The sequence below is a fragment of the Silene latifolia genome, chromosome X (assembly GCF_048544455.1).
Source record: "Silene latifolia isolate original U9 population chromosome X, ASM4854445v1, whole genome shotgun sequence".
NCBI lineage: Eukaryota > Viridiplantae > Streptophyta > Magnoliopsida > Caryophyllales > Caryophyllaceae > Silene > Silene latifolia.
Genome location: NC_133537.1, coordinates 22,426,589 through 22,498,677, shown reverse-complemented (window position 1 = coordinate 22,498,677; position 72,089 = coordinate 22,426,589). Strand labels below are relative to the sequence as shown.

General features: G+C 38.6%; 2 long non-coding RNA genes and 1 other non-coding gene across 3 annotated transcripts; 2 read left to right on the top strand and 1 right to left on the bottom strand.

Annotated features, from left to right (window-relative positions):
- Window positions 1–8,563: 8,563 nt before the first annotated feature.
- Window positions 8,564–8,670, bottom strand: LOC141625680 (small nucleolar RNA R71). The gene has a single exon (XR_012535447.1). It is a non-coding gene; the product is annotated as a small nucleolar RNA R71 (small nucleolar RNA).
- Window positions 8,671–31,536: 22,866 nt separating this feature from the next.
- LOC141621290 (uncharacterized) lies at window positions 31,537–33,518 on the top strand. The gene is made up of 3 exons (XR_012532197.1): window positions 31,537–31,707; window positions 31,807–31,874; window positions 33,230–33,518. It is a non-coding gene; the product is annotated as an uncharacterized LOC141621290 (long non-coding RNA).
- A 4,464-nt stretch (window positions 33,519–37,982) lies between these two features.
- Window positions 37,983–41,301, top strand: LOC141621289 (uncharacterized). The gene is made up of 3 exons (XR_012532196.1): window positions 37,983–38,137; window positions 38,237–38,304; window positions 41,189–41,301. It is a non-coding gene; the product is annotated as an uncharacterized LOC141621289 (long non-coding RNA).
- The last annotated feature ends 30,788 nt before the right edge of the window (window positions 41,302–72,089 follow it).

Below are 72,089 nucleotides of genomic sequence, written 5' to 3'. Positions count from 1 at the left end.
CACCAAGAGAGAGTCTGTTTTCAAAATGATGTGTTACGCCCCGCGGCTCGCTAACTCAACTCCGGTTATCACCGCCTCATATTCGGATTCGTTGTTTGAGGTCGAGAAGGTAAACTTCAAAGCGTACTCGAACTCGTCCCCGTTTGGGCCGATGATAAGGATGCGGCTCTGAGCCGTTCGTGTGGAGGATCCATCGGTATATACCTCCCACATGCCTGGGCACGATTCTTCCGATATGTGCACTCGGCCAAGAAGTCCCGGCGCCCCCTTTATCGAAGGCCTTGGTTTGTATTGAATGCCGAGCGAGATAGCTCCACCGCCCATTTGATAAGTCTCGCTGATTGTTCGAATTTTTCCAGTGTTTTCTCCAACGGCTGGTCGGTTAAGACCGTCATGGGATGTGCGTCGAAGTAGGGTTTCAACTTCCTTGCGGCAACAACCACGGCAAAGGTGCTTTTTCAATCGGCGGGTAGTTTCTCTCTCAGGCAACAAATGTGTATGGCGATAAAGTAGATTGGTCTCAGCTTTGCTTGTTTTCTTCTCTCGACGATTACGACACCGACCGTGGCCGAGGTTACTTGCTAGATATAGATATAGTGTTTCCCCCCGTCGGTGGCCGGACAGGTCGGGAGAGTTTGCGATGGGCCTTGATTGTTTGAAAGCCGTGCTCTGTTCCTCCCCCCAGCCAGTCCTTATTCCCCTTTAGCACTTTGAAGAATGGGGTGCTCTTGTCGGCTGACCGAGAGATAAATCGGGCAAGGGCCGCCATCCTCCCGTCCAAGATTATGACCTCTTTGCGATTCCTCGGCTCCTCAGTCTAGAATTGCTCGCACTTTCTCTCGGATTGGCATCAATTCCCCCGGCGCCGACAAGCACACCGAGGAATTTGCCGGCCCGGACACCGAAGTTGCACTTTGTCGTGTTAAGCTTCATCTTGTATTTCCTTAGTGAACAAAATGTCTCGTGTAAATCGGCTAAGTGCTCGCCGTCAGACTTGCTCTTGACAATAGCATCGTCGACGTAGGCCTCAATGTTTCGCCCTTTTTGATTTTGGAATATTTTGTCCACCAGTCTTGTGTAAGTCGCGCCGGCATTTTTCAAACCAAACGGCATCATTTTGTACATGTAGGTGCCGTGTATGGTGATGAATGCGCATTTAGGCATGTCTTCCTCTGCCATGAATACCTGATGGTATCCTGAAAAGCGTCGAGCAGCTCAAAGATTGTGTAGCCTGCCGTTGCGTCTATTAAGCTATCTATCCGAGGCAAGGGGTAGCAATCTTTCGGGCATGCTTTATTAAGTTGCGTAAAATCAACACACATCCTCCACCCCCCTGATGACTTTTTAACCATTACAACATTAGCTAGCCATTCAGGGTACGTACAAGGGATGATAAAGCCTGCATCTAACAACTTATCAACCTCGGCCTTGATGGCATCTTCCTTTTCGGCCGAGGAGTTTCTCACCCTCTGCTTCACAGGGCGAGCGCTGGGTAGTACGTTCAGCTTGTGAACGATGACTTCTCGGCTTACACCTGGCATCTCGGCGGCTGAGTACGCAAAGACGTCTTTGTTCTTTCTCAGCAGGTCTAGGAGACCGGCCCTGAATTTTGGTTCCAGGCCGACACCGACAGTCACGGTGCGTCCTGGATCAATCTCTATCTGTTCGGTCTCAGCCCCTTCGACCATGGCGACGTGGTTGGTGCTCATCGGTTCGTCCTCCTGTCTTAAGGATGGGTTCTTCCCTTTTTCCTCTTTCTTTGCCACTTTGAAGGATTGCATATTGCATCCTCTGGCCGATATTTGGACGTTGACCACCTCGTCTTTTTCGTTCTTTGAGACGAGTTTATGAACTTCCCCGCGGTCCGAGACATACATCAGTGTCAGGGCCCGGATGGACATTACAGCATCGGCCTCACTCAGGGTGACACGACCGATGAGAACGTTGTATGCGGATGAGCCGTCGATGACCACGAACTCGGACATCACATTCTTGGCCGCGTCGGACTGGCCGAACATCACTGGTAACTTGATAGACCCCAGGGGGACCAAGCCTGCCCCGGAGAAGCCGTACAAGGGGTTGGTGCACGGCTAAGGTCCGCACTTTTCGTGCCGAGCCCCGAAAGCACTCCCTGAACATGATGTTCGTGTAAGCACCCGTGTCAATCAGGCATCTCATTACCAGGTGGTTGGCTATGTCTAAGTGGACTACGAGTGGGTCGCTATGCGGGGCGATGATTCCTTCGTAGTCCTTCTTCCCAATAGTTATGTTCGGGATATTGGAAGCGCGGGCCGCTGTAGTGGGCACGAAGTTGACGGCCTGATACAGCTCGTTCAGGTGCCGCTTGTGCCCGTTAGCGGATCCGCCGTTCTCGTTTCCCCCGATGACAACATGAATTGTTCCTATTCGTTGAAAGACGGATTTTTTATCTGAGCCACCGGTGTTAGTCTTTTGGCCTCCGGCGACGTATTTGCCGAGGCTCCCTTTTCGGATCAGCTCCTCTATGGCATTCTTCAAATGCCGGCAGTCGTTGGTTAAGTGACCGGTGTGGCCGTGGTACTCACAGTACAGACTCGTGTCACCGTCCCCCTAGGTTTGGGGGCCTTTCCCACTTCGCCCCTCGTTTCTCGCTCGGGAGAAGACCTCGGCGGCCGATACGACCCGGGGGGTGTGATCTTTGTACTTCTTATGGTAGTACGGACTGAACTCCCCCGCCCCGGCGGGTTCTCGCTTCCCGGGCGGGTCTGTCGGTCCGCGACCTATTATTGTCACGGCGCCCTTCATCCGGCTTGTCCTCCCGGTGGCTCTTTCTTTCTGAGTGCCCGGCCTCGCCGTGGCCTACCCATATTTTGTGATAGTCTTCGACCTTAATGGCCTGGTCGGCCAATTTCCTGGCGGACTCAAGGCTCAGGCCACCGCACTTGATGAGCTCGTTTTTCAAGTCCCCTCTGGGGAGGCCTTTCATCAGCGCGAAGGCCGCTAGTTCGCTGTTCAGCTCCCTAATCTGCTGAACCCTGGCATCGAACCTCTTCACATAGCTTCGGAGTGACTCGCCTCCCTCCTGCCTGATGGTCAGGAGATCCGATGTCTCAACGGCTCTCCTTTTATTGGTAGAGTACTGGGCCAAAAACGCGTCTCTTAGGTCGGAATAGGAGTATACCGACCCATCGGGCAGTCCCTTGTACCAGCTTTGCGCCATTCCAACCAAGGTCGTTGGGAAAACTCGGCACCAGACCTCGTCAGGTTGCTCCCACACCGACATGTGAGACTCGAAAGCCTCGGCATGATCGGTTGGGTCGCCCTCTCCTTTGTATGATATGGACGGTAGCTTTAGCTTTGGCGGCACTTGGGTTTCTAGGACATAGGCACCGAGGGGTGCCCGACCACGTGTCTAATGACACGCGGCGATCGGCTCCTCGCATCCCTAGTCCGGCCCCTCTCCCCGTGGCGGGAAGGGCTTCTTCTCCGACTCGGTGAGTCGGACTCCTTCTTCGACTCGGTGAGTCGGACTCCTTCTCCGACTACGGTGAGTCGAACTCCTTTCGCTCGTCTGGGGCATGCCTCGTGGGTGTCGCGGTGACATCGTCCTTCCGCGAGTGCGGGAAGGGCTTAGTTCTACCACCGACACTCTGGGCTCCTCGGCGTCTTGGTAGTCTCGGCCTCTCTTAGTGCTTCGTTCGGTTTCTCGAGTCACCTTTTGGGCCCTAGCTTCCTGGACGGGTCCCGCCGCTCTTATCGGTGTGACAAGCAGTGTGAGCCGGCGACCGACAATCAAGTCCAGAGTCGCCGCTTTGCTTTGCATCAACCACACGTCCCATGACGGTGACCTGGTCGGCGGGCAGCGGCGTATCTGGCATTATTGGCATCCCGGACTCCGGTTGAATTATCCGGCTGGTGGAGGGTTGCACAATTCCAGAATTGTGGACGGTATCACCTGGGTGGAGGGGCTCTTCGGTTACGAACACCTCTTGTTCTTTTGACATCTTCTTAGCTTTTTTTGGGTGGGTTTTCTTCTTTCTTTTTTTTTTTTTTTTATATAGGGAATGACTAGCTTCTAGTATCTGTTTTTCCCCACAGACGGCGCCAATTGTTCCGGGTATGAATTCCGGCGTGTTTGTTTACCACGCTAGCTTTGTCGAATAATGCCTCTTCTAGCCTTGACTGCTCTCCTCGGCCTCTCCTGCAACAATGAGCAAATTGAGGGCTTGGCTTTGTGCCAAGCGTACTCACTCCGACGCTCAAGTCAGTGAACTTATTGTGGTTAAGTAGTATGTAGCTCGCGGACGTGTATTGTAGAGAGATGAGAGAGATAATACCAATTTAAGTGGTTCTTAGGTTAGATTCTGGATCCCTTCCTTAATGAGGATTGAGGAGTATTTATAGACTTTCACCTTTTGTCACGTAGTGGCCAAGTGGGCCAAGTGGCGTAGCAGGTGGAAAGACTGATCTACCCTCGGCCGAGGGACCCATGGCAGGCCGGCGAGCCTGGTTGACTCCATGCCGAGGGTTCTTGGATATGAGTACGCGGGTATGTGCCCCGGCTGGTAGGTTGCCATGCCGAGACCCAGGCTGGCAGGCCGAAAGGCTGCATCGGCTGGTATGTCTAAGTCATTGACTTGCTGTGGATATCTTTGACCTTGCTCAATCATGTTGACTTGGTCAGCGGTGCAGAATATGCCCCATCACCAACAAAGATCGGTCAATAGAGGCCGCTAGCGCTGGCGGGATTGAGTGTCTTATTAAAGGGCTTCCCAATACATACCTTCACCTATTACTCATAAACTTTGGATAGTGGACGACCTTATCTAGGGCGTACGGGAGTCATTCTAGGTATAGAATGCTCAAGAGGGACGAGTCCTTATCTTTAGCACCTATGTCAAACCCTGCTTTGTGCTTCGTTTGACCGAGGTATAAAGTGGCTTCGAATGGGTTCCAGGCATCCCACAAATGCTTGGTGGCGACTCCGAACATCTCTTGCATCGTTTCTAGACCCTTGCCGAGACGAAACCGACCGATCTAAAACGATCCGGTCAAAAGCATTCTTACGTCGCCGAGCGTGGCTTTCAAAAGACCGATATGCGTCCCCATATTGGGCTGGCGCGTAGGTGGCTATGTCCACACCTTTAAGACACTTTATATTTTATCAAACTAATTATTACCGCCTCCCTGTGGATTCGATACTTGTCTTACCACTAGTTATTTTGTTAGTACTGAGATAGATTTACTTTGATTAGGTGATACGACTTTAGCCTTATCAAATTTGGCGCCGTTGCCGGGTAGGCAACAATTTTTTTTTTTGTTTTTTTTTATTTTGTCTTTTTGTCTCAGGGAACCCAGTTCCTTGAGACCGTTCTCACACTTTTCTTGTTAGTTTCGTGTATGCCCAGGTCAACTAGGTCAGAGATTCTTCCAATAGATCCCGAGCCAGAGAAGACTTTTTGCTACTGCATTTAAAGTTTCTTCGAAAGAAGTGGGTCAAGTAGAAGACTTGAGTATACTTGACGTTGAGACGGAGCATTCTACTACTTCAGAAAATCAGTCCTTTGAAGAGGACACTATTTCTGATCTTGAAATTCCAGTTCCTGAGATTACCATCATGCCTACTATAGCCAGTCATTCCGAGCCTACATTAGCTTCTATCCCAAAAGGATTCAAGCTCCCTACCTCAGACAATGGAACTTTTGAGATTCGTCCATCTTACATCAATTTGGTGGAACGGAACTTATTTGGAGGTGGAGCTACAGAAGACCCTGCAAAACATAAGGAGAAATTCGTTACTTATTGTTGTTCCATCCCTTTGACTACTGGGGTGACACAAGATCAGGTGAAGCAGGTGCTCTTTCCTTTTTCTCTAAAAGTTGGTGTTGCGGAGTGGTTGAGAGATTTAGATATGGAGGATGAAGGAATTACTGACTGGAATACTTTAGCTCTTGCTTTCTACAAAAGGTACTTCCCACCTCAGAAGACTAGTGCGTTGAGAAGTCAGATTACCAGTTTCAAGCAAGCAGCTACTGAAGATTTGAATGAAGCATGGATACGCTTTAAACGGTTGGTCTGTTCAGTTCCCTATCATGGCTTTCATTAGTGGTTTCTTTGCAACCAGTTTTATAACGGGTTGTACGACGATCATCGTGCTTTACTAGATTCTTCAGCTAATGGGAGGTTTCAGGACAACACTAATGATAATACCACGTGGAAGTTAATTGATCAGATTGCTACCCATACTGCTAAGTATGGAAATCCTAGGGGAAGCACGCGTGGGAGTGGAAAAGATAGTGCTCTTGCGACACAGTTAGAGGATATTTGTGCCCAGATTGCTGAGATGAAGACTACCCAATCTTTGGGTAATAAAGGGGTAGTTGATGCGTGTCATTTATATGATGTTTTACACCTCATTTTACACGCAATTCAGAGCTCATTTGTGTAGTTTAAGCTACCATTTCCCCTATTTCCGTCTACTTTCGTGTTTTTGTACATTATTGTAGAAATGTGAAGAATTCAACTGAAATTGAGCTAAATCCGTCCCCGAGTATCCTGCATTGCATTTGACGTGAAGAATTCACTTAAGGAACGAGCTTGGTGCGCGTTTCAAGGCCCAAAAGACAAATCCACGAGATTATAGAAGCCAACTATCAGCTACTTCAGTCGATCGACCAACTTGCGGGATCCAGTAGCTACTGTTCAGCTCAGAGCAGTCGATCGACCGGTCACCTAAGTCGATCAACCACACCGCTACTCAGACGAGAATTAAAAGATCGAGAAATAGCAAGCCCATAGTACATTAGGTTTCAGAATAAGAACTACGTTGTATTCTATATAACGTAAGCTAGGTTATTCAGTTTTGGTATCTAGTTTTTAGCATACAGTTCTTGACACAATTAAACATTCATTAGTTAGATTATTTTCCGTCAATAAAGTTACTCTTTTGCAATCGGTTTTTTGATCCTTTTCTCTGCAATTTCGGTATTTCCTCTGTTCTTATTTCAGTTCCATAGCCTTTTATTGTTCATAGATATAGAATTGCTAGTTAGTATCCAAAGCCAATTATCGTTTATCGCTATTTGTTATTTGATTATTTCAAAGCATGAATTCAATAGTTTATTTCGTTATGTTTATTGTTGTTTTTATCAGTATTATGAGTAGCTAAATTAATTGTGCTAGTATGTAGGGGAATTATAGTGTAGGCGGCATTAGAATTATGGAGCCCTAATCGCGTGTTGGTCGATCGACCACCCTACCCGGTCGATCGACTGACCACGTGAGGTTTACCTTCGTTTTAATTGATTTAAATGTTGTATTTGACGAATCGAATGCATGCGACTAGTTGAATGCTTAATATATGACTGACCCATTAGATCGAAAGATAGGGAAAGTTATTAGATCACCAATTAAAATGACTAAACTATGCTGAGATCGAAAGATAGGTAAAGTTTAGATTATAAGTCACTTTTCAGGACGAGAGTCAGTATTAGTGATATTAGGGACTTGTAGCGAGATCGAAAGATGCTATTTGTTAAGAGTGGATCGATAGGACCTCTTGTTTTCCCGCCTCATGTATTTGATTTAGACCTGCTTAGTTTGCTGCCGCCGAAACTATAGTGAACCGACCATCCTTGCACCCCTTTAATATCTGTTTTTATCCGTTTTTTTTTGTTTATTGTCTTTTATCGCCTTAGCTATAGATCAAATCAACTCAAAACCCCCCACATTTCTGTTACCATAGACCGAAATTAAACAACTAGAAATTACGTCTGCCTCTCTGTGGTTCGACCCGACTGCCGCTAGCTATAGTTGTAGTTGGAGATTATAAATTTATTTTTGACACCTCACGACGGGTATCAAATTTTGGCGCCGTTGGCGGGGAGGCAATTGTTCTAATTTTTAGTTGTTTTATTTTAGTCTGTTTCTTAGTTTAAGGGACATCCGTTCCTTAAACTTTTCTTATATTCTTTTTGTAGTTTCTTCTTATGCGCAGGTCACAGGGTGGTGAATTAGTACCTTTCAATCCTGAGATTGAGAAGACCTTGCGCGAGTTGAGACGATCATCTAGAGTATTGCCGACAGAGGAAGAGCTGAGTACTCTGTCTAGTTACTACGAGAATGAACTGCTCAAGAAGACCCACCTACATCTCCCCGCTTCTACTTCTTCACCGAGACAATCACATCTCCGGAAATTCCAGTCATGGCCGAAGAAGCAACTATAGCAAGTCATTCTGAGCTGACAGCTGCAAATCTATACAAGGGGTTCGAATAACCTGGAGCTGACAGGAAATTCGAACCGAAGCCTTCCTATATCAACTTAGTTGAGAGGAACTGATTCGGGTGCTTTGCAAATGAAGATGCAGCCAAGCATATGGAGATATTTATCGATTATTGCTGCTCTATACCCCCACCGACCGGTGTAACCCAGGACCAGATAAAGGAGACCATGTTTATATTCTCACTCTGTGATGCTGCAAGGGAGTGGTACAGAGATCTGGATCGAGCCGCCCATGGGATCACTGACTGGAATTCTTTATCCTTGGCATTCTACAAGAAATACTTCTCTGCCTCAAAGACGAATGCCATTAGAGCTCAGATCACGAGCTTTAAACAGGGACCTGATGAGAATTTTCATGAAGCATGGGTCCATTTCAAAAAGCTGGTGCGAACCATTCCGCACCATGGGTTCGAAAAATGGAGTCTTTGCAATCAGTTCTATAACGGGCTGTATGACGATCAGAGGGCTATTTTGGATGTCATGACCAATGGCCGATTTGCTGAGAATATGGGAGAGACTAAGGGGTGGAAGATCATTGATGACTTAGCCACCCATAAAGCTGAATATGGGAATTCCAGAGGCAATTAGAGGAGGAGTGCTGAATCCCCTTCTGTAGCTGCATTAGAGGCTCTCACGGCGAGGTTTGACAAATACGAGTTGGGAGGAGCTTCAAAAGGAGGGATGTATCATGTGAATGTTGTTTCAGATGGTCCTTTCGTCTGTAGAAGATGTGGAGATGAGGGACATGTCTCAGAAAATTGTCCTAGTCCCTTCGAGTCTTGTGCTGCCTTTCAACATTACAGGCAGACAAACACGTACTATGAGCCGAATGTCCATCCCAACTTGAGGTGGAGTAGCCAGAATGTCCTGAATCCGACTCAACCTCCACAGCAGCAGCAGCAGCAAGCTTATGTGCCCCCTCACAAGCAACAACCATATCAAAAACCTCCCTATGTGCCGCAGCAGCAACAATCTCAAAATTTTGACTTTGCTGAGTTGAAGAATATATTGCAAAAGGAGTCCCAAGCTAGAGAGGCCGGAATGAAACTACTAGAGAGCCAAATTGCTCAATTGGCTAGCAAGAGTACAACTCGAGCTCCAAGACACTTATTGACTCAAACTGACCAGAAAGAGACCCTAAATGCCATTACTTTGAGGAGTGGGTTTACCCTGGAGGGCCTGCCATGGTCGAGGACGCTGATGAAAAAGATGGGGCGAAACCGACTCAGAATAAAGTTGTAACAAGTAATAGCAAGAAAAAGGCGTCTACCAGGTATATCAGTCGATCGACTGATACACCCGATCGATCGACTGAAGTGCGAGTTACAGGAGCTTCTGGTACTGTCGAATCCGGTTGATCGACTGAGCAACATGGTCGATCGACCGAGGGCGCTACTGATATTGAACAATTTCATCCTCCAATGCCCAATAATCTGAGGGATCACTTGTTTCGGGGCACGACAACTCCGAAAGTATTGGGGCAAGACCCGAGTGCTGATGGGTCAGTCCTAGTTCCGAAGTACGACCCAATGTCGATCAATGGTTCATATTTGAGATGGTCTGAAGAGGGGTCAAGTTTCAATAAGGAAAAGGTAGTGGACTTTCAGCCTAAGTCCACTGATGCCGGCATGCGAGATTAAGAGGAGAGGGCTAAGTTCCTTCTTACAGCCCCCTACCCGGAGAGATTGGTGCCGACGAAGGAACAGGTATCTTTCAATAAATTTGAAAATGTTGTTCGTAGTTTAAACGTACAAGTACCTTTCCTTGAATTAGTGAATCAAGTGCCCGCTTACATGAAGTTTATGAAGCAATTACTGTCTAAAAAGAGGTCACTTTAAACTGTGCATACTGTCGCACTCACTAAAGAGTCATGTTCTTATTTAACTCACACCGCACCCCATAAGCTAGAGGACCCAGGTAGCTTTTCCGTTCCTTGTAATATAGGTACCTTCTCTATTGAGAAGGCATTATGTGACCTAGGAGCTAGTATTAGCGTCATGCCGTTGAGTCTTGCTAGAAAGTTAAAATTGAATAGGTTTGCAGTTACGAGCATGACCGTTCAGATGGCTGATCGCTCTGCGGTCCAGCCTTAGAGGACATCCCTGTGCAAATAGGGAAGTTTTTCTTCCCTGTAGACTTTGTGGTCCTAGATATGCCTGAGGATGCCGACATACCTATCATTCTAGGTAGGCCATTTCTGCACACTGCTGGTGCAGTTATTGATGTTGGTTCGGGTACTTTGACCTTCAAAGTAGGGAAACACTCCATTGTCTTTGCTCAGACAGCTAGGAAGAAGGACCCCATGTGGCCTGTCACTTGTAATACGGTTTCTGAAAAGAAATCCTATTTTATACTTCCTGATGTGCCTGTCTCTATTCCTACTCCTGTTGTAACACCTCCGCTCCAGATTGGGAGCAAAGTGGAGGAAGATTCTTCTGTTTTAACCATTGCAGGAGCTGGTTTAGGGAAGGAAAAGCCACATGTCGCTCCAGCTGTGAAGGAGCAAATCGTTTCGAGAGGCGGTCTTGGATGCCTGAGCTATGGCACTGATGAGGAGCTTGAAGATGAGCCAGCCAGAGTGAGAAAGTCCGACTTGGACTTTGATGATCCGGAAGAGGTCATTGATTGGGGAGATGACGAAGCTGTTGATCCGTCAAGCTCTACGGATGCTGAAGTTGAGAAAGGTGCAGCTGAGAAGATGAGCACCGTTGAGGCTACCTCTTGTAGCCAGAAGCCGACGAAGTGGGCCATACCGTGGCCATTCTTGATCAACTACTAGTTGATCACGCGCTTTATCAAAAACTTCATTTGATTGCTTTTAAACTATTTTTATTGCTTTTGTGTGCGCGAGACTTCGCATTTAATTATTTTGTTTAGGATTTTTAAGCACTTTAGACTTTACTTTGGGTTTTGCGCAATTTTGGGCGCGTATTATTGTGCACTTGCAGGTTTTTAGACCTCATTAGCTCAAGTTATTGAGCAAATACGAAGAAATCGGGTTACAAAGAGATTTTCGATCGATCGACTGTATGTCGATGGTCGATCGATTCCGCACAGCTTCTAGGAGCTTCGTTCTGTTCACTCAGTCGATCGACTTCCGCTATGGTCGATCGACGCCTGGGATCTTCTTTGCTGTTCACGACCTTTCCCCTGCTGTGTTTGGTCGATTTGCGGAATTGAGGGAGTTTTCTACTCCACTTTATCTTCCATCATTTTATTTATTTCTTCAATTTTCTCAATTGTGCACATAATTACCGCTTCAAAATTATTTTCTCGAACTTACGCGTGGTCCTTTTGTCTTTTCAGGTACTTTTTGGTAGCACTGCTAGCTACTGAAACCTCCTAGCTCACGCTGGTTTGGGGAGGTTTCCTTTTGCTGCGCTTAAAGTCTTGTGAGTTCCCGATTTCCACTTCATGTCATATTTCTTTATTTTCTTGCAAATTCCCGTTTCTCTTTTCTTCATTACATGATTTTGCACAATGGGGACATTGTGCGATTTGGTTTGGGGAAGGGTTTTGCGTCGCATGTTATTTGCTTGCATTCACGTTTATATTTTTTTTTTGCATTGTTTTTTTCATTTCTCATATATACAGAAAATTCAAAAAACTTGAAAAATTCGATAAAATTTCAAAAAAATGCACGTTTATTTTAGCATATAGATCGAGTCGGAACGGTAGTATTTCAATGATGACATTGCATTTGCATCTCTTTTTGCCTAAGCCGTGCTAATTGACATGTTATTAGTAGAATCGTATAAGTGCATATCTACGAGTTTTCGTTAATTATTTGCTGAACTTGAGACTTGACTTAGAATTTTGGCAAGCTACATCATATTTTCTAAGGTTTAGAGCCTATAACTGGTGACATTCATGACCGATTTATCTAGGAATGTGAGTAGTACTCCTTATGAGGCATGTTACATCAATGTGCATAAATATGAACTTGATCTGCTTAATACCTGTATGCATTCGGTTTGTGGTTTGTTGACACATGTGGTAGAGGTTTCCCTTTATTCGTTTTGCCCATAAGCTTCACACTGCCAAAAATAGCCTTTTTGTCCCATTACTACATCCTACATTTAGCCTGCCCTTGTCAAGCTAGTAGTCTATGTTCTTGGGATTGTTACTCGGTTTTTGGTAGCATTTGCTCTTATTGAGATTATGTTGGATAAAAAGAATGAAGGAGGAAAGAAGTTCAAAGAAAAGAAAGAAAAATAAAGAAAGAAAAAATGATTCGAAAAAGAAAAAAAAGAGTTATGTATTGTTTACCCAGTCGATCGACCACTACATCAAGTCGATCGACTGGGTTCCGAAGGAAATCAATTCGCATAATTCAAAATCCTTATCTTATGGCGATTTTTGCTCCCATGTTGCATTAGTATCTTATGGGGAGTTGGTTGATTACTGTTATACTGGAGATTGTGAGTTTTGTGCTTGCTATAGCACCGTATCGATTGAATTTTGAGCAAGAAGAAGGAAGTTGTCATATGGTTCCGTTTTGGTACTAGCTTGATCACCTGTACCTACACTTTCCCGTAAATGTTTTGCCTCTTCTTACCCATACCTCACATATCCATATATACCTCGGCATGTGTCATGGTCTTTTGTTGGTTGGAATGCATATGTACGGTCATAGAGATTACTTTCATATTATATTGCAGGCATGTTCTTATAGGTCGTAGTTAGGTGAGAGTCTTTACAAAATGAATTCTTTCTATCCTCTTACATATATTCACCTGTGCTTATGTGTGATATGAGCGACCCGTGAGAGTCCAATTTGGTAGGTCTCTATAGTTGATGGTTCAGCAGTTTTTAACGACTTCATAACTCGGTTGCATGATTCATAATTGCTAATTGATTGTTGGTTATTGCATTAAAATGGTTTAGGCTTTATATGTTGTAATTCGCTCTGAGATTGAACTCGTTCCATTAGGTCATTAGATCGAGTTTAGTTCTTGCTTGGGGACAAGCAAGGGTTTGGTTTGGGGAAGTTTGATGCGTGTCATTTATATGATGTTTTACACCTCATTTTACACGCATTTCAGAGCTCATTTGTGTAGTTTAAGCTACCATTTCCCCTATTTCCGTCTACTTTCGTGTTTTTGTACATTATTGCAGAAATGGGAAGAATTCAACGGAAATTGAGCTAAATCCGTCCCCGAGTATCCTGCATTGCATTTGACGTGAAGAATTCACTTAAGGAACGAGCTTGGTGCGCGTTTCAAGGCCCAAAAGACAAATCCACGAGATTATAGAAGCCAACTATCAGCTACTTCAGTCGTTCGACCACTGCCTTCAGTCGATCGACCAACTGCGGATCCAGAGCTCTTTGTTCACTTTCAGCTTGATCGATCGGCCGGTCACCTCAGTCGATCGACCACACCGCTACTCAGACGAGAATTAAAAGATCGAGAAATAGCAAGCCCATAGTACATTAGGTTTCAGAATAAGAACTACGTTGTATTCTATATAACGTAAGCTAGGTTATTCAGTTTTGGTATCTAGTTTTTAGCATACAGTTCTTGACACAATTAAACATTCATTAGTTAGATTATTTTCCGTCAATAAAGTTACTCTTTTGCAATCGGTTTTTGGATCCTTTTCTCTGCAATTTCGGTATTTCCTCTGTTCTTATTTCAGTTCCATTGCCTTTTATTGTTCATAGATATAGAATTGCTAGTTAGTATCCAAAGCCAATTATCGTTTATCGCTACTTGTTATTTGATTATTTTAAAGCATGAATTCAATAGTTTATTTCGTTATGTTTATTGTTGTTTTTATCAGTATCATGAGTAGCTAAATTAATTGTGCTAGGATGTAGGGGAATTATAGTGTAGGCGGCATTAGAATTAGGGAGCCCTAGTCGCGTGTTGGTCGATCGACCACCCTACCCGGTCGATCGACTGACCACGTGAGGTTTACCTTCGTTTTAATTGATTTAAATGTTGTATTTGACGAATCGAATGCATGCGACTAGTTGAATGCTTAATATATGACTGACCCATTAGATCGAAAGATAGGGAAAGTTATTAGATCACCAATTAAAATGACTAAACTATGCTGAGATCGAAAGATAGGTAAAGTTTAGATTATAAGTCACTTTTCAGGACGAGAGTCAGTATTAGTGATATTAGGGACTTGTAGCGAGATCGAAAGATGCTATTTATTAAGAGTGGACCGAGAGGACCTCTTGTTTTCCCGCCTCATGTGTTTGATTTAGACCTGCTTAGTTTGATGCCGCCGAAACTATAGTGAACCGACCATCCTTGCACCCCTTTAATATCTGTTTTTATCCTTTTTTTTTGTTTATTGTCTTTTATCGCCTTAGCTATAGATCAAATCAACTCAAAACCCCCCACATTTATGTTACCATAGACCGAAATTAAACAACTAGAAATCATGTCTGCCTCTCCGTGGTTCGACCCGACTGCCGCTAGCTATAGTTGTAGTTGGAGATTATAAATTTATTTTTGACACCTCACGACGGGTATCAGTAGTACATGCTATGAGCCAACAGGAGGAGTCTTGTGCTAGATGTCGTATAGATGGTCACAATGCAGCTGAGTGTTTGAGCACATTGGAGCAGGTTAATGCCTATCAATCTTTTAGGCAAGGTACACCTTTCTCTTAACTTTTACAATGAAAGAACGAAGGAGCATCCTTTTCTTCAATGGTCTAGTCATAATGTTCAAAATCCACAGCCGCAACAACCACAGAAGAACAGATATATACCCCCTAATAATCGTGGTAATCAACCACAAAGAGGATATCAAAGGCAAAATCAAGGAGGTCAGCAGTTTAATAATCAATATCAACAACCTCCTCAACAAACTCCTCAACAACCTCCAAAAAATGAGATGGCGGAGTTGAGAGCCCTCTTACAACAAACCTTGGCTATGCAATAAAAGCAGACGACTCAAATCTCTGGGCTAATTTCCCATAATAAGATGATTGATACCCAAGTGGCTCAGATGGCGGTTCATAATTCTTCAAAATAGCCCGGAAATCTTCCTCCTCAAGGTATGCAAGCTCATGAGCAAACTAATGTCATTCAATTGACGAGTGGTACCACATATCAAAATCCGGAATTGCCAAGTAACGAAGAAGAATTGCCCACTAATGAAGATGAGGTACTATATATGCATCCTAAGGGATTGGGTAATTTGGAGCTAAGTGACGATGAAAAAGAATTTGACGAAGTTAAACACGAGCTGAGAATAAAAGCGAGAAAAAGAAAAAACACGGAACTGTGCTGGTTCCTCGATCGAGTGGCCTGACACGACTATCGCAACCCTATCAAAAATAAAACCAACATACTCTAACTAATGCAGCAGAGGCAAGTCGGGTATCGTGTCCACAGGGAGGCGGTCACTATCTACTCATTATTCAATCTGTCTACGGTCACAAAATGGGGGGTTTGAGTTGTTTAAACTAAACTAATAAACTGAATAAAAGCAAGGAATGAAATAGAAGATTTATCAGATAGAGAGAAATATGCCAGGATATCGGTTCACCATGATATTACACAAATCACCTAAAGGTAGACCAGTCGGTCAGATGTGAGAAGGGTAAAGGAAAGGTCCTCTCCTGGTCCGCTATCCGCCCTAAAATACTACTAACTTAGCTCTCGCCCACATTATTGTAGTCTATTGTTCATAACAGGTCTGTTCATTCCAATCTCTCAATCTAGTTCTGAATTTAACCAGTTTAATTACTTCGGTTGCATGCATTCAACTTAATAATTACAGTTATATTGCAATCAAACAATTCTCACACCAAAACCTCCTAACCAATTAAAGCGTCATCGATTTGCTATCATGGTTCCCCTAATTCTAGCATTAAGGGATCTAACTACGCATAATAATTAACAAAGCAATAGAGAGAGATAAAGCAAGAACAGACATGGTAGAAAGTCATAAGCAAAAGAGAAATAGATTAAATAGAAAGAGTGAGAAGGATTACAAAAGTTGAGATCCGGAAAATGAAAGTGACTGAAGTACGTCGAACAAGGAAGAGTTTCTGATAAAAGAATTCCTCTCTAAACCTAATGACGTCTCTCCTATTTATAAGAGAGATATTTATTAAATTCAAACGATAATTAAAATATCAAAATAAATAGGTCCACGCAAGAAAAGCCCAAAGTAGATAAAGAACCACTCGATCGAGCACTCTGAGACTCCTCGATCGAGCTACTCTAACCAGAAACATCTCGATCGAGTAGATTAACAACTCGATCGAGTAACCTCCAAAATGCAACTTTCGATCGAGCAAGGAAAGGTATTCGATCGAAGTCTTCCCACAGCCAAAGGATCTCGATCGAGCAAAAAGGGCAGCAAAACTTCTCGATCGACCAACTATCACTGATCACAGCCAAATGACGTATGATTCTAGCTTCCAAAGTGACTTCACGCATACCAAGGCAGCAATATTTCCGCTCCAAAACCACTCATCTCCTAAATGCAAGCTAAAAGGACAGTAAAAAGCTCAATTTTGCTACTTTCATGTTCATTCCTGCAATTAAAGCCAAACGAACCAAAGTAGCCTATTCAGGGCATTTCGTAGCCTAAAAGTACAAGAACCGCATAGAAATCCATGCATAAGAGGCCAGAAAGGACTATGTAAAATGCACGTACATACATGTTAGGTTAAACTTTTGGATGCGCATTCATGCATTTATCGATTTATCAACTTTTGCACTTAAACAACCATGATCGATCAGTAGAGGCCGCTAACGCGGGCGGGATTGGGTGTTCGATTAAAGAGCTTCCCAATACTTACCCTCACCTTTACTCAGAACCTTTGGATAGTTGATGGCTTTATCCGGGGCGTACGAGAGTCATTCTAGCGATAGGATCCTAAAGGGGGACGATTCCTTATCTTTAGTACCTATGTCAAACACTGCTTTTTGCCTTGATTGACCAAGGTATAAAGTGGATTCAAACGATTTTCAGGCATCCCATAATTGCTTGGTGGCGACTCCGAACATCTCTGAATCTTTTTGAGACCTTCACCTAGACGAAACAGACCGATCTAAAGCGATCTGGTCTAAAGCATTTCTACGTCATCGAGCGTGGCTTTCAGACTGCTGTATGTCCACAGATTGGCTTGGCGTGTAGGTGGCCCTTGTCCACATTAAGGCAATAAATTAGGGAATCAGTACAATACTGTTTTGTATGGATTTTGCGCAAGGCGAAATCAGGTCAGAGTAAGTCTGGGAGGGGTTAACTAGCTCTGATTAGTCTGTGAATCAGGTTGCCAGGGTATAATGTAAGAAAATTAAAGTACGGTAAAAGAATAACAATAAGACAAGGAATTTTGTACGTGGAAAACCCTTAAATGGGAAAAAACCACGGGCACCAAGCCAGGAGATGATTTCACTATTATATCGAATATTTAGCACAAATGATCGTAATTAACTTGAGTATTGTAATAGAATACTGTATGCTTGTCTATGTCTTGTTCCCCCTTAGAATGATTTTCAAGTGCTTCTTATATAGTGATATGATGAACGGCTGGTTAATCTCACCATAAATGCCAAATATTCTGTCTTAATTACCCGTAATAATACCCATTATTACGCCCTTAATTGCTGCCTTAATTATAGAATCTTCCCAATTAATGTTGCGCGTATATTCTTCTTATAATATGATTTCCTGGTCTAATATCGTACTGATATTTTGACCGTTGTCCTCTCCATGGCCTGGCGCCTATCTTTATGTGTCTTGGTAGCTTGACATCCTAACACTCTCACAGTCAGGTCAAGGTACGATATAAATCAGGGATATCTGCGGATTTTCGGGCCCAACAATTGCCCCTTATCTCCTTATTTTCACTGTGTCAGGACAAAAAATAAGGAGATAACTTCCAAATATGGAAAACTGATCAACGGTTAGATCGTGGCTAATCAGTTCTTGTAACAGCTAGTTGATCAGTTTGTGACGCGTGTTGTAATTACTGCAACCTCTTCAATTATTATCCTTCCAAGTTGCGGTTGAAACCCTAGTTTCAACGACTATAAATACCTCTTCACTTCATTAAGTTAATCTTCACCAAAAAACCCGCTTTATTCTCTTCTAATAATCTTCTTCTTCAAGTTCCTTAATTTCCAGTTTTTAATCTTCGATTAATTTTTAACAATTCTTCAATAATGGCCGCAAAAAAAAAATCTTCCAGGGGTGCAGTGTCTCCTGGAACTCCACCTGTTCAAAACCCTGAGGAAACTACTTCCGAAAATATCCCTTCATCTTCTGCTGCTCAACCTCCTGTGGTTGGTAAACCGAAGGGTTCTCCCCTCGAGATGATTTAAATTTTCCATGGTGATTTCTAATTCAAACCCACAAAAGCTCTGAAAGATGATCAGTCTCTCTCAAATCGCCTGAAGCTTGAATTTGAAAAGGTGCTGAAAGATAAGGGGATCATTCCTGCCGATTTCGAAGTTTGGATCCCTGAAAATTCTCCTATCAGGGCTGACTGGGCATGTCCTGGGTTGTTCTGTATTCATGATTGGGCCTTCAGGGCAGGTTGTAAGCTTCCTTTTTCTCCTCTTATGGTGGAGGTTATTAAAGAAATTGGTGTCCCTTCTTATCAATTGATGCCTATGGTATGGAAAGTGGCCTGCTCCGTTGAGTATCTCTGCAAAAAAAAACATAATATTTCGTTTTCCCTTGATGACTTGAAGACCTGTTATGCTGTCAAGACCAATAGCCCTGGCCGTATAAGCTTCAAGGTCAAGCCTTCCACCACTCCCCTTCTCAGCAATCTGGACAGTGGCCATGACAAGAACTGGGCTGCTGGGTACATGTTTATCAGGACCAATTCTATGGGCCCTAATCTAGCATATTTGAACTATGAAGCTTGCGTTGCTGGTGAGTACTTTGGCTTTTCCTTTTATCCTGCATGTTTATGGGTTAGTAAAAAATAAAATTATATTGAATCATACCTCCTGTGTGCGCAGTTAATGATTGGGTTACTGAAGAGTCTATCGATCCGAAATACTCAAGAGGGGGGGGGGGGGGTGAATTGAGGATTTAAAACTTTTGAAAGCTTTTTTGATTGTATGAATATAATTGATTATATGTCGTGTATAGTAAACTCAGCATCTCAATGTTATAGTAAGAGAGCTATAACATTGAGTTCTTTTACTAGTAATGTTATAGCTGCAAAGCTATAACTTTACTAATTTAAGAAACTCATTCTTGGTTATCATTATGAGATAATCACCTATACTATTCTAATGTTCAAGGAGATCTTCGAGTATAGGCTACGTCATCATCCAAGCTTGATTAATCTTTAGACGGACTTCGTCTTCACATAAATCTTCACATCGTTTGATCTTGAATTCAGGCTTGACTATTGTATACTTCCATCACAACTTCCTTTGTTGCTTGTATTAGATAAATCGAATCTAAAAGACTTAGACAAACGATTACGCGCAACAAGTATATAAATTATAAAGCACCTTGACATCATCAAAACATAAACATATATACTATATGGTTCAACAAATTTCCCCTTTTTGATGATGGCAAGCCTCCTAATTTTGTGACTAAGTAAAGAGTTCCCCCTCAATATAATACCGTCATCTTAATAATAAAGATCAACGCAAGATCAAGACGATTAACATAAAATCAAAACTTTAAGGACTTTAAGAGACAATTGGTCTTGACAAGGAGCAAGCTTAGGTAGATGCTTACCATAGACGTTCTTTCCCCCTCTTGACATCATCGAAAAGTTAAGAACAAAACTAAAATGACTAGAATAATATAAGACGATACAAGAGATAAAACGTCATAGAAAATAAGATTAGCACGTATAACTATAAGCATCTAGAGGATTAATTAACATACAAACTTAAGAAAACATGGTTGATGCCAAAGGGCCGAATAAACACATGTTTAGAGAGATACTTGGCCATAATGCACAAGTATATGCCAAAATGGGCCGAATTTAAGTTTGCAAAATACACCATCAAGATAAAGAAAAGATACTAAAACGAGAAAGTGCTAGATAAGGCAAGGTGAGACAAGGTCAAATGTTTCGGGTTTTGTATGGGTTCACATAGTCGGGGCGAGTACGATGTTCCAAGGCATCGAGATGATCAAAGGAGCTCCTCACAAGTTGAGAAAGACTTTGAATACTTCGTTCAAAGTTGAGTATCTTCAAGGACAAAGCTTTAGTCGCCTCCAAAGTTAGTGATTGATCGTTTGCCATAGCTTTTCCATGCATAACCAAAGCACCACCTTGACTCGTGAGAAAGGTAAGACGATCTGCATGTGGGAACACTTCCCCACGGATGGCCTTCAACTCCCTCTCAAAACCCATTAGCATGTTATCCACCTCATCCATCCAAGAATAAACCCGAGAAGCATCCAAACCAGACTCCAAAGACCGTGATGGTCCTACGTGTGATAAAACCGTAGCCAAGTTGGTGGATTGCTCCTCAAACTTCTCCATTAAAGTAGTCATAAAACTTTCCAATTTTGCCTCCATTGGCCCCAAACCCGAATCACTCGGAATCTTCTCAACATCCTTGACAAGTAATAACTCGGGTCCATCAACTACAAGACCCATAAGCTTAATCAAGCGATCACACATACAATCCTTTGCACTTACACCGTAGCTATCCCGTCCCACCACTCATTTTACTTCTAACAATAGAGACACCCACATCCCATATGGAAGGTCGATTGTTGTACTAAATTTCTCCTTGGTAACCGTGCGATCGTTTGGACTATACGATGTAAAAGAAGACTCGCTAAATTCACCTTTTGTCCTTCTAACCATGAGTAAATAATAATAGCCTTATAACTCGAAACCTTGTCTCGTCCTCCTCTTCTCGGCACAACCGTGTTCCAAAGAAAGTTTAAGAGGAACTTAATTTTCGCCGAGAGAGGACGAACAACAATGTTCCCACCATCCGTCCCAACATCCTTAAAATACTTCTTAACCAACAACTCCTTGTCACTAACAACATTGGACCATTCAAGACTCGGATTAATTTCAATTCCGTCATCGGGAACCGAAAAAGCAGAGCAAAAATCTGAAACAGAAACCGTCACATCAACACCATTAACCAATGCATGCAATACCCCTTTCTTAATCGACACACTAGAAAAGAATTGAACAACTTCAACCGGATAAATTGGACCCGAAAATTGACTAATGTGACTCCACCCTTGAAAATCAAGAAAATCAATAAAAAACTTAAGGGCGGGAACATTAAACAAACAAGATTTAGGATAATAACTTCCTCCATGTATAGAATACTTCAAGACACGAGAAACAAGGATACTTTCGTCATGAGTCAACCGGACTCAATTTAACCTTCTTTTGTTGCGGTTTTCGAAACATCCCGGAGTAAAGTTCGTGCAACACCATTCCTTACAATAACCTCTGGTTCCTCAATATCGTTACCCTCATCAACAACTACCTTATTCTTCCCTTTAAAAAGGCGGCGTCTTTTTCCCTCGGACACCGTGTCGTCCCGACCGTGAAACAGGGGTGTAGATAAGTTTGGTTGAGGTGAAGGAAGGCTAGAAGAATTAAGATCATGAGTTGGTAGTAGTGATGACGGCTTGTGAAAGTGGCGGTTTTGTGGATGTCTAGTTGATGATCGGGTTTTTGCAGGTTGTGAATTCATGGTGATGTTGATGGTTGAGTGAAGAAGGTGATGATGAGATTGTGGTATTTTTTTTAGAAGAGAAAAAGTATGCAAGTGGGGTGTGGTAATGGTTTACACGACAAAGGAGAGGGGTAATTATAAGACTAGGACTAGGGTTAGGTGATATAAGGCAAGTGGCATCCTAGTTTATGGTAAATAGGAAATAAGGTAAGTGATTAATTTTGGTAAGTGTCAAATAGTGACAAGTATTAAAGTAGTCATAGGAGTTGTTAGGTGATCAAATTTATATGGTAAAAGATAAAATTTGGAAAGTATGACAAATTTTAGGAATTGAATTGTGTGTAGGAAATATGAGGCGTGAGATATGGAGAGCAATATAGGAGAGTTTGTATGTGATTTGGAAAATAAAAGATATGGTGTATCTTGTCTATTTTGATAAAGGATTTAGTTTGTATAACAATTAAATTCTAAATAACAAATAGAAATTTATGATAAATATATTCCTATAAACGAAATTATTCATGCAACGCAATATACGGACACAGTCATACAATCTTAACTTAAACTAGTTAGTCATAGGGAAATTAAACATACACAGAAGCTTAGGTACCACCAATTAAACCAATTTCCAACCGTAAAGTCTCAAATCGTTCTCTAGCTAACGATTTTGTCAAAATGTCTGCCCATTGTTTTTCTGTACTACAAAATTCAAGTTTTATATTCTCCTTCTCTACATGGTCTCGAATAAAATGGTGTCTTATTTCAATGTGTTTAGTACGTGAATGTTGTGCGGCATTTTTAGAAATTATTAGGCACTAGTATTATCACAAAAAATAGGAATACATCCTACATCAACACCATAATCATGTAATTATTGCTTATGCCATAACAATTGAGTACATACCAGTCCTGTAGCGATATATTCGGCTTCAGCAGTTGAGAGAGCGACCGAATTTTGTTTCTTCGAACCCCACGTAATAATACACGGTCCAACAAATGTGGCGACACCCGACGTGCTTTTTCTGTCTAGAGAACATCCTGCGTAGTCGGCATCGGAATATCCGACTAGATCAAAGTTACACTCCATCGGGTACCATAAATACAGCTTGGCCGTTCCAATTAAATATCGTAAAATTCGTTTTACGGCCGTCATATGCGATTCTTTTGGAGATGATTGATATCTCGCACAAACGCATACGCTAAACATAATATCGGTCTACCTGCGGTCAAATATAACAGTGACCCAATCATCCCACGGTAAGTAGTTTCATCAACTGATTTACCGTCTTCATCTAATGTCAATTTCTTATCCGCAACCATCGGTGTAGGCATGGAATGAGAATTTTCCATTCCAAATTTCCGAATTAATTCCTTGATATATTTTTGTTGATGGATCTTAATGCCTTCATCAGTTTGTTGTATTTGCAGATCTAGGAAGAATTTTAATTCTCGCATCATACTTATCTCGAACTCGGAAGTCATCAACTCATAAAAATACTTGCATAGATTTTGGTTGGTCGATCCAAAGATAATGTCATCAACGTATATTTGAACAACCTAGGTGCTTGTTTCAATCCGTATAGGGCTTTATCCAACTTGAAAACGTGATTTTCAAATTTGCTATTCTTAAATCCGGGAGGTTGTTCAACGAAGACTTATTCCTGTAGATACCCATTCAGAAATGCTGTCTTGACCTCCATCTGGAAGAGCTTCATTCCTTTATGTGTTGTGAATGCTATCAGAAGTCTAATAGCTTCAAGACGGGCAACAGGTGCGAAAGTCTCGTCATAGTCTATTCCTTCTTGTTGATTATAACCTAGACCACCAATCTTGATTTATTTCTGGTAATGATTCCGGCATCATCTAATTTGTTCCTAAAGACCCACCTTGTTCCAATGACAGATCGATCATTTGGTCTAGGAACTAAGTGTCAAACCTCGTTTCGTTCGAACTGTTGTAGCTCTTCTTGCATAGCGACAATCCAATCTAATTCTGCAAGAGCTTCATTGATATTTGTTAGTTGGATCATGGATAGAAAAGAGTAGAAAGAGCAGAAGTTATTCAAGGATCGTCTAGTTTGAACACCCTTCTTAATATTCCCTAGAATATTGTCCATGGGGTGCGAGCTCTTGTATTTCCACTTTGTTGAAGTACTTGGTTCTTCATCGTTATTTGAGCTTGTCCTAACTTCATTTGGATCGGAATTGGAGAAAGTTCCCCCTGAATCCAATCCGGGTGTTGTATTAGAGCCGTTTATAACTTTGGACTCTACACCTTGATTTGGATCCAATGTTATAGTAACATCACCTATAACATTAGTTTGGGTGTTATTATTTTGAGTCAATGTTATAGTAATCATCAACTATAACTTTGGGTTTCTCCTTTTTTTATTTTAAGGAACGATCAAGTTCATAAATTGTTCCTTCTATCTCATTGTCCTCCAATTCCAATTCCGGGGGATCGTCTCTTGAAAGACGAAAGTCGGGTTCATCCAAGTCTTCTTCCTCATCCTGTAAAGGCTTATAAAACACGTTATCTTCATCAAAAATAACGTGGACACTTTCTTCGATCAATACAGAGAGTTCTCTTATTGAAGACTTTGTAAGCCTTGATATGATCTGAGTATCCTATGAAAATCGCCTCATCACTCCTAGGGTCGAACTTACTTAACCGGTTTTTACCGTTATTGTGAACAAAACATTTACTCCCAAAGCAACGAAGATGGGAGATATTAGGTTTTCGACTTCTAAGGAGTTCATAGAGGGTTTTCTTAAGAATAGGTCGGATCATAGCACGATTATGGATGTAGCAAGAAGTACTAATGGCTTCAGCCCAAAAGTTATGAGGTAAACCACTACACAAAAGCATTGTACGAGCCATATCTTCCAAAGTTCTATTCATACGTTCAACAACACCGTTTTGTTGAGGAGTTCTTGGTGCAGAGAAGTTATGCCCTACACCATTAACTCTATAATATTCTATGAAAGCTTGATTGTCAAACTCGGTGCCATGATCCGTACGAATAGATACAAGATTAGTCTTATATTTGTTTTGAACACGTTTCATAAGACAATCAAATTCATCAAATGTTTCATCTTTTGAATGAAGAAAGATAGGCCATACATAACTCGAGTAATCGTCTACAAGAACGAAGACGTACCTTGATCCTCTTCGACTCCTTACCTTCATAGGTCCACATAAATCCATGTGTACTAATTCCAAGGCTTGATTTGTGCTTACCACTCTTTTAGGTTTGAATGATGAACTTACTTGTTTGCACCTGGCACACGTATCAGACGTCTTTTCTTGGTCGAACTTGAATTTAGGTAACCCTTCAACCAAGTCCCACTTCTTGAGTTTGTTCAAGGTTAGTGAGCTAATGTGACCAAACCGTTTATGCCATAAACAAGGATCATCAAGTGTAACTTTCATGCATGAAAAAGAGTTAGTAGGCACAACATTTAAATCTACCATATAAACATTTCTTTTCATGTGGCCTACAAGAATAACATTGCTAGTTCCATCGATTATAATGCGACAACTATCAGTATGGAAAACGCCTTTGTTACCTTTGTCGCATAGTTGAGATATGCTTAGCAAGTTATGTTCTAGACCGTCCACGAGATAAACGTCACTGATCGCGTGAGACTTAGAGATTCCGATTTTGCCAACGCTGATTACTTTTCCCTTTTTGTTGTCCCCGAACGTCACTTTTCCTCCGTTGAAGGGCTTGAGTGAAAGAAACAAATTCTTATCTCCGGTCATGTGTCTTGAACATCCACTATCAAGATACCATTGATTGTTTTCTTTCACTACTTCCTGCAGAAGGGATTAGATACAGGTTTTAGGTACCCAAGCTAAGTTGGGTCCCTTATGATTAGTTATTATATATACTAAATCCTTTCGAACCCAAACTTGTCTAATGACCTTTTTTTCTAACCCTTGGGTTATTTTGCTTGGGAGGACTTCTAGGTTTAGGGTTTTCTCTGGGTATAGGAATTTCTCTGGGTCTATCTTGACTGTTTCCCTTGTGAATAGGTTTACTAGGTTTAGGTTGACAAGGGTTTTGTGAAGTGCTAGGTTTCTTGGTGTAGTCAAAGGCCATGTCATAGAACCAACGAAATTTTTTATTCCTTTCTTCGTTAGGTTCATTTATGGGGGTTTCATCATCCTCGACAATTGTGTCAACCGTTTTAGCATGTTCGGCATTTTTTCTTATATCATGAGTCTTTTTGACACAGTTGTTTTGGATGTGACCCGTATGACCACAGTGATTGCAAATCTGATATTCTGGAAGATCAACATACTTCCTTTTTCTGAAATCAAAATCCGAAGGTGTTGATTTGCATTTGAAAGAAATGTAGATCTATATACATAAACATACTCATATATGTTATAAATTAATTTGTCATAAAATTAAAGATGGATTTTATGCATGCAAACAAATAAAAAAAATAGAGAAGAAATCATGTTCTTACAATGGATGTTTCGGTTTTATGGGCACAAAAGAAATCTCCTTTTCTTTTGTTCTTGAGCTTTCCTTTAATGGAAGAAACAAGATCCAAGTGTAGGATCTCTCCCAAGGAATAATACCCAAAGCACACTCTTAATTAAAATTAATATTATAGGAGCTAGTACAATATTAATCTTGTGAAAAATGACTCAAAATAATTTGGTATTTTGATCTCCCAAAACCGGTTGGGAGAGAATAAGAGAGGAAGTGTTTTCTCTTTCTAAAACATAATTTTGATAAGTTGGAATGAATGAATAATTCAACACACTCTAGCATGTAGTGTATGACCAAAATTAAGACAAAAATCCTTTTGCCTTTTCCCTTTTGTGGAACCGTGTAGAAGGGGAGAGGAGGAAGAAAAAGACCCAATGCATGCCCTTGTTTGCCTTCACAATGCAAACTAGGATTGCATGGCTACTAAAGTAAGTCATCATAATGTTTACCACTAATTTAAACAAACACAATATTTGCTTAAATCTCCCCTTAATTTCGGTATATGAGATAATATGGATTCCATATTATTTTTGTCAATTTGTCTTATGTCACATGTCATATGTAACATAAATTTGTTTATGTATTTTTAACATATTAAAAATCAACGTATTAATAAAAATACGTCATATACAAAAATCGACTTAGTAATTCATAATTACTTGTACCAAAATATTTTACCGTTTATAAATCACAACAGTTTGTATTTATAATAATTCATTCAATTCAATTATTACCTTAAACAATTATTTCATCCGAGTAATGATACGATTCAATTACTCGAATCAGTATCTCATTTAATCACATTTCAATGTAATACGTAAATTTTACTTCCAAAATCGTCCGTCAATTTTTCAAGTAATTTAATTAACTCGTAACATTATACGATTAATTAAATGATCAATTAAGAGTGTTGCCCTATAGGTATGACCTAGGGGTCAATCGATCACCACCGTCGCACGACAATAATGTCAAACTCTAGTCACCAATCATTACCGATATATGTTGACCAGTTGACAAGAAAATACTTCCCAATTGCATTCTTTAAAATGAGATTTAATAATGATATTTAAATCATGTGATCGCACTATTGTTGAGGACACATTTCCCAACAATCTCCCACTTGTCCTCGACAAGTGTGCGTCACCAATTCTCTTGTCCTATTACTATCTCCCACTCAATGCAAGGTGTCTTTCAGGTCGTGCTTGCAAGTGATCATATCAAGAATGGTTTCCTCGATCCGAGAATAATGATTGACCGGATTTATCCACTCTGGATACCTTCCGAGCGTGGCCACGCATTTCCAGTTCATTACTCCTCGAGTGGCCCTGAGATATTGTTTTAACCCTGACAAGGGGATGGACAATTCCTATTGCACTCATTCCCTTCGACTAGCCACAGCCATCATAACCCAAAATATGCCCATTTGACCCCATTTACGAAGGTCGTAGTAACACAAATCAAAGTTAATCTGAAACTGAGCCATCTTAGGTGAATAGTCTTTAGTCAAAAGAATCGACTCATTTGAATACTATAGCAGCTCTCGCCACGACCAGGCTATATAAATTTCCCAGAACTCTATAAGCGGCCATTAGGCCCGACAAAATGTTCCTAACAATCTGCCTATGTGATCGACTAGTCATCTCACATGACTCTATGGCACTTGAACTTGCCATCAATCATATCACACTCTAGTCACTTCGAGATGTCACCTCATACAAGTGACTATGGGCGAATACTATGTTAATCCGTGTTCACTTTAACGGGGTTCAATTTGTCACTACAACCCGTTTGGATGTAACAAGGTATAAAGGAGTTTTTCAAGGAAAAACTCGAACGACAAATGCGATTATCACATATGAATAGTCAATGCCAGATTACTATTTCATGTTCTATAATCTAATTTGATCTTGTATGTAGTTGTTCATTTCAATTCAATTGAAATGATATGACTCATCATGTTTAGCCTATGAGAAGGCTTTGGTTAGTAGGTTTTATCAACTTCTTGTACCTTACTTAACCTCACTACATACTCGTTTTCCTTTGTAATGTATACATTTGCATCACAAAACTTTCTGAGTACGTGTCGAGATCCAATCAAGACATAGGTCCTCTAGCCTAAAAATAGCTCCCACCGTTTTCACAGTGTGCGGGACTCATCCTCTTGCACATCTCATGATTGCAAGTGTACTCAATTTCCGTTAAAAATATCTCTTATTGTTCTTTATTGTCTAGAACGATTCTAGAAAATCTACTTCTTAATTAACATAGCCACAATGGTATCTTAACCATCCTAATGTGTTTTGATTATGGTTTTGTCGAAAACCATGCGCAACCTCAATTGTCAATTGTCACTTGTGTAACACCCTTACACAAAATTGCATCATAAACACTTTGCTTTACTTCCTTAATGCTTCTGCATGCACTTAAGGGTAATCTTTATGGCTTACTTGGCAAAGATTACTTAAATTCGATTTTGAAAACAATTCATCATACTCAAAGTATATGAAGTGTTATACATCATTACTCATTTAATTGATCCGGCAGCGGAAGCAAATGGAATCAATCAAATATGTTCAAATTAATTGAACTAGTCATGAATCTTATCAACATAAGACTTCTTATTGACGCTAATATCATGTGGATTTATCTTCATAAATCCGTATATTAAAGATGTATCATAATACTCCAAAAGTCTTAAATCATTCACAATGACCAATATGTCATCCACATATAAGACTATCAAAATTTCCGTAACTCCCACTGAACTCCATGTATAAACACAACTTCTCGACTTATCGAGAAAAGTTTTATAACATGATCAAAACATTGATTCCAACTCATTGATGTCCCACTTAAGATTCTCTCTTAAGTTTCACATTATCTTAGGATTGCAAGAATCTACTAAACTCGAGACATGTATTGAATACATTCCTTCTAATTGAAGAAGTGAGTTTTAGATTCACTCGCTATGTATTTCATAATAATGAAACACAATCCCTAAGAAGATCCAAATAGACTTAAGCATTTCAACTGGTGCAAAACCCTTTGCAACCAATCTTGTTTTGAAATATCTCTTTATTAGTGCAAAACCCTTTGTAACTAATCAAGCCTTTTATTTCGGATTTTCATGGCTCTAAGCCTTGTATTGAGTTGTGACTTAAACACTCTTATGTAAGTCATATATTCATTACTTTCTAGAAATAATCAATTTGAATCAAACGATTTCTCTTGTAAGTTATAAGCTCTTTGCTTTCTAAAAAGTAGCATGAATTCATCATTTTCAACAAGTGACGAACTTTAACCTCCTAGGTTTTAAAGAAACAACGTCTTACACAAAACATCTCATGTAGCTAAGAAAGACCAGTTTCTTGCGACATAACATCTTTTGCGACATAACATCTTTGTGGCTCTTTGAATTAACATCTTTGTGGCTCTTTGAATAATTTCTCCCACTCTGTCTTCTAGAAATAAACTTGTATTTTAGAAAGACAGCTTCATGAGCCGCAAACCCGTCGTACTCGTGATAATTGAAAGAAAAATGAGCATTTGTTTCTTATGAAAACTTACAAACATGGTACCCTTACCATTTCATATCTCATATGATTTGATTTAGTGGAAAAATAATTTAGACAAAAATGATAATATCCCCAAAAGGATCAAGTAACTCAAAGTAACTTGATTGAAGTCCAAACTATATCGAATAGCGTTTGATTTCTTATCCATCCACACATTATTTCATAATGCGTGCTAAGAGAGATTAACTTGTGATACTATATCACATTTCCTTTGGCTTATATCAAAGTCTTCACTTTGATAATTCCATCACGACTAAATCGTGATTCCTTGAACTCTTGAACTTTTTCAAAGATTTCTCTATTTACCTTATTAAGTGAACACACTAGTGTCAACTTAAATCGTTGGTAAAAGAAAATGATCAACCTATTTTGGATCAATGATTTACAATCTCGATCTCCTTTTTCAACCAAAAGGCACGAGATATCTTCCTTTGAATACAAGATACGCATATACCATTAACAATCTAATGGTTTCAAGAGTACTCGATAACTCTTTGCGTTCATCATTCCAAAATTTGTAAGGTTTAATCTTGGGTTACCAATTTGAGTCTTGCAACATCTTTATGATATATCATTCTAGTTTGGTTTAGGATATAATCACCTTGATAATGGGCTAGCCATACATCAAACCGTGGTGTATAGGGTCACAAAAGTGAAACCTCTTTTGTATCGTAACAAGTATATATTCTTATTTAGAGTTTATGTACTTAATAGTCACAATTAAGTACAACTCCAAACCCGAAAACTAGATTGAGTACACAATGACTCTATCTCTCGACATCATTGATGCTAGTCGTCATATTCTAATCATTCTATGTTTCAAGTCCAACGATGTAAACCACCACCGGTTTCTAATATTGACGAAGTGGTACTAGCAAAATTTATGTCAATCATGTAAACATTTAAAGAAGAAGATGTAACACCCCGTATTTTATTAAGTTGGATAAAATTCTTTTAATTGCTATTTTGAATTTAATTACATCATTTAACGATTTATATATATATGCTTAGCTAATTAATTAATTTCATCATAATTCGATACGTTAATTTTAATAATCATTAATAAGTTTATTGAAAGTTAGTTCAAGTTTATTGAAATTAGTTCGAGTTTATTTATTTAATAATTTCCGTTTCTTTACGAGTCCTTATGAAAGTTGTTTTAAGTCAACCCGAGATGGATTTTGGGAACAAAACCGTCCAATTAGCTATTTTGAGCTTATTTCACTAAAATAGCAATTTTTATTAATATCCGTTAGTTTCGTAAAAATCGCTAATAATTCCGATTCGAGCTAATTTCGTATTATTTTAGTAAACTAGCTGAGTTTATTTTATTTTCATTCATTAAATTTATTTATTATTAAGTATGTTTTATCTCGAAAAAAAAAAACTTTACTAAAATCGCTTCTATTTAACTCGAGACGATTTTAAAAACGAGTGAAATTACTTAACGATGAAGAAACGTACGTATAATATATAGCAGGCAAGCAAGCTCGTCACTTATTATTATTATTATTATTATTATTATTATTATTATTATTATTATTATTATTATAATCCCACGTCCCCACCCCTCTCTTCCCCTTTGTCTATTTGCAACAACAACAGTAACACGCAGCACCGAATCAACAAAACAAAGACGCCATTTTTAGTCGACCCTTCAAACCTCAGATCCCGACCCATTTCTCAACCAAATTCCGTAATTTTTGTACCATTCTCTTCCCCTTTCCTTCCTCCTCCTTTTAAGGTAAGAAAGTCTCCTTCTTGTAGTGGTTTCGTCTTTCGCCGTCTTATAAAAGTGTCGTCTTTTAGCTTCTTTATTCCGTTTTCTTGCCCTTTTATGAAGGATTCGAAGACCCGGGGTGAGGCTCGTGCCTTGTGGACCATTTATTCGAAGAATAAGGGGCGTTTAAGGTAGCACGATTTTACCGATCCTAATACTCTTATTATTGTTCGGGGTCGTATGTTATATTTGCTAATTATTATTAACGTGATGTCATTTATGTTCTCAATTTTAATCAAAGTGTTGAATTATGATGAAAATATCTTATACACCATTATTATTATATTTTTTACCGTGAAGTACACTAATCATGCGAGGGGTTTTCTATGAGTGAGTAAGTATTCAAGTCCAATTTGTGTTTAACGGCTTCTTAGTTGTATGTATAATGGGATTTTAAGCCATGGTGTAAACGGTTTTCATGTTGTGGCTATGGAGTTGTAAGATGATAACTAATCAATGAATAATGACATTGATATGCTAGTGGATTTGGTTTCACACGAAATCGTCGTAGTTGGATGGGTGTTTGGTCTGCGTTTTTACGAGCAACATTCTTTCGCTTGAGATTGATGGTTTATTATCTTAAAATTGGATTTTAGTATTTGTTAGATGATTTGAATGCATGACGAAAAGCACTATATTTGGGAGTACAAGAGGTTAAGGATTTGGAAAGTATACCTATAGCTTGTTAATAGTCATTGGGTTAATTAAGAATTGAGGAATGGAGTACGAGAAAAGTTTGGTAACTGATTAATCTTGACTTTATGGTCATGCTAGTTGGTAATTACACGTAGACTCGTATGGTCATAATTTGGGGAAATTTTCATAATTGAATGTTCATGTGGTGTTGGTTTGAGACGGTTTTAATCAAGTTTTATTTATCCATTTTGAGAAAAGTTGGTACTTTTGGATTCATGGTGAAGTGGGTGATTATGTTGGGTAATTTAATTGGGTGAATACTATCATTTTAATGCTTAAAATTTCGTCTTAAGACGGTCACAAATGAGCTTCTTTAATAGTGAAAATGGGTTTTGTCGAGCAGTTTTAGCGGGCTGTTTTGACAGGTTTCTTTATGCTAAATTGAACCAACCTCTTTGCTAACGTCTCAAGTACATGTACATGTTGGGTTTGGGTCTTTTGTTTGGGTGGTATCCGTCGTGGTTTGGCCTAGGAAACCGTCCTAAGACGGCTGGACAGTAGGGTGTAGCCTGGCCGTGGCCCCTCTGCGCTGGCCGTCGCTCGTTGTAGCCTGGCAAAGACCTTTAGCAAAGAGCTAGCTATGGCCTAGGCGATGGCCTGGCCGTGGCCTAGGCAAAGTGGCTTTGGCCGTGGCCTAAGCGATGGCCTGGCTAAGTCGCGAGTTTGGGCCGTATCTATAAATTGTTTTGACGCTAGTTTGGTTTATTTAAAATATAATTAAATTAATTTCCGTCTCATATTTTATATAACAATAATTCGTTAATATCGTCCTTTCACATAATTATTTTAGGTGATTCATATGTGGTTGAAGATGAAGAGTAATTTTGGGTTTTAGAAGCTTTCTCAAGTTTATTGCTTGTCTCTTTGCTAGCGTAAGGTAACTATTCCGAGTTACTCGACGAATAAATGTCACATTCTTTGCTTTTTGTATGATTTTGTGAATGTTATATTTAGTATAAGTAGCATATGGGTAATTTTATGAAATGAGTAATGTTAGTAGTAAATATAGTGTTGATGGTAAAATTATTCTTATGATGGTAGTTGCAATGTTTGGATGATTGTGCCGAAAACTGAGCCTTAGTCCCTTTGACTGATTCGATGTCACCAATTGTGTGATTGGTCGTCGCAATTTAACCCGCACTGCCGCAGATCTGGGGTTGCGGTAAAAATTCGGTTGGATGAAATTTTATATGAATTAGATAATCGACCTTTTTCTTGCTTTAGGCCATTTATTATATCTCTATTTCACATGTGTAGTTAGTTGAATTTAAGTAGTTTCTTATATTGTAAAAACGGCCCTAGATTCCCCGAAACCTTTAACATGGTTAATATTGTTAGAATTGGAAATTAGTATTGAATACTTATTGAGGTTTCGTTGGATTGTATCTTTGTATATAGACATTTATATAGCCTTTTACATGATAGAATATTAGATTTTATGTTGGTAAGTAGGACTTTTTGCCCTCTTAAGGTTAAGTGGGTGTCTTACTTGACTTGTGTGGTGAGTCTTGTGTGGTGTGGGCTAAAGTATTCAAGCTGGGACTAGGTCCTAGGTGAGTATTTCGGCCTTCATCATAGATAGGTCTTTATAGTCTCTGACGAGTATATGTTCACTGCTTGATAGCCTTTGTATTCCTGACTAGTGGATTTATATCCAAGTTGGGGCATGACCTCAGGTACTTATTTTGATAGTATGGGGTCAGCTTAAGTACTAGCCAACCCTTCGGTGGTGTCCTTAGGGTACTCACATCACTTTGTTTTAAAAAAAATTGTGGGTCTTGGGTGCGGTGGTGTGTATCCGCATGTCTAGGTCTGCGCAGATTTTAGGCTAGGGTTGTGTTATCTCTTGGCCATGTTTTCTTAATAGTAACCGCTGAGCCAAGATACCGGTTCGATTACCTTCCCTACCTCGTGGTATAGACTCGAGTTACAAAGTGACTATTGACGGTGCTAAGAACTTATGCCTGTCTTTGATATATTGCCCTTTCTTGTATGGTGATTCTATGAATCATAGAAGGTGAGATGCAAGCCGGCTATGGTTGATAGAGTTTGGATTCCTGGATGTTATGTGATTCACATGATAGTGTAGTATGAGTCGGTCTAGTATTCGCATGCTAGGACTACGTGTTGTTATATTGTTGTGCACATGATAAGCACGATTGTCTAGCATCTATATGCTAAGGCTATGTGTTATTCATATTCATATTCTTATGTTTACATGTTACATTAATTATGACATTTCGTGGTCGGGAGAACTCGAGTTACTCCCCACCGACCGTGGCTTTCGTATTTGTATAAAATGCGAATGACAAGGTGATGATGCATATATGGGGTACATGGACGAGCTAGCGAGCAAAGTAACCTTGGGACCTAGACTGGTTTTATTTCATTGTGACCCTTAAACTTTTTTATGTCACATACATTTTAGGGACATATGTCTCCCTCTTTACATTTGGTTGTATAATTTGCTATTCGCGACTTTAGCGATGGTTATGTTATGAAACTTCTAGTTAGACCTTGTATGTTTGACACCTTCCAATTTGGATATCTTTATAACAGGTTCAGGTTTTAAAATTACAGGTTTTTACCCAATTGAACCTATTACAAACATATCCTGTCAGTTTTTTCTGTAGAATTACGTGTTTACTTTTCCGCGATAAGTGAGGGTGTCACAGTTGGTATCAGAGCATATTTGCTCCCGACGCACGTTTGTGCACCCCAATATAAATAACTTGACCTTAAAATAATAGAGAGATGGGTAAGATGGGTAGACTTAGGACCTTATGTTGTAGTCTCTTTGTGTTTGCTCTTTGTTAGGTACTAACCTGTTTGTTGATTGTCATTTAATAATTGTTGCGTTCTTAGATCAATGACCGTGAGCTTATCTATAGCTAATGGAGTTACTACCCTTTTTATAAAAAAAAAATTGAACTAAAGGTTTTGAAAATATTTTAATGTTTTTTTCACTGGTTTTAACGTCAATTAGTGTTAAAGCTTGTTATTGGAGACGTCTGATAATTAGTTTTATCATTTGTTGGTGTAAAAATGTATTTTTTATGTCTTTGAATTGGAATATTGATGTTCTTGAGTGATCGCCAAGAGTATCTCCGTTCCATTGAAAGGACACTTATATTTTACGAAGATCAAGATTTAGTGCCTATTGCTGAGGATTGAAGATTTGTTCAACCTTTGAAGAATGCTTCTACTTCCTTGAAGATGTTTCTCGTTCTTTTTGTATCTCGCCTTACTCTTTACCTCTTGGTGCCTATCCTTTTTCTAAACTCTCTTTTCTTCTTCCTGGGAAGTTACATTTGTATCCTCCTAACTTGTCTTTTGTTCCTTGTTTATCCTCCCTTAACACCATTTGATAGTACTCTTTCTTGTGAGGAATGTTGACCTTGGTTGGAAAACTTGACTCTTGAGGAGATTGTTTGTGTTTGACCCTTTCCTGGTTTTGAGAGGATTTTATGATGGAAAGACTTAGGTAAGGTGATGAGACATACTTAGTGATTCTTATACCTAGTTCTTTGATAAAGTGAGTATAATTGATTGGTGGATTATTTGTGTTAGGAATGAGTTGCCTATGTAATTAAAAGTTATAGAACTTGGCTTTGTTGTTTATGTTTGGGGATTTGAAAGCTTAGTAGGTTGAGCGTTGTCACCCTAGGAGTAAACATGAGATAAGTTTAGAATATGATTTTGGAAGAAAACCCATTTTTAGATGTTAACAATCCCGTATAGATTGGGAATGTGATTTGGTCGTTTTGTCATGAAGGTACAATACCCTAATAGGCGTTTCCTTGTTGTCTAATTTCCCTTTCTCCTTGATCATGAGCGTTACCGTTCATACCTCCTTTCCTCGCTTCATCTTGCTCCTCCTTTAAGTTTGACACTCGTACCTGGTGAAACTCTATCTTTGACATCCTTGTAAATTTGACTTCAATTCTTATCCCTGGGAAGTTCATCATACCTCTTTTATTGGTTAAGCTTGAACCCTCTTAGCATACTTGTATCTAAGATGTCTAACTTACTTTTCATTTCACACAATTTCTAAATATTTCAAACTACTATTTTTGGTTCGTTGTTAAAAATTTATGTTACCATTACAAAATTTTCCCTACTTGTAAAGATTTGGAAAATGAAAATTCGATTTGATTCTCTAATTGTTCTTTGAGTATAGACTTCCTTATCATGGTTTTGAGTTGCTAAACCTGAGATTTTTGTAAATTTTATCCAATTTCTATTCACTTTGATCTATTATGATGCCTTTGTCAAAGTTTAATATTATATTTCAGGAATTTAACTCCCCTTTTAGTTATTTAAAGGTGAAACCTTTATTTCCATTTTGGCTTATGCAAAAGAAAATTTGGGTGGACTACCTTTTCTTTGGATTTTAACGTTAATCGGACGTTATTAGAGACGTTTAATAGCTTGTTCTACTCTTGTCGACGAGTGATTTTCGGTTTTAAATTTGTCTCTGACTTGGAAAGTTAGCGTTCTTGTGTGCACGACAAGAGCAATTCCGTTCCATGAATGAGACTTATATTTTTTAAAACTCTTCATTAATGTTTTCGAAAGTATTTTGATTTTCGATTTATACAAATGATTGGCTTTTTGACCTTATCCTTGATTTGGAATGTGATGTTCTTGAATGCGCAACGAGAGCACTTCCGTTCCTTTGATGAGAATCTGGTTATGTCGGAAAATTTTATTTGAAACTTTTGAAAGAATTTTGATTCTTACGATAAATAACCTTTAAAATGTTTTGGTTACCGATTCCAATTCCAATTTTATTTTTATAACTTTTCATTTATACTTTTAAGTTTCGAGGACGAAACTTTTTAAAAGATGGGGTGATTGTAACACCCCGTATTTTATTAAGTTGGATAAAATTCTTTTAATTGCTATTTTGAATTTAATTACATCATTTAACGATTTATATATATATGCTTAGCTAATTAATTAATTTCATCATAATTCGATACGTTAATTTTAATAATCATTAATAAGTTTATTGAAAGTTAGTTCAAGTTTATTGAAATTAGTTCGAGTTTATTTATTTAATAATTTCCGTTTCTTTACGAGTCCTTATGAAAGTTGTTTTAAGTGAACCCGAGATGGATTTTGGGAACAAAACCGTCCAATTAGCTATTTTGAGCTTATTTCACTAAAATAGCAATTTTTATTAATATCCGTTAGTTTCGTAAAAATCGCTAATAATTCCGATTCGAGCTAATTTCGTATTATTTTAGTAAACTAGCTGAGTTTATTTTATTTTCATTCATTAAATTTATTTATTATTAAGTATGTTTTATCTCGAAAAAAAAAAAAACTTTACTAAAATCGCTTCTATTTAACTCGAGACGATTTTAAAAACGAGTGAAATTACTTAACGATGAAGAAACGTACGTATAATATATAGCAGGCAAGCAAGCTCGTCACTTATTATTATTATTATTATTATTATTATTATTATTATTATTATTATTATTATTATTATTATTATAATCCCACGTCCCCACCCCTCTCTTCCCCTTTGTCTATTTGCAACAACAACAGTAACACGCAGCACCGAATCAACAAAACAAAGACGCCATTTTTAGTCGACCCTTCAAACCTCAGATCCCGACCCATTTCTCAACCAAATTCCGTAATTTTTGTACCATTCTCTTCCCCTTTCCTTCCTCCTCCTTTTAAGGTAAGAAAGTCTCCTTCTTGTAGTGGTTTCGTCTTTCGCCGTCTTATAAAAGTGTCGTCTTTTAGCTTCTTTATTCCGTTTTCTTGCCCTTTTATGAAGGATTCGAAGACCCGGGGTGAGGCTCGTGCCTTGTGGACCATTTATTCGAAGAATAAGGGGCGTTTAAGGTAGCACGATTTTACCGATCCTAATACTCTTATTATTGTTCGGGGTCGTATGTTATATTTGCTAATTATTATTAACGTGATGTCGTTTATGTTCTCAATTTTAATCAAAGTGTTGAATTATGATGAAAATATCTTATACACCATTATTATTATATTTTTACTGTGAAGTACACTAATCATGCGAGGGGTTTTCTATGAGTGAGTAAGTATTCAAGTCCAATTTGTGTTTAACGGCTTCTTAGTTGTATGTATAATGGGATTTTAAGCCATGGTGTAAACGGTTTTCATGTTGTGGCTATGGAGTTGTAAGATGATAACTAATCAATGAATAATGACATTGATATGCTAGTGGATTTGGTTTCACACGAAATCGTCAGAGTTGGATGGGTGTTTGGTCTGCGTTTTTACGAGCAACATTCTTTCGCTTGAGATTGATGGTTTATTATCTTAAAATTGGATTTTAGTATTTGTTAGATGATTTGAATGCATGACGAAAAGCACTATATTTGGGAGTACAAGAGGTTAAGGATTTGGAAAGTATACCTATAGCTTGTTAATAGTCATGTTGGGTTAATTAAGAATTGAGGAATGGAGTACGAGAAAAGTTTGGTAACTGATTAATCTTGACTTTATGGTCATGCTAGTTGGTAATTACACGTAGACTCGTATGGTCATAATTTGGGGAAATTTTCATAATTGAATGTTCATGTGGTGTTGGTTTGAGACGGTTTTAATCAAGTTTTATTTATCCATTTTGAGAAAAGTTGGTACTTTTGGATTCATGGTGAAGTGGGTGATTATGTTGGGTAATTTAATTGGGTGAATACTATCATTTTAATGCTTAAAATTTCGTCTTAAGACGGTCACAAATGAGCTTCTTTAATAGTGAAAATGGGTTTTGTCGAGCGCTTTTTAGCGGGCTGTTTTGACAGGTTTCTTTATGCTAAATTGAACCAACCTCTTTGCTAACGTCTCAAGTACATGTACATGTTGGGTTTGAGTCTTTTGTTTGGGTGGTATCCGTCGTGGTTTGGCCTAGGAAACCGTCCTAAGACGGCTGGACAGTAGGGTGTAGCCTGGTCGTGGCCCTCTCGCACCGGCCGTGGCCTTCGCTTTGCCTGGGCAAGCACCTAGCAAGAGCTAGTCCGTGGCCTAGGCGAGGCCTGGCCGTGGCCTAGGCAAAGTGGCTGGCCGTGGCCTAGGCAAAGGGCCCGGCTAAGTCGCGAGTTTGGGCCGTATCTATAAATTGTTTTGACGCTAGTTTGGTTTATTTAAAATATAATTAAATTAATTTCCGTCTCATATTTTATATAACGATAATTCGTTAATATCGTCCTTTCACATAATTATTTTAGGTGATTCATATGTGGTTGAAGATGAAGAGTAATTTTGGGTTTTAGAAGCTTTCTCAAGTTTATTGCTTGTCTCTTTGCTAGCGTAAGGTAACTATTCCGAGTTACTCGACGAATAAATGTCACATTCTTTGCTTTTTGTATGATTTTGTGAATGTTATATTTAGTATAAGTAGCATATGGGTAATTTTATGAAATGAGTAATGTTAGTAGTAAATATAGTGTTGATGGTAAAATTATTCTTATGATGGTAGTTGCAATGTTTGGATGATTGTGCCGAAAACTGAGCCTTAGTCCCTTTGACTGATTCGATGTCAGTCAATTGTGTGATTGGTCAGTCGCAATTTAACCCGTACCTGTCGCAGGACTGGGGTTGCGGGTAAAAATTCGGTTGGATGAAATTTTATATGAATTAGATAATCGACCTTTTTCTTGCTTTAGGCCATTTATTATATCTCTATTTCACATGTGTAGTTAGTTGAATTTAAGTAGTTTCTTATATTGTAAAAACGGCCCTAGATTCCCCGAAACCTTTAACATGGTTAATATTGTTAGAATTGGAAATTAGTATTGAATACTTATTGAGGTTTCTGTTGGATTGTATGCTGTATATAGACATTTATATAGCCTTTTACATGATAGAATATTAGATTTTATGTTGGTAAGTAGGACTTTTTGCCCTCTTAAGGTTAAGTGGGTGTCTTACTTGACTTGTGTGGTGAGTCTTGTGTGGTGTGGGTTAAAGTATTCAAGCTGGGACTAGGTCCTAGGTGAGTATTTCGGCCTTCATCATAGATAGGTCTTTATAGTCTCTGACGAGTATATGTTCACTGCTTGATAGCCTTTGTGTTCCTGACTAGTGGATTTATATCCAAGTTGGGGCATGACCTCAGGTACTTATTTTGATAGTATGGGGTCAGCTTAAGTATTAGCCAACCCTTCGGTGGTGTCCTTAGGGTACTCACATCACTTTGTTTTAAAAAAAAAATTGTGGGTCTTGGGTGCGGTGGTGTGTATCCGCATGTCTAGGTCTGCGCAGATTTTAGGCTAGGGTTGTGTTGTCTCTTGGCCATGTTTTCTTAATAGTAACCGCTGAGCCAAGATACCGGTTCGATTACCTTCCCTACCTCGTGGTATAGAGTCGAGTTACAAAGTGACTATTGACGGTGCTAAGAACTTATGCCTGTCTTTGATATATTGCCCTTTCTTGTATGGTGATTCTATGAATCATAGAAGGTGAGATGCAAGCCGGCTATGGTTGATAGAGTTTGGATTCCTGGATGTTATGTGATTCACATGATAGTGTAGTATGAGTCGGTCTAATATTCGCATGCTAGGACTACGTGTTGTTATATTGTTGTGCACATGATAAGCACGATTGTCTAGCATCTATATGCTAAGGCTATGTGTTATTCATATTCATATTCTTATGTTTACATGTTACATTAATTATGACATTTCGTGGCTGGGAGAACTCGGAGTTACTCCCCACTGACTGTGGCTTTCGTATTTGTATAAAATGCGAATGACAGGTAGGTGATGCATATATGGGGTACATGGACGAGCTAGCGAGCAAAGTAACCTTGGGACCTAGACTGGTTTTATTTCATTGTGACCCTTAAACTTTTTTATGTCACATACATTTTAGGGACATATGTCTCCCTCTTTACATTTGGTTGTATAATTTGCTATTCGCGACTTTAGCGATGGTTATGTTATGAAACTTCTAGTTAGACCTTGTATGTTTGACACCTTCCAATTTGGATATCTTTATAACAGGTTCAGGTTTTAAAATTACAGGTTTTTACCCAATTGAACCTATTACAAACATATCCTGTCAGTTTTTTCTGTAGAATTACGTGTTTACTTTTCCGCGATAAGTGAGGGTGTCACAGAAGATCCTATTAGATGTCCCACAACTAATTTTTTGATTCTTCAATAATTTGGGGTAGTTTCCTTTCTCGTGTCTAACATTTAAGACAATGGAAACTTTATCGGTCGGGATTGATAGGTTTAGTATCGTCATTCTCAACAACTTTACCTATAACATTACCTTGTATCAATTCCATTATTATCTTTACTTCTTGAACCTCGTCCTCATCTTAACGGTTTAAGAGAATGCTCCCACTCATTTCAATGAGTCTTTGCTTTGAGAAGCAAAATTGAATTCATGAAGATTACTCTTCATTTGTTCGTTTAGTCTTAAAACTTTCATTGAAGTGGTTGCGTTATTTTGGTCAATTACGTATTCTGAAAATCTAATCACCAAAACAATTTATCGCTTCAAGGTACTTAATTCATTTAAGTATATGAAAAACAATCCATTGTAAGTAGATGTGTTAGTCTAGAATCAAAAACCTGTTTGATAATGAATAACATTAATCTATACTCCTTTCAAGAGATCCTTTGCAATGGTTCATCTGAGGTTTTAGAAGCAAATTCATATTTTGTCTTTAGTTACGATGTTTTAATGGAGATTTGAATCGAAATGATATCGTATATGAATTGTGGTAAAGAAATAGAACAATATGATAACGGGATAATGGAAAACTTGACATTTATCGTTTTATTAATACTTGTAAATAACAAGTAAAGCATTTACATAGTGACCTCTACCCAACTATGATAAATGATTCCAAGACCCAAATTCATATTAACTTGGGCACGGTATGGCCGATGAAACCCTTATCAATATAACTCGGTGGATTAACACTTTAATCGATTCTACTATTAGAACTCTTGGTCGATAAAATTACTCTAATATTTATCTACAGCCCGGAACACATGCAACTACGGTCGCGAATACTTCCGTTGAGCTCAATCCAAATTTCGAATAAATGTGTCCATGATCCAAATCCACATCAACTTGGGCACGGTATGGCCGATGAAACCCTCATTAACATGAATTCGGTGGATTAACACTCATCACCCACTTCCCCTACGTAACAAGGTTTGTACCCTGGTAAGGCCGAGTGCACTCCCTCGCGAAATAGGTTTTCATGGTTTCTACTATTTGGTAAGGCTATGTCTCAATTGTTTTGTTTTAGCGAGAGCTCATGTCAATTTATTATCTATCACGTTTTAAGTGAACTAAAGCGGTGAACTACGATAATTTTAATTGACACGGTCGATAAACTCGATAAGACAATGCATGTTTAGTTATGACGATTTAGCGATGCATGTGACATAAAATAAAATGCAAGCATAAAATAAATAAATCCTAGTATGGCCTTCCTAAAATAGAAAAACTATTTAACTATTACATATTCGGAAACCAACTCCATTGGTCCCTTGAACTTCGGTTGTGGCACGCATCTCGAGGTAACACCGTCTTTATGCATCGCCATTCTTGAAGAAATCCGTCTTGGGAACTCCGAGAATGAATAAAATTACATAATAAATTACATAATTTCCTATTATACATTTGTAACTAAAATAAAATAAATCTATTAAAATTACAAAACAGTGATACGAGATCACAATAAAATTACAACCGAATCGATATTCCCATACATTTCGGGCAATATCAATTAAAATCTAAGGCCATACTAAGTAAAAATTACATAATTCAAAAATTACATAAATTAAAATTATGACAATCATAAAGAAAATGCAGCATTATAATATGTATGAACATGCTCAATTTCAACATTTTACAATCACAAAAATTACATAAATTCATATTTATGCATAAGTTAATTACCCTAACCTCTTAGGACTCAAAATTTAGTCATCACTAATTATTTGACCATAATTAACTCATATTTCTAAAATTGTTCATTAATGGATCAAAAATTACAAAAATAAGCTATAAACTTCAAATAAATCACAAAAATTTCAAATGAATTCAAAATTTGAAATTTAAACTCATGAACATTCTGGAAAAATACCATGACACTCATAATGTTCAAAAACTTAGATTAAAAATTTCGAAAATTTTCCGGAAAAACAATGTTGCGGTTTATCGGTTTTAACTAAAAATAATCATAAAAACATGAGAAAAAATATATTCATTAACTTTTCAATTTTAGATCTGAAAAAGATAATAAAAATCAACATTAGACGTTTTTTCTAAGTCATAGATTATGTTTTATTAATTTTTCACTAATAATGTCACTATTTATGCTATTTTTCTTCAAAAATCCATAAATCATGCAAAAAGACTTCTTTATAGCCAATTATTTTACACACATCTTGTAAAATTGCATGTGATAACATATTAAATTTCTATGACCAGATTCGAAATTTAACTCATATTAACCTATTTTTCACCTAAATCTGAATTTAATAATGAAAAAATCCATTTTTCGAGCATAACAAGTCCAAAAATTATGAAAATTTACAGGTTATCTCAAAATAATATATGTGACAACATATCCAAAAATCACTGGAAAATTCGAAGTATAGCTATTTTTAGACCAAAAATGACATTTTTACTCATAAAATCATATTTAAATGCCATTATAGTATTATATGAACAATGAAAATCCGTAAATGTAACCAAAATATCCTAAAACATTTTAGGACCAGAAATATTAACATGCATGAATTAATTTCGTGATATGTCATAATAACACAAATTTTACAAGTTTTATATGTTATTCTTATAACTCGGAAAAACTTTTAACCGATTTGCATGCAAACAACCACGGCTCTTGATACCGATTGAAATAAATGTAGATCTATATACATAAACATACTCATATATGTTATAAATTAATTTGTCATAAAATTAAAGATGGATTTTATGCATGCAAACAAATAAACAAAATAGAGAAGAAATCATGTTCTTACAATAGATGTTTCGGTTTTATGGGCACAAAAGAAATCTCCTTTTCTTTTGTTCTTGAGCTTTCCTTTAATGGAAGAAACAAGATCCAAGTGTAGGATCTCTCCCAAGGAATAATACCCAAAGCACACTCTTAATTAAAATTAATATTATAGGAGCTAGTACAATATTAATCTTGTGAAAAATGACTCAAAATAATTTGGTATTTTGATCTCCCAAAACCGGTTGGGAGAGAAAAAGAGAGGAAGTGTTTTCTCTTTCTAAAACTTAATTTTGATAAGTTGGAATGAATGAATAATTCAACACACTCTAGCATGTAGTGTATGACCAAAATTAAGACAAAAATCCTTTTGCCTTTTCCCTTTTGTGGAACCGTGTAGAAGGGGAGAGGAGGAAGAAAAAGACCCAATGCATGCCCTTGTTTGCCTTCACAATGCAAACTAGGGTTGCATGGCTACTAAAGTAAGTCATCATAATGTTTACCACTAATTTAAACAAACACAATATTTGCTTAAATCTCCCCTTAATTTCGGTATATGAGATAATATGGATTCCATATTATTTTTGTCAATTTGTCTTATGTCACATGTCATATGTAACATAAATTTGTTTATGTATTCTTAACATATTAAAAATCAACGTATTAATAAAAATACGTCATATACAAAAATCGACTTAGTAATTCATAATTACTTGTACCAAAATATTTTACCGTTTATAAATCACAACAGTTTGTATTTATAATAATTCATTCAATTCAATTGTTACCTTAAACAATTATTTCATCCGAGTAATGATACGATTCAATTACTCAGACCGTATCTCATTTAATCACATTTCAATGTAATACGTAAATTTTACTTCCAAAATCGTCCGTCAATTTTTCAAGTAATTTAATTAACTCGTAACATTATACGATTAATTAAATGATCAATTAAGAGTGTTGCCCTATAGGTATGACCTAGGGGTCAATCGATCACCACCGTCGACGACAAGAAATGTCAAACTCTAGTCACCAATCATTACCGATATATGTTGACCAGTTGACAGTAAAAATACTTTCCAATTGCATTCTTTAAAATGAGATTTAATAATGATATTTAAATCATGTGATCGCACTATTGTTGAGGACACATTTCCCAACAGCATTTAGAGTGATCTCTACGGCTGTAGCACTCATGTTCTAACCCCATCTTCATATTATTGTCAGATTGTTCCGTTAGGAAGTTTAGGACTTTTGTGCTACCTTCCCACTTATCATAGACCTTTCTAGCATGTAGAAGTAGGTCTTTTAGGGTTTTAATTTCCTCTTGACATTTCGTGTGATCTACATCATTTTCGTTCTTAAAGTTATCACGAAAGTCTTGGAATCGTTTGTTAAGAAGGAATACAACATCGGAATGTTGTTTCTTAACATTGATCATGTCGGTCTTAGATTCCTTTAATTGCTTTGAAAGGGAATCTATCTCTTTCTTTTGGTCTAAGATCACTGCTTCATCAGATGTGACCTTAGTTTCCAAAATATCTCTGGCTTTTCTAAGTTCTAAAGTTATAGCTTCATTAGCTATAACTTTGGCTTGAAGGTGCTTGATGTTAAGCTTTAGGTCTGAAGTTATAGCTTCATTAGCTATAACTCTGGACTCTAATTCCTTCTTTTCAGCCATTGTAGAATCTAACGTTGTTGCTTTCTCAGCTATAACCTTAAATTTTAACTTCTTAGCTTTGGCCTTCAGAGTATGATTCTCTTTTGCAATTTCGAGAATCTGTTCCTTTAGATCTTTTAGCTCCAGGTCCTGTTCGTGACACTTATCGAGAGATTGTTCAAAGAATTCAATTAAAGCACTTTTAGACAATTTCTTAACGCGTTTTTTAAGCTCAAGATAACTTACCTCTTCATCGTCATCTTCGTCTGATTCTCCAAGAAAGCAATAATTTGAGTGTGAGTTTGTGCTTTCATCGTCGCTGTCGGAGATAAGGTCAAAACTAACACTGTTGAGACAAAGGTTGGCTACTTCGTCGTCTTCTGAGTCAAGGTCTCCACAACACGAAGCCATCATAACCTGTTTGAATTCTCTCTTTGTCTTCTCACGTTTTGTCTTGTCCTTGATCTTCTCCCATGTTGGACAATCCTTGATCATGTGATCAGATTCTCCACACTTGAAGCAACCTCTGTTTGTGAAAGATGACTTTGATTCTGTAACCTTTTTGTTGGATAACTTGTTGTTGTTGTAGGATGAATTTGTTTGTTTGTTTCGAAATATTTTATTTTTGAAGCGGCGTGCAAACAAAACAGTCTCATCCTCTAAATCAGAGTCAACATCTTCGCTTTTCAAGGCCATACTCTTATTTTGGCTAGGTTCAGCGTCATCTTTCTTAAGAGTAATTTCATGGGCCATGAGAGCACCGATGAGTTCTTGATAGGATAGGTTTTCAAGATCTCGTGATTCATCCATAGCAGTGACTTTAGCACGCCAATTCTTAGTCAGGCTTCTAAGAACCTTTCTAGCAATGTCCTCAGTACTGAATTTCCTACCTAGGTTTTTCAGTTCGTTTATGATGCAAACTATGCGGACATACTATCTAAGGACTCATTAGGCTCCATAATGAATAGCTCATATTTTTGCATAAACAAATCTATTCGGTGCTCCCTAACAATGGAAGTACCTTCATAAGCTAGTTCAAGCACATCCCATATCTCCTTGGCCGTAAAGCACGAAGAAAACCGATCAAACTATGTAGAAGTCATTCCGTTTTGTAGGAGACTTATTGTTGTGGAGTTCTTTTCGGCCTTCTTGTAGTCGGCCTCGAAATAGTCCTCTTCTTTCTTTTCATAGGTAGTGCCTTCCTCGGATGCTACAAGAATTTTGTGCGGTCCGTTTTGAATAATCTTCCAGCACTTCCAATCGTGACCATTCACATAGTTAGTCATCATGTTTTTCCACAATCCATAATTCTTCCCATCAAAGACGGGACACTTGAGATATTTGGAATCCATTTATCACGTGATAGGCAGCGGAATATAAAACGATAAGATAAATAAAAACAAGATAGATCAGCCTCTTTGCAGTTAGGCAATCAAAAGCACGAGTCTCTGATACCAATTGAAGAGTCTATCGATCCGAAATACTCAAGATGAGGGGGGGTGAATTGAGGATTTAAAACTTTTGAAAGCTTTTTCGATTGTAAGAATATAATTGATTATTTAAAGTTTATTGATTAAACTTTAACTAACCAACTAGTGAATGTAAAACAAAATAAACAAACGAACGAAAGTGAGGAGACACACGGTTTTTGAAGTGGTTCAGTTTCACAAGTCGAAACCTACGTCCACTATTCTCGATTAATAAATTTAGTACCTTTCTACGGATTACAAAATTACTAACCCAACTCGTACAACTAACTCTAGCTGTAACTCAATGAGTACCGTTAAATACCCGAGTGACTAACTTACGCTAATAAGAAACCACTAATGATTCTTGCAAAGGTTCACGTTAATGAACAAGTAAGAAATCAAATAAGCACTATTATCTTATAACGATAACTTAACAAATGAATATACGAGTTTAAAACACATGACATTTTAAAAATAACAAAACGGTTTTCTGCTTTGAAACACACGATTTTGCTTTGTGAAAATAAGATCAATTTTTATGCTTAAGGTCTCTATCTTAAATATTGCAAAAAGCAAAGTATTTATAGGAAGGAAAGAATAAGGCAACTCGGTTTCTAGAAACCCTAATGGCCGAAAATAGGAGATATGTTAACAAATCATATCTTCTATTATTTCTTTCCTAAAAGCCTAAAAGATAATAAAGAATATTCCAAAAGATAGAATATAATCTATTCAATTATTATCTTTACTATAAATTCTAAGATATGATAAGATTTTCTATAACTAGAATATCTTTTATCATAAACAAATATATTAAGTAAGATATACAAGATATGTAAAGATATAAAATCTTTACCAAATATATCTTAGTTTACACGAGATGTCACGGCTCATATGCCTCGTGACTCGTGCAAACCCTATCTCAATATATGGGTTAGAATTTAGGTTTTAAGAGAGGCTTTGTTGAAACCCTAATTAGTAGCATGGTCTAACTCATAAGTTGACCCAAAACAACTACTAGTCAACGTTCAACAAGGAACCGAACTCCCCACTAAACCGGGCTTTATTAAGTAAATACTTTTACTAAAACATTTAAAATAAAATTTAAACAATTTTAAAAACAATTTTAAAACATTATATGTCGTGTATAGTAAACTCAGCATCTCAATGTTATAGTAAGAGAGCTATAACATTGAGCTCTTTTACTAGTAATGTTATAGCTGCAAAGCTATAACTTTACTAATTCAAGAAACTCATTCTTGGTTATCATTACGAGATAATCACCTATACTATTCTAATCTTCAAGAAGATCTTCGAGTATAGGCTACGTCATCATCCAAGCTTGATTAATCTTTAGACGGACTTCGTCTTCACATAAATCTTGAATGAATCTTCACATCGTTTGATCTTGAATTGAGGTTTGACTATTGTATACTTCCATCACAACTTCCTTTGTTGCTTGTATTAGATAAATCGAATCTAAATGACTTAGACAAACGATTACGCGCAACAAGTATATAAATTATAAAGCACCTTGACATCATCAAAACATAAACATATATACTATATGGTTCAACAGTTACTGAAACTGAGTACCCTACTGCAAACATTTATGCTTTTCTTGCTATTCCTTCATTGGAGAGGTCTTGGCCTCTCTGTTGCGGGGTTGGCCATCTTCCTCGCTGCCTGAAAGCTGATGATGCTACCAGGGTGCCTAAACCTTGGAAGGCTGTTAGTGCTTCTACTTCAGGCAGTAAGTCTATTTTATTTTCTTTTTTCTTCCTATTTTGGCTCTTCCATGATAGTTAGTTTTTATTTCTAATGTAGTGTTTCGTATTATAGCCACCAGGTCATCTACTCGCCTTGCCAGATTTGGTATGGCTGATCTTTCAGCCAGATTGGCTAAGATTAAGGAGGAAGGCTCCTAGGAAGGTGGTGATGCTGAGCCTGTTATTGATTTAACCGAGTTGTCTGATGCTGCCAAGGTTTCTACTGTTCCTGCTGCCTCTTCTGAAGCAGCTCAGAAGAGAAAAAAAGAAGATGTTGATATGTTTGCCCCAGTCAGGGAAGTGAGAGCCAAGGTAGAAAATGTGGAGGCTGCTAAGGTAAAAATCAGGGACTATGCTGCTTCCAAGTCAGATGTCATGCTCACCCTTGATCCTATTGAGACTGCTACTCAGGCAGTTACTTCAGTAAATCACTCTGTCAGCCTTTTGGCAAGTGCCTTGGCTGCTATAACAGAGGTACGCCATTTTTTTTATTGTTATGTATATTTCGTAATATGTGTATTTTATTTGGAGGTTTTTATTATTATGACATAATATTTATACTATTCTTTTTGTTTTTCGTTAGGGTGTCGCGGCATGTCTCCACAACGCATATCAGGCTACTTCTCTGGTAGCCAGGATTGATCTTATGAGGTCCGATCATGATAGGCTGAAGTCTGAACTGGATGTTGCTCGGGCTGACCTGGTTGTTAAGGCTGCTGATTTGGCGAAGGCGTAGGCTGAGAGGGATGTTGCTAAGGCTGAGGCAGGCTCAAACAAACAGCTTTTACAGGAGGCGTTGGACACACGAATGAAGAGCTTACCCTCGAGAGGGATAATTTAGAGTTCAAGCTTGATGATGCCTCCCTGTATTTTTAAATTAAGGGTAGGGCAGCTGCTATGTCGGAGCCTGTGGAGGCTTAGGCGAATTGGAACCATGAAGCTGAGATGGCCTTCGCTGCCTCTAAGTATCCTGATCTGCACAACATGGGCAATGAGCAAGAGGTCGATTCTCCAGGGGAGCAGGATGTTGATGCTGAGGCTGGTCAGGCCAAGAGTGGGAGTGTTGATGTTGTTTCTAAGGAGAAGCAGTAATTTGAATTTTTCTTTGCTGGTATTGGCCCATCTAGGGGGTATGTCCCTGGACAAACAATTTTATTTTCTTTGTTTTGATGCAGATCAGGGAGACTATCCCTGGCTTTTATGAATATTTTGGTGCCTTTGCCCTAGGGGGTAAGGGCTTTACTAATATGATATTAATGGCCTTCCTTGGCTAATTTTGCTTACTTCCTGACGTTCTGTTTGCTTTTGAATTTTTTGAACCTGTGAACTTTGTTTTTCCAATCCTGTGGACCTGTCAAAATCTTTATTTTGTTAACCTGTAAGACATTTTTGAACTTGTCCTGTTATTTGAGCTCTCGTGAGTAATTCAACCAAGTATGGTTTTTGACATAGTGGTTGAAGAGGTGGGAAAACCGGCCTGACAGGAGGGCTTATGTCCCCTGCCTGACTGGAGGGCTTGGTACTCGGCCTGACAGGAGGGCTTTTTAGATTAATGGTTGGGATGGAACACCCTTCCACCGTCTTGCTGCGTCCAGTCGTTTGTAAAGTTGTGCAGTAAACTTAGTCAGGTCAGGCAATTATTTCATGCCTGATTGGTCATGACATTTACTGTATCTGGTGATGGTTACCAACTCGTTAGGCACAATTAAGTGCAAAGTTTTGTTTCAGAAATTGATATATAGTAGAGTAGCCCTCAATCCTGAATATTTATGCATATAAACATTTATCATGTATAATTGTTCAGGATTCAAAAAATAAGAGAAATTGGGTTAGTTAGATATATAGACATGGATTGCACATAGAGCATATGAAACACGAAATTTTTCAGGTAGCACGTCAGGTTGAATCACTGATAGTAAAGATAAAGTTTTTTACCTGATTTTGGCTTGACATAGGTTTTTATATATGGAATAATTTCAAATGTGTTACATTCCAAGATCTTGGGATCATTTCTCCTTCTAATGTTTGGAGCCTGTATACTCCTTGTCCAACGATTGAATCAATTAAGTAAGGGCCTTCCCATGTAGGGGCGAGCTTGCCTGCTGATTTTTCTTTTTTGTTTGGAAAAACTTTTCGTAGGACAAGATCTCCTTCCCTAAAAACTCTAATTCTAACATTTTTTGTTGTAAGTCATGGCTACTGCTTATTGGTATGACGCCATCCTGATTTTGGCAGCGTCTCTTAGCTCTTCTGTCAGGATTAGGTTCTCTTGCATCAGGTCTATGTTTGCTTCAACGTTGTTCAGGCTATATCTTGATGTCGGCACCCGAACTTCTACAGGGATAACAGCTTCACAACCATACACCAAAGAGTAGGGTGTTTGGCTTGTCAATGTTTTTTGGGTCGTCCTGTCTGCCCATAGCACTAATGGAAGTTCCTCAGCCCATCTGCCTCGTCTTCTTTTTAGTTTCTTCTTTAGGCAGCTTATAACTACCTTGTTACTGGATTCAGCCTGGCCGTTGGCCTTTGGATATCCAGGGGTTGATGTTACCAGGCTGATATTCCATTCTTGGCAAAATGCTTTGGTCTTTTTCCCCACAAATAGGGTTCGATTGTCACATACTATTTCTGATGGGACTCCATATCTGCAAATAATATTCGTCCTGATGAAGGATATTACTTCTTTTTCGGTTACTTGCCTGAAAGAGTCAACTTCGATCCATTTGGAGAAATAATCAGTCATAGCCAGCATGAATACTTTCTGTCATAGACCTACAGGCAACTTTCCTACAGTATCCATGCCCCACTTCATGAATGGCCAGGGTGCGGAAATTGAGTGAAGGAGCTCAGATGGTTGATGTATTATTGGTGCATGAACTTGACAGGCTTCACACTTTGAAGAGTATTCCAGGCAGTCAGCCCTCAGTGTACACCAGTAGTAGCCTGTCCTGAGTACTTTACTTGCCAGACTCTTTCCTCCTTTATGGTTACCACAATGTCCATCGTGTATTTCTTGAAGTAATTGTTTGGCTTCGTCAGGCTCCAAGCATCTTAGGTATGGTCAAGCCTGCGATCTCTTGAATAAAGTGTTATTGATAACAGCATAGGTTGAAACTCTGATTTTAAAAGCCCTTGATTCGTGTCTTCCCTAAAGTAGTATTCCTCGGAGAAACCAATCATAGTAGTGTTCGGTCCAAGAATTACTATCCTGATTGATAGGGTTGACTTGTTCAGCCTTGCTGATAGCCGGCTCTAATAAATGAAAAATTGGAATTTTATCGAAAACTGCGGGGGTAAAATTTGAACCTAGGATGGCCAAAACATCAACCTGCATGTTCAGGTCTCTTGATATTTGATCTATATCGAATAAAGCAAATTTAGCGCTAAGGTTTTTAGCATATTCTAAATACGAAATCATTTTTGCATCGTTGGCCGTATAAATCCCCTTTATTTGATTAGCAATTAAAAGTGAATCAGTTTTTACCTTTAGGTTTTGAACACCGAGGTCTAGACATACCTTCAAGCCTGCTATCAGAGCTTCATATTCCGCTTCATTGTTAGTAGCTTTGAATTCACAGCTTATAGCCTGAGCTATCATGTCTCCCTGTGGCGATTTAAGCACTAATCCTAACCCTGTCGCCCTGGCATTAGATGCCTCATCTATGAATAGAGTCCATTCTTGGTTTGGGGTTTTATTTTCTAATTGATTAACCTCTTTTTCCAGGTCAGATTCTAGGTTAGGGTTGAAATCAGCCACAAAGTCTGCCAAGGCCTGCGATTTGATCGTTGTCCTGGGTTCGAAGGAAATTTCATATGTACTAAGTTGAACTGACCACTTGACCATCCTACCTGATAATTCAGGCTTGCGTAGGACAGATTTTATGGGTAGGTTGGTCCTGACTATAATGGGGTGGCTTTCAAAATAAGGATGTAGCTTAGTACATGACATAATTAAAGCTAAGACATATTTTTCAAGTAATCCATACCTCATCTCAGCATCCAGCAGGCTCTTACTTACATAATAGACAGGATGTTGTTGGCCTTCCTGTTCTTTTACAAGGATCGCATCGATGTTGTGTCGGTGACGGATAAGTATATCTTGTGAGGGTTCTCCCTTCTCTGGTTTAGCTAGTAAGGGTGGAGATGACAGATAAGATTTTAGGTCTTGAAAGGCTGCTTAATGTTCATCCGTCCACTGGAACTGCTTGTTTGTTCTAAGCAGGTTGTAAAATGTTTTACACCTTTCAGAGGATCTTGATATGAACCGATTCAGGGCGGCTACCCGGCCTGTCAATTTTGAATATCTTTGACAAACTTGGTTGGCTGAAGTTCCAGGATAGCTTTTATCTGTTCTGGGCTGGCTTCTAGGCCTCTCTTCAAAACCATGTAACCAAGGAACTTACCTGCAGAGACTCCAAAGTGGCATTTTGTAGGGTTGAGCTTCATGTTGTATTTTTTCAATATTTGGAACGCTACTTCCAAATGCTTCACATGATCTTTTGCATTCTTGGATTTTACCACCATGTCGTCTATGTAGACTTCCATGATATCACCTATTTGATCCTTGAACATCATGTTGACTAGGCGCTGGTACGTTGCCCCTGCGTTTTTCGGGCCGAAAGGCATGGCTGTGTAACAATATATGCCTCGGTCTGTAATGAATGCAGTACTCTCCGGGTCAGCAGGGTGCATTTTTATTTGATTGAATCCACTGGAGGCATCCATGAATGTCAGCATCTCATGCCCTGCTGTGGCATCTACCATGGCATCAATATGTGGCAAAGAAAATGGGTCCTTAGGGCAGGTTTTGTTCAAGTCAGTGTAATCTACACAAACTCTCCATTTTTCGTCCTTCTTCTGCACAAAAACCACGTTAGCCAGCCACTCAAGGTACATTACTTCCCTGATCATTCCCATATCTAGGAGTTTTTCCACTTCCTCGTTGATTATTGCATTTCTTTCAGCTGCAAATTTTCGTCTTTTCTGTTGTACATGCTTAAAAGATGGATCAATATTAAGTTTGTGTGTAATTATATCAGAACTAATTCAAGTCATATCAAAATGAGACCAAGCAAACCAAGATGATTTCTTTTTAAGGAATTTTACCAGTTCGGGTCTGACACTATCTAGGGCGTCAGAGTCTACTAGAACATACCTGTTAGGGTACTCAGGGTCTAGGATTACCTGATCTGTTTCCATTCTGGGAGGTAGGGATGGCAGTGGATCGGGGACCCGACCCAGACCCTGAGGGTCGGATCCTAATGGGTCGGGTATGGGTCTCATTTTTTCAGATCCAATGGGTATGGGCCGGGTATGGGTCTTAAGAAAGTATTTCGGGTCCGGGTCCGGGTCTAAGTTATGAGACCCATACCCGACCCTTAGACCCTTTAATAAAAAAAATCACAACTTCTCTGAATTCATACTGACAGACCGTAGAAACCAAAGAACCTAAAGTCTCGTTCTCTTCCCTCATCCCACAAAGTGATAAAACCCAACTAAACTCTTCTGACAATACCACCACTCCACCACTGACACAAGGAAACCACCGCCACAGCACTGATACGCCACTGACAACCATCTCTCTAATAGGCGGCGACCGACAACCACTATTAACGGCAGCCAGCGACGGTCAGATGGAGACGGCTATCAAGTACGATATTGATTTTAGGGTTCCGAGTTTGATTCTTTCACATGTATTTGGAGGTAAAATTAATTTTGGTCTTCTTTGTCTTTCTTAATCTCTTTGATATGTATATTGAATTTGGTAGTGTACAATAGAGATTAATAAACTCATAATGTTAAAGTAGTATGAATTTTTTTTTTAATATTATAGACCCCATAGCTGTAATCCTGCTATTAAAGTGGTCAAAATTCGGACCATGGGTAGACCCGGACATCCCCCTTACCCATAGGGTCCGGGTATGGGTCCTCAAATTTTAGACCCTTGTGGGTCTGGGTCGGGTACGGGACCAAAGGGAAAATCTCGGGTCCGAGTCCGGGTCTGGATGGACCCTACCCAGACCCTACCCATTGTCATCCCTACTGGGAGATGCTACATAGGTACTCTTGACAGGGTACGGTAATTGCTATGCGAAGGACTTACCTGCCTTGGAGGGTTTCAAGGCTGTGGTATAACATTCTTGGGTTATCTTGTGATCCCCTTTGATTGTGGCTATATCCCAATCCGTTGGTATCTTAATACACTGGTGATAGGTCGAGGGCACAGCTTTAACATTATGAATCCAGGGTCTGCCTAGAATTGCGTTGTAGTATGACAAGCAATCTAGGACTCCAAATTTCTCATAGGATGAGACTCCTTCAACGTAGGTTGGAAGATGGATTTCTCCTAATGTGCTTCTGGTTTCTCCACTGAATCCTACCAAAACGCTGGACTTTTTGGTTATTTGATCCTCGTTAATTTTCATGGGCTTCAGTACGTCAAGCATGATCAGGTTCACTGAGCTGCCTCCATCTACTAGGATCCGTCTTATTGTGGCGGTTCCAATCTGCATAGAAATTACCAGGCCATCATGATGAACATCGGGAATGCCTACCAGGTCACAATCACTGAAAGTGATTATTGGGAGGTGATCCGGTTTATAGGGTGATGCAATCCTTGGCGTCCTGGCTATCTTCTTTGCTGCTGAACTGGTCAGGCCGCAGATTTCTGATCCACCAGATATGAACTTTACTTCATAGATCGGAGGTGGTGGAGGAAGGCTGCGATCCTACTTATGCTCCTGGTTCTCTTTGCCCTGGTCTACATTCCTGCCCTTTGTCTTGATCAGGTCTTTCAGGTTTCCAGATTTCAGCAGGTAAGCCACTTCTTTCCTCAGGGTAAAGCAATCATCCGTCGTGTGTCCAACGTCCATGTGGAATTCGCACCATTTGGAGTTATCTCTAATAGGGTTAGGATTTTCCACCTTTCTAGGCCATCTGACGACTAGTCCCATGTTGTCAAGCCTCTGGATTAACCCTGCAATATCAACACTGAAGTTATGCTCAGAAATAGGTGGGAAAACTTTAGCCTTACCTTGATATTCATGTGCTAGGTTAACTTCTGAATGGTCCGGCCTGGAATATGGAGTAGGTCTGTAATTGTTTCCTTTGTTGTTCTTCCTATTGCTCTTTTCATAGTCCTTTGGTCCACTGGATGATCCGACTTTGTAGCTCTTGTCTTCTTCCAGCCTGATAAAAGCAAGAGTCTTGGCCTGGACATCTTCGAAGGTACGGCAGGGATACTTAGTAAGCTCATTGTATAAGTCACTATGAGGTTGTAACCCCTGCCTGAAGCCTCCACTGCCGTTCCAACGTCACACTTGGGAATAGACACTTTTTCTTTGTTGAATCTGGCGAGGAATGTCCTGAGAGATCAGGCTTCTGTGTAATCCTGTAAAGATCACTGGATCGCTTCTCCAACTCCCTGCTACTCGCAAACTGTAATACCCCGCTTATCCAAGAGCCTTATATTAGGCCTCTAAGATAAGAGACCGTCTTACCATCTCAGTTACCTGAGGTAAGTAGTATAAGAAACAACGTTACCAGGTACTTAAATGTAAATTTAGCGAATGGAAAAAAAAAATACTTGTCCGCATTGGACTTACAATAAACGCGGCCTAAACATGCCAATGAATAAAGAACTAGTTTAATTAATTAAATTACAACCAATAATGAGTCTAGTAGTAAATAAATATTTAAGTCGAAAACTAGGTGGAGACACGATTCCAGCGCACTCGTCCCATCCCAAGCAATCATCCAGCAACACTAATATACTTGTATTAATCTGTTCCCATGACGGAAACAGATATATAAAACACCCAAAACAAGTCAACTCATGATCTATAATAAATAAAACGAACAATATGTGAATAATATAAAATAAATAAATATCGAGCCAAGTTATTGCACTGTCTCATTCATATGTCACAAGTAGTTTGTTGCCAAGGCTTTTAGCCCGAGCTCAACCACATCATGTGGACTAGCCACGCCAGGTCCAGGGCAAACTCCTTACATCGTGCCCTGCCTGTCCTATACGTCCAAGGTCCACGGCTCTTCCACATCCCCGTGCCTGGCCTATACAAATCAAAACCATTTCGCAAACCCTATACCAAAACAGTACCAGTACTAGTGCCAATGACGATGCTCTTGAAATTCATGCCACGATAACAATATATACATGTACCGAATAAACAATGTCATTGCTACAATACCAAGTTCCATTATATGTATACATTAACAAACCAATGACGTATGCAACATGATAAAATTGCCAATGAATTTAAACAACTGTGCCAAACAAATATTTCCACAACCAATAAATTGCTCACACATACGCACCTTTGTACAACAATGAAGATAACAAGCAACTACGACAGCTAAGCACACATTAAAACCCCGCAAGTAATGTTGAGTAGCTAGCCTACCTTTATGAAAGTGTCCAAGCTCAGCAAATAATACTAAAATGCTTCTTCGACAAAGCCGTCACCTAACAAAATAAATAGCATACAAATTACTAACTAGTCTAAAATAAATTAGTGTAGTATAAAACCAAACATCAAAATACCAGCCTCGTGATGACTTTATACCAACATGCCTAATTGTTAACTTTGTCATATAGTTTATTATAGGACATTATACGTAGTTGCCAACTGATCCCCTAAAATACTTTCATTTAATTTTTAAGGACATGGGCAACACTATACTTTGTCGCTTAAGATTTTAAAAAGAACCAGACTAATCAAAGGCCGTTTCAGCAGCATTAGGAACCATCATGCTATACATATCAAATGGTATCACTAGTTCAGCAAGTCAGTCCCCTTGTTGGTCGATCGACTTTGCTGCTATTGTCACCAACCGACACACATACCATCACCACACACGACACCTACAGTATACACACTCCCAACTAACACCCCAGACACCCATACAATTATGTATAAGACGGTCTTAAGACGAGGTATAAGACGGTATAAAACTTAAGCACCAACCATCAAAACACACGGTTCAACCGTGAATGATTCCTAGTCCAACAAACCTCAACCCTTGGTCAGTCAACGCATATAAAATCGTCTCAATAAACTACAAACAAAAACCCCCAATTCAATTTTTAGGGTTACGAAATTCGAACCATACACTACAATAATAAGCTAATAATCGAATTAAAGATGATAGGATAGTCTTACTTATGAATTAGGATGAAAATAAGCTAAGAAAATCGTCACAAAATCTGATCAACCCTTCCCGTTTCTCGCGTCTCTCGTCCGTCGTTCCTCTCCAGTTCTCAGCTTTTGTTTTTTTTCTAGTTTGTGTTTATGTGAAATAGGGTAGCTTATGTTCAAATTTATGAGTGTATATAGAATTGGGCTCTTAAAACTCTCGGCCCAACCGAGATTTAATTTTTTTTTTTTTTGAAACCGTCTCACTTATTAATCCTGACTCGTAATAAACTATTAAAATGAAATATTAATTGCTAATTAAATTTTATAAAAATTACGGGTATTACATTCTTCCCCCCTTAAAATGAACTTCGTCCCGAAGTTCACCCAAGACTAACACAAGACACACCCACTAAAAGCATAAATTACTAAATTTAAACGGTATTTTACATTCTACCCTCCTAAAAGGAAGGTTACGTCCCCGTAACCATATACGTACCTAATGAAAAAGATGAGGATATTTCTCGCGTATGGAGGCTTCTGTCTCCCACGTAGCTTCCTCCACTTCATGATTAGACCATAGCACCTTCACTAAAGACACTTCACCATTCCTAGGTTTGCGAACTTTGGTGTCCAATATCTCCTTAGGAAATTCTTCATAAGTCAATTGTTCATCCAGCTCAATATTCTCAATTTCCAGCACATGTGACAGGTCACTTACATATTTTCTCAGCTGTGACACGTGAAACACATTATGGACTCTTGCTAAAGATGGAGGTAGGGCAAGACGGTATGCTACCCCACCAACTCTATCCAGAATCTCATAGGGTCCCACATATTTCAGACTTAACTTTCCACGTTTCCCAAATCTCATAACTCCCTTCATTGGTGACACTTTAAGCAACACCTTATCACCAACATTGAACTCAATTTCGGATCTCCTCAAATCTGCATAACTTTTCTGACGATCTTGTGCAGCTTTCATCTTCTTTCTAATTATTTGAACTTGTTCAATCATCTCTTGGACCATGTCAGGTCCCACCACCATCCTCTCAGCACTATCATCCCAGCAAATTGGACTTCTACACCTCCTACCGTACAAGGCCTCAAAAGGAGCCATGCCGATACTGGCATGGTAGCTATTATTATATGAGGATTCAATCAAATCCAGCTTCTCCTCCCAATACCCTCCAAACTCCAAAATACATGCCCTAAGCATGTCTTCTAGTGTCTGGATGGTTCGCTCCGCCTGACCATCCGTCTTAGGATGAAATGATGTACTTATTTTCAATTGTGTTCCCAAAGACTCTTGCAGCTCCTTCCAAAATTTAGATATAAACCTCGAATCTCTATCTGACACGATATCCCTAGGAATCCCATGCAATTTCACCACATTCCTCCTATATGCCTTAGCCAACTCAGCCTTACTCCAAGTATCTTTCATAGAAATAAAGTGAGCAGACTTAGTTAATCGGTCCACAATTACCCATATCATATTGTTCCCCTTTTGACTCTTAGGTAATCCCACAATAAAATCCATAGATATACACTCCCATTTCCACTCAGGAACCTCCAAGGGTTGCACTTTCCCTTGAGGCCTCTTATGCTCTCCTTTAACTCTCTAACAAGTCAAACACTTAGCTACAAATTCCGCTACTTCTCTTTTCATTCCAGGCCACCAAAATGTTTTCTTCAAGTCTTTATATAATTTATCTCCTCCAGGGTGAACTGAATATGGAGTATTATGAACCTCGGACAAGATACTCCTCTTCAATTCTTCATCATCAGGAACACGCCAATGACCCTCAAAGCGGAGGCTACCATCAGCATCTAACCCAAACCGTGTAGTCTCCCCACTGGCAGTAAGGGCCCACCATTTCGCCATCCTAGAATCATATTGCTGCTTCTCCCGGATCTCAGAATACAACTCAGGCTCCATAGTCAAATCACCAATACTCTCTCCTTTTTTTATCACATGGACTCCCATCTTTTCAATTTCATCTCTCAAGCTCACGCGTGACAAAGCACTGCATAGGTGATCAATAGATTTCCTACTCAGTGCATCTGCCACCACATTTCCCTTCCCCTCATGATACACAATTTCCATATCATAATCACTAATCAACTCTATCCACCTTCTCTGCCTCATATTCAACTCTCTCTGGGTGTAAATATACTTCAAACTTTTATGGTCTGAAAACACCTTGAATGTCGCGCCATACAGGTAGTGTCTCCATAACTTCAGTGCAAATACTACGGCTCCCAATTCAAGATCATGGGTAGGGTAATTCTCTTCATATGGTTTCAACTGACGCGAAGCATAGGCTATCACTTTTCCAGCTTGCATCAAGACACACCCCAACCCATTCTTTGAGGCATCAGTGTACACCTCAAAAATTTCACTCCCCTTTTGTAAGGCTAAGATAGGAGCTGTGGTCAAGTGCTCCTTAAGAGTTTGGAATGCTCTCTCGCAACTGTCATCCCACCTAAACCGATTCTCCTTCCTCATCAAAGTTGTTAAGGGCTTGGCTATTTTCGAGAAATCCTTCACAAATATCCTATAATACCCAGCTAACCCCAAGAAACTTCTAATGTCTGCCACATTCTTAGGTTCTACCCAATTAGACACCGCCTCAATCTTACTTGGGTCTACCGACACTCCCTCTTTCGAAATCACATGGCCAAGGAATGCTACTTTCTCTAGCCAAAACTCACACTTACTCAATTTTGCATACAAGTTATTGTCCCTCAAGGTCTGTAAAACTAGCCTCAAATGTTGTTCATGCTCTTCTTTAGTTTTTGAATAAACAAGAATGTCATCAATGAAAACAACCACAGACTGATCCAGGTAGGCACTAAACACCCAGTTCATTAAATCCATAAATACAGCAGGTGCATTAGTTAACCCAAAAGGCATTACCACAAATTCATAATGGCCATACCTAGTCCTAAAAGCTGTCTTAGGAATGTCCCCTTCCTTGACTCTCAACTGGTGGTACCCCGATCTCAGGTTTTAGAAAACACACCAGCGCCACTCAGTTGGTCAAATAGGTCATCAATGCGAGGTAAAGGGTATCTGTTTTTTATAGTCACATTGTTCAACTCCCTATAGTCAATGCACAATCTCATACTTCCATCTTTCTTCTTTACAAATAGGACAGGTGCTCCCCAAGGTGAAACACTCAGTCTCACATAGCCTTTCTTTAGTAACTCCTCTAACTGCTTCTTTAATTCCTCCATCTCCTTTGGTGCCATCCTATAGGGTGCCTTTGAAATTGGTCCAGTCCCCGGTTTCAAGTCAATGCTAAAGTCTATCGCCCTCTTAGGTGGTAACCCAGAAATTTCTTCAGGAAAAATATCATAAAATTCACACACAACTGGGATTTCATCCCTCTTAGGTTCGGCCTCTCTTGTGTCCCTCACGTGACACAAATAAATTTGACATCCCTTCCTCAGATACGATTTTAGGGTCACAACATTTATAAATTTCACCTTTGGTTCGATCAGAAAACCCTTATAAGATACTCTCACCCCTTTAGGTCCTCTTAAAGATATTTTTCTTTGGTAACAATCTATAAAGGCTCTATGTTTAATCAACCAATCAATTCCCAGAATTATTTCGAAACTTCCTACAGGAAACTCAATCAAGTCTACTAAAAATATCACCTCACCAATCTTAATTTTTACATCTTTATATATTTTAGTACACCTTACAGACTCTCCCGAAGGTATCCCCACATTATCATTAATAAGAACTGGGTCATTTAATTCTAGGTATTTGGCATGCTTACAAGACACGCACGAGTGGGTTGCTCCCGAATCAAATAACACTAAAGAAGGTTTAAGATTCACAGAAAATGTACCCGAAACGATGTGAGAGTCGTTCTCCGCTACTTCCTTCTCAACCAAAAATAATTTCCCAGCCGACTTCTGACCCGAACCTTGAACAGTTGTGGCTGATTGGTTACTCGCCTTTACTCCACTTGCCTGATTTCCATTACCCACATTCTGCCTCTCATATGAACCATTCCCATAATTATTACTCCCTTGGTTAAGGAACTGGTTGTACCTGTTGTTGTTGTTGTAGTTACTTCTCTAGTTATACCCCGAATTGCCTCTATAACCGGACTGAGGAGTTCAGAAACCACTATTTCCATTGTCGTTGTTGTAGTTATTTCTTCCTCCTGATCTACATTCAGCTCTTTTATGCCCGAACTTCTCACAACCAAAGCACTGTTTCTTCACTGAACCACTGTAACTACGACCACCCCCACCATTACCTCCATATCCGCCTTTTCCGACCCCATTGGAGAAGTAGGCCCGGAACTGGTTCTGCTTCTCACTCCCACCTGCTCCTTCACTAACCGTCTTAGCCTTCCTTTTCTCCCCCTTTACTTTCTTCTCCTCTTTTATCATATCTGCTATCCTCTCCGCATGACCAGCTCGCTGGTAAACCTCTTCCAGAGTGGTTGGCTCACCAGCTACTAGCCTCTTCTTTATGCTCACAGTCAAACCCTTCTCGAACGTCATCGCTAGCATCTCTTCATTGAAATTCAAGTCTGCTACATACTCTGGCAGCTCCATAAACCGATTATGATAAGCCTCTACTGTCATGTCATCTGTCATCTTGAAAGAATCGAACTCTGCCCTCATCTTGCTCCTAATATGCTCAGGAACAAATGTAGCCCGCAGAATCTTCTTCAATCCTTTCCACTTCACATACGGACTATTATTATTAGCAGCAGATTCTCTAATGGCCTCCTTACTGCGAGTCCACCAGATCCTAGCTTTTCCTTTCAAGTAGAATGCAGCTTGATCCACTTGCATCTCCGCCGGACAACTCAATAACTCGAATATGTTGTCAAACTCTCTACACCAGTCTCCTAGTAATGATGGTTCTCCCATGCCATCATACTTTGTTGGATTGTGCCTTGCAATAGTGGCACTCATTTTTGCAGGATCTTGGGTCGAACTTTTAGCCTTCAACGCAGCAGTCAAGGCTTCATTTGTAACGATCAGTCGGTCTATCTCTTCTTGGGACATTATAGTAGGGACATATTTCTTTGGAGGCATTATGAACTCTATTAAGAATAATTAAGATTTATGAGATAAGGAATAAACATTTACGTATTGGAGCTAATATATTATGTACATACTACTATTAATTGAAGACTAGAATATAAATGAGAAGAATAAATCCCTGCATCAACAATAAACTACTCAATTGGGTTTATTTCACCCCGAACTGGGGTAAATAATCTAGAAATAAGCCCTCTTAAGAGCACAAATTTCAGTCCTCAATTACTTCTATCCACTCTATCATTCACTTTATCATACAGTAAACTTAGTACTTGGCTTAGGGGCACACATTCCGCATGTTATATTCACAATATAGTGCACAGAAGAATTCACACATTCTCTACACACTAACATGTTAATTAAGAAAACATTAATCACCACACATGTTATAATGCAAATGCAGTATGATTTCCTCCTTTTATTTGGCATATTTTATGGAAACTTGGCATTGGGCATATTAAATTAATTTCTCTGAACCTTACGGTTCTACAACCTCCACGGGTACTTACCTTTTAGCCATTAAGGCCAAAGTTTATCATATTGTACTTGCAACTTTCGTTAGTTATAAAAGCATACAAAATAATACATAAAAGCATCCACTCTAACTACCCCTTCTCACTTATTCTCACCGAGGTGCCCGGTTCAAAACTAGAAGGGCCATAACCCGAATCAAAGACGTCTCCCTAACTCGAGCTAAAGGGGCTCCTAATAGTTTCTACCCGGTGTTCATTTTATTTAGACACATCCTAGGTTCATTTAATTCATTTGTTTTATGACCTAGGACCGTCACTCTGATACCACTTTGTAACACCCCGCTTATCCAAGAGCCTTATGTTAGGCCTCTAAGAAAAGAGACCGTGTTACCATCTCAGTTACCTGAGGTAAATAGTATAAGAAACAACGTTACCAGGTACTTAAATGTAAATTTAGCGAATGGTAAAAAAAAATACTTGTCCGCATTGGACTTACAATAAACGCGGCCTAAACATGCCAATGAATAAAGAACTAGTTTAATTAATAAAATTATAACCAATAATGAGTCTAGTAGTAAATAAATGTCTAAGTCGAAAACTAGGTGGAGAAACGATTTCAGCACACTCGTCCCATCCCAAGCAATCATCCAGCAACACTAATATACCTGTATTAATCTGTTTCCATGACGGAAAGAGATATATAAAACACAACACCCAAAACAAGTCAACTCATGATCTATAATAAATAAAACGAACAATATGTGAATAATATAAAATAAATAAATATCGAGCCAAGTTGCACTGTCTCATTCATATGTCACAAGTAGTTTGTTGCCAAGGCTTTTAGCCCGAGCTCAACCACACCATGTGGACTAGCCACGCCAGGTCCAGGGCAAACTCTTTACACCGTGCCCTGCCTGTCCTATACGTCCAAGGTCCACAGCTCTTCCACATCCCCGTGCCTGGCCTATACAAATCACAACCATCTCGCAAACCCGATACCAAAACAGTACCAGTACTAGTGCCAATGACGATGCTCTTGAACTTCATACCACGATAACAATATATACATGTACCGAATAAACAAAGTCCTTGCCACAATACCAAGTTCCATTATATGAATACATTAACAAACCAATGACGTATGCAACATGATAAAATTGCCAATGAATTTAAACAACCGTGCCAAACAAATATATCCACAACCAATAAATTGCCCACACATACACACCTTTGTACAACAATGAAGACAACAAGCAACTACGACAGCTAAGCATACATTAAAACCCCGCAAGTAAATGTTGAGTAGCTAGCCTACCTTTATGAAAGTGTCCAAGCTCAGCAAATAATACTAAAATTCTTCCTCGACAAAGCCGTCACCTAACAAAATAAATAGCATTACAAATTACTAACTAGTCTAAAATAAATTAGTGTAGTATAAAACCAAACATCAAAATCCCAGCCTCCTGATGACTTTATACCAACATGCCTAATTGTTAACTTTGTCATATAGTTTATTATAGGACAGTATACGTAGTTGCCAACTGATCCCCTAAAATACTTTCCTTTAATATTTAAGGTCATGGGCAACACTATACTTTGTCGCTTAAGATTTTGAAAAGAACCAGACTAATCAAAGGCCGTTTCAGCAGCATTAGGAACCATCATGCTATACATATCAAATGGTATCACTAGTTCAGCAAGTCAGTTCCCTTGTTGGTCGATCCACTTTGTTGCTATTGTCACCACCCGACACACATACCATCAACACACACGACACCTACAGTATACACACTCCCAACTAACACCAGAGACACCCATACAATTATGTATAAGACGGTCTTAAGACGAGGTATAAGACGGTATAAAACTTAAGCACCAACCATCAAAACACACGGTTCAACCGTGAATGATTCCTAGTCCAACAACCCCAACCCTTGGTCAGTCAACGCATATAAAATCGTCCCAATAAACTACAAACAAAAACCCCCAATTCAATTTTTAGGGTTACAAAATTCGAACCATACACTACAATAATAAGCTAATAATCGAATTAAAGATGATAGGATAGTCTTACTTATGAATTTGGATGAAAATAAGCTAAGAAATTCGTCACAAAATCTGATCAACCCTTCCTGTTTCTCGTGTCTCTCGTCCGTCGCTCCTCTCCAGTTCTCAGCTTTTGTTTTTTTTTTCTTGTTTGTGTTTATGTGAAATAGGGTAGCTTATGTTCAAATTTATGAGTGTATATAAAATTGGGCTCTTAAAACTCTCGGCCCAACCGAGATTTAATTTTTTTTCTTTTTTTTTTTTTGAAACCGTCTCACTTATTAATCCTGACTCGTAATAAATTATTAAAATGAAATATTAATTGCTAATTAACTTTTATAAAAATTACGGGTATTACACAAACTACTGGTTGATGTTGTTGATCAGGTTGGCAAAGGAATGGATGCTCCCAGTTGGCAGGTGGATGTACCATTGTAAAGCAGGTCCGGTCAGGGTTGTTCCAAATCCCTTACACATGCAAACTTGCCTGAATTCACTTGGAATGGATGCAGCTAACATTTTCTGTTTGTAGAGAGCCACATGATTCTATGGATCCGTAGTTCCATCATAGATTTTCATAGACGGAACCACGAACTTTTTTGGCAAGTCCACTGTTGCTATTTCGTCTATGAAAGGCGAATCAGCATAACTGTCAGGGGCAGCCTCTTCTAAACCGGCAGGTACTCCAGGTATCTTCTCGAATTTTTCATTTAGTTTCTTGATTTCCTGGACCACTGCCATCATGATGGCTGCTGCAGATTCATCAGGTTTTTCATTGTAATTTCTTGGCTCACCATCGTCATCGGCATTGACGAACTTAGAACCACTTGGGCTCCCAAAACTGGAAAAATCAATGTTTTTGATAATCGATGCAAATGGTGTTCCTGGCTGGAATCTGGAGCCTGCTCCCTGGGTTTTCTCCAATTTTTATTTCAGAGCTGACTCAGATTCTCTTAACTGAAGGATTTCAGCCTTGGTTTGGGCTACTTTTTCTTTCAAGCTTTCCAACTCAGCTATTTGTTGGAGGGCTGCGTTCAATTGTTCTTCAATGGTAGGCTGGGACATTTTTGTAGGTTATTTGGATTTTTATAAGATGAGAAAAAAGGATTTAAAGAGCTAGATGCCCCACGGTGGGCGCCAATTGTTTTGTATGGATTTTGCGCAAGGCGAAATCAGGTCAAGGTAAGTCTAGGTGGGGTTAACTAGCTCTGATTAGTCTGTGAATCAGGTTGTCAGGGTATAATGTAAGAAAATTAAAGTACGGTAAAAGAATAACAATAAGACAAGGAATTTTGTACGTGGAAACCCCTTAAATGGGAAAAAACCACGGGCACCAAGCCAGGAGATGATTTCACTATTATATCGAATATTTAGCACAAATGATCGTAATTAACTTGAGTATTGTAAGAGAATATTGTATGCTTGTCTATGTCTTGTTCCCCCTTAGAATGATTTCCAAGTGCTTCTTATATAGTGATATGCTGAACGGCTGGTTAATCTCACCATAAATGCCAAATATTCTGTCTGAATTACCCGTAATAATACCCATTATTACGCCCTTAATTGCTGCATTAATTATAGAATCTTCCCAATTAATGCTGCGCGTATATTCTTCTTATAATATGATTTCCTAGTCTAATATTGTCCTGATATTTTGACCGTTGTCCTCTCCATGGCCTGGCGCCTATCTTCATGTGTCCTGCTAGCTTGACATCCTGACACCCTGGCAGTCAGATCAAGGTAAGATATAAATCAGGGATATCTGCAGATTTCCAGGCCCAACAAATACTATAAAACAAAAACCACCTTTGGTTATTAGTACACGTGTCTATCCTTGGTGAAATTTTTTCCCATCCAACACAACCCTCAAAATGCTCTTATCCCTTCAACTTATACAGCTACCTCCTTGAACATACGCCGTTTGGTATTTTAGTTTTCCAATAATTGATCTCAAATCTAATCTGCTTCTATTTTCACGGTGAAGTTCTCATCCCTCTCTCTCTCAATTTCTTTGATATATATGACTTTTCCAGTTTCCATCATTATTAATGTTGTAATCTAGGATTTTTTGTGCACTTACTACAGAAATTCAACGCTTGATAGATTGGTTAACAAAAGGATATCAGGTTAGCCTTCTACATAAATAGTAATCCAATTCTTGATTTTAATTCTCTATAGTTTGCTTCTGTCATTTCTGTGTGATTAATTTTGAATTTTTTTAATCTTTTGTGGTGCATTTGGATGAAGTTACAAAATTTCATTTGTAATATATTGATTAAAAGAGGTTAGATATTTCGTCCTAAATCTTCTAATGTGAACGTTTTAGACACTGTTCAGCATATACTCATGGACTCTGCTTAATTGGTTTACGAGGACACTTATAGCTACTGAAAAGATGGTTAAGACTCTCGAGCTGAATCATGACTCTTTGTTGTTCTGTGTACTTGGTTTCGTTGAATAGCGTATGTGAGGTATTTGATAAAATGAGTCAATGACCTACAGAACAACTCTAGCGGAAAAGTGTTGGTATTTGGTAAGATAATCTTTAATGTAGATTGTACCATATTAGTTTAGTTCTTCAAATTTGGAGTTAAACTTCTGTCCAAGACTATACTAAAATGTATCAATACTTCATGAGTCAATCCTTGCCATTCCAATATTATTGTCATACTTAGAATCACTGTCATTCATGTTTATGTAGTCATTTTTTTTGCTTCACAAGTTTTTAGTGGAACTTGGTATGTAGTTTGTGACTTAAGTGATCACTTTGTTAAATACACATTGGCTCTTGGCAACAACTACACTTCAATGTACATCTAATTAATCAAAATACATTAAATCAAATGGAGCATGTTAGCTATTCTTTTTACAGTGTTTATAGGAGGCACATGGTTATGGTTAACCTAAAAATGAATGGTTAGTAACTCACTTTAGGCATCTTATTCTTAAAAGTTAAAACTAACAAATGAAATTCCTCTACTTCTATACGAAGTATACACTAAAATGTCTATTACGTAGTATAGCTAATGTATTTGAGTGTGTAATGTATGTATGAGATGTTATGACCAATGTGTTGATCTAATTTTAGAGTTCTAAATTTTGCATCAATTCTGATCAGTTTTAGTGTTCGCTTGATCTGCATTTTCTTTGTTGATTACCCGTACTTATAAACTGATATGTATGAAGATTCCATTGACTGATTTACCTTTCATTCCTTTCCACCCATGGATGCACATTGTGAAAGACCATAACCCCAAATTAGACCTCTCTAATTAGGTTATCAAGATTCTTTATTTTAGAAATCTTTGGATCTATGTAATATGTATGTAATATATAAGCCATAAAAATATAAAAGAAGAGGAAAAAAACAATTTTTCCTTACATTGAGAAATGGTAGTATTTGGGCACAATCAAGATCTCTTATCTTTATTGTTCTTGAGCTATTAAGAATGGCAAGATCATCTAAGATCCAATATTCAAATTATAAGAACTCCTTTGAGTTGCACCCAAGAACAAACCGCCAACTCATATGGTTAATTTTAACTAGAAATTAACCATATAACCCTTGAATATTATTTTCAATATCACTAACTCACTTAGTAATTTTTGTCTTTAGATTACTAACATTCTGGTAGTCTTATCTTTAGATTTGGAGAGATAAGTTTGTGTTTTTCTTTCACATGCAAAAGTGAGAAGAAGAAGAAAAGAAATTGAACAACAAAACCAATGTTGTTGTTGTTATGGCCGGATGCCTTATTGGGCTTGGCAGAGTGTTTTCTTTTTGCTTTTTTGTCCACCCAATAGCTCTGAACTTGGGGTAGAACAAAAGTAAGAATTGGGAAGTAAAATGTGTAAGGAAATGATTATGTCTAAAGCAATACACAATCCTATTTACACGATTTCCATGGCCCATTTATGGGTCCATATTGGTTCTTATATTTATCGCACAAATACACGTAAATTTATTTTAACATCGTCTCATGTTTAAATACTTCCCGATTAATTTTGTTCAATAACACTCCGTAAATATACGTATACAACTACACATATATTTTACGTGCCAATACCAATCTCATTAGTCAATTAGTACAAATTTAACAATTAATTGTTTAATCATTAATTTCCGTCTCAAATAATTTATTATTCAATAATCGCATAATTAAATAATAATATCCGCGCCTCGAGTTCACAACTCAATATCTCTCTAAATCAATTTAATCGACTAACTTTTTAGTCAATTTATCAAGGGACTAACTAAACTATATCTCATACAATTAATTAGCTTTCGTGTTGGGGCTCGTTCCTTTAGGTGTGACTGAAAGGGATCAACTGAACACCGCCGTCTCACGACAGTAACGTCAAACCCTAGTTGGCCAACCGTTAACGATATACGTTGATCAGCTGACTAGTATTGTCAATGAATATCCCATGCATATTCCTTAATGAGATTTAATAATATTATCACGCTCTATTGTGGAGGACAAAAACTCCAACAATCTCCCACTTGTCTAAGACAAGTTGTGGCATGACAATAATACACAATTGTGGATAACTCCTTCCTTATCCCAACAATATCCTGCTTGTACTATATAAGGGTGTGTTACTGTTGGACTATATTTATATAAGTTTTGATAATGACAAGTATTATGATTTATAATATGTTATACTCTTGTGCTTGTAATTGTTTGTTAAATGGTGCATATCTTAGTTGACAATTACCATGAAGACTAATTGTGGTTATCACATATGATGGAATGCTCATGATGAAATTGCAGCTTAGTAATCAAGTTTGGTTATGGTTGTTTTGTCTATAACCATAGAAGACTAAATCAATCAAAACAATATATTATTTGATGGAAGCTCAAGATGAAGAGTTTCTAGATCAAGATGAAGAAAGGAACCTATATTTGAAGATCTTATGAAGATTAGGGATATAGGATTTCATTCTATAAATGGTATGAACAAAATGGTTTTTGAGAAAGTATGGTTATAGCTATTTCATCTCTAACCTTACCTATCAAATTTCTTGGTTATAGCCATTTAACCTATAACCATGATTGATGTATAAGAGAGCACAATTTAAGCTTTAGATTTATTTATTATTTCGAAAATTAAAGTGATATTTATACTATATCTTTTCTGGATGAAATTAGTAATATTGATTATATTAATCCTACTGATTTATCATACAACTTATGGGTTGTTATGTAATCTAGGGTTTCTAATCATATTATCTTAGTTTTATGATTAAAAACTAATTATCATTAGGGTTTCAATTAGAGTGAAATGGATTCTTGACCATATCACCTTCTAGTCGAAAATGTCCTAGTAGTAATTAGGGTTTTTAAATATAAAGTATTTTGTAGATAAAAATAAAAGTTTTAACCTAGCCCACTTCAAGGATTTTCGGACCTAAGGGGGGCAACTAGGGTTTCGAATCTTTAACCTAGTTTTAGGTTTTTCTACTCCTATAAATACCAAAGTATTTCATTAGAAAAGGTAAGACACTTATTTTGAGAAAAACCTTTGCAAAAATCTTAAGCATATTTCGAATTCAATTTCTTCATTTTTGCAATTATTTTCAAAAACCTAATTGTGTCTAAAGCAAAACGTGTGCCTCTTATTTGTCAATCATTTTCGTTCATTTCATTAATAGGATTATAGTACTCATTGTATTCATACTCGTTCATTAACGTGAACACTAGTAGAATCTAGTAGTACTTTCTTATTAACGTAAGATAGAAATCGAGTATTTAACGATACTCAAATTGATTTACAACTATAGTTAGTTGTACGAGTTAGATTGATAATTTTGTAATCCGTAGGAAGGTACTAAAGTTATTAATCGAGAATAGTGGACGTAGGTTTCGACTTGTGAAACTGAACCACTTCAAAATTTCGTATGTCTTATTTATTTTCGCATTCATTGTTTCATTATCACACATACGATAAATTAATTATTCGAGTTTAATTAATAAACATCGAGTAATTAATAAATTATCGAAAA